The sequence below is a fragment of the Schistocerca serialis genome, chromosome 3, assembly GCF_023864345.2.
Source record: "Schistocerca serialis cubense isolate TAMUIC-IGC-003099 chromosome 3, iqSchSeri2.2, whole genome shotgun sequence".
NCBI lineage: Eukaryota > Metazoa > Arthropoda > Insecta > Orthoptera > Acrididae > Schistocerca > Schistocerca serialis.
This window is the reverse complement of record NC_064640.1, coordinates 344,315,053-344,387,141: the sequence shown is the minus strand read 5'-3', so window position 1 is coordinate 344,387,141 and position 72,089 is coordinate 344,315,053.

The window sequence follows — 72,089 nt, the reverse complement described above, 5'->3', positions numbered from 1 at the left end:
TTAACTCTGATCTCATTAATGCATGGCCGGCCGGAGTCGCCGTGCGGTTCTAGGCGCTACAGTCTGGAGCCGAGCTACCGCTCCGGTCGCAGCTTCGAATCCTGCCTCGGGCATGGATGTGTGTGATGTCCTTAGGTTAGTTAGATTTAATTAGTTCTAAGTTCTAGGCGACTGATGACCTCAGAAGTTAAGTCGCATAGTGTTCAGAGCCATTTGAACCATTTTTTTTTTTCATTAATGCATACGCCGAGTTCTGTGCTTCTATTTTTATACACTCGATCACGTCTTTAATTTTATGACTCGATTTTCCGAGCAAATTATTAATTTTGTTTTTCCAGGCTTCTACAGCATTGAGGGTACGACGACGCCGTCTGCGGCAGCTCCAAAGACTAATCGGGACTTCGTCATTTTCCAGCCATCCATCTACAAAATAGTCGGAAATATGAAAAAACTTGGCGACATTCGGTGCTTGAGAATGTATCTCGAACCAGCCATCGCAGACATCGAAGGAACGCCAGAGGATCACATATGCGAATTTCCAGCCTTACTTCTTCATATTCTGCATTCACAAGTAAGTCGAATACCTCGCACTTTACTCCAGAGATTTCTTCTTGTGGAAATGGCAGCCATGCACTTCGTCCGATGGGAGCACAACTTTTAGCGCAGAATTCACACCTGGTTCGAAATCAACGGTGACGTTTTTAGAATTCCATTCTGGTACCTTATCAATAACATTGGGGAAAAGACGGATACACATCTTCTTTGTTTTGTCTTCTAAGAACGCAAAGTCCGCCGGATAGATGTTTGTTTTGTACTTTGAACTTTCAAAGTTTGCATGAGTAATGAATATTTGAGAAAATTGCTGGCTACAATATTTGAGGGGAAACATCCATTAAAAAGACGCGTTTACTCTTTAGAGCTTCTCGTCCTGTTTTTCCACTAAAACTGTGATCCTACCTCGAAAGATGTCGTCACCTAAAAGAAAGCTGCTACCATCACCCCTGTCCGAAGATCGACTTCGTGCTGTGTTTCTGTTTCTTTCTGATTTCCGCGTAATTTGGCCCGGTGCTCGTATAATGTACTGTTTGTCGCCTGCTGCTCTCGCATATCAGTAACAGTAACATATCCTCGCTTGAGCAAGTCACCTTACTCTTCGGCACATATTTTAGAAATCTAAGTCTCTTCCCCTAGTGTTCTCTTCTAAGCGCGCGTCATACGGTGCTCCACATTGATGCACCTTTGAACTTAGCACCTTACAGTCTTTGGTCTTAAGAATTCATCGGCAATATGTTTTTTCTATGTTTTGAACAGAGCCAAATCAGAGTGCCCTCTGCGTTGGTTCTCTTTATGATGTACGAGTAATATTCATATTGGCCACATGGCTTACTGTGGATGGTTTTTGACTCTTCCATATCGAACCTATAGACACACAAACAGACAAGCTGCGCGAGCAGAACACTTCTAGACTCGTACTGACAATGACTGACCAAGCGGTCAGCTACTGCAATGGGCGAGGAGTTTTGGAGTGCAGGTGGACCGTGTGTTACAGAGATCGTTTCCAGTGGACGAGGACTCCCAGGGTGCAAATGGAGCGTGCCCTTGATCAAGTAGCTTTCACGAAAACGGGGTGCAAATTTCACAGATTTTCTGTCTGGGTGCACATTTTACTGGCCGGCCGAAGTGGCCGTGCGGTTAAAGGCGCTGCAGTCTGGAACCGCAAGACCGCTACGGTCGCAGGTTCGAATGCTGCCTCGGGCACGGATGTTTGTGATGTTCTTAGGTTAGTTAGGTTTAACTAGTTCTAAGTTCTAGGGGACTAATGACCTCAGCAGTTGAGTCCCATAGTGCTCAGAGCCATTTGAACATTTTGCTGGGTGCAGTTTTCACGCATCCAGTCGCTGCGCCACCTGTCTGTGAATCGTGTAAACATCGTTTAGTGTGTAATCCTATTTTAAATTTTAGCGTTCGCACTTTCTGAGTCGGAAATTGAGCACCAGCCTAACATTTGACGAAACGAGCGTGAGAAACAGCGTGAAAGCAACACTGAAACGGGTCGTTGCATCAGCCAGGTTGTTAATGCGCCGCGAGGATTCGATACGGATCCAGTTTATTTTCTTATTTGGTAGGCTAGTGCACTGCGCTATACGCTATACGAGCAGTTAGGACGTGATCGTTATAAAAGCATAAAAGTTCCTGAAAACGCACAGGCTGAATGGATTCTGGAGACATACCGCAATCGCACATGCTGTTTCTGGTTGCCATAAAGCAGAAAACCCTTACGGTCAGGAATACGTACTTCTCTAGTTTTTAACAGATTTCATAGCAGCACGTACTAAATGTACGACAGATACGCTGTTTCATCGAAGTATAGAAAAAATTCGTAGAGCATTACGCTTAGAAATAGCTATATAACCTCCTGTAGACCATCTGAAGATGAGCCAGAAAAGGTCGAAAACCGGTTAATGGACTAAATAAATAACTATTTCAAAAAAGTGACTGATTGCAGTTTTCTGTATTAACGTCGAATAAACAGTCACAGGTTCTTAAACATCCGTAGTGGATAAGTTTAATTCGTAGAATGTTTCAACGATAATTCTGACTTTTATTCTGGAACCAGTGAAATAAGAAAAGTAAATATTAATAAATGGTCGAGTAGCAAAAAACACCTCCAACTGTCGCCTCTGTACAACTAGAACACATACGTGGGCAGTCACGCTATTACCCCCATGCGTTCTGTCCGCAGCTCGTGGTCGTGCGGTAGCGTTCTCGCTTCCCACGCCCGGGTTCCTGGGTTCGATTCCCGGCGGGTCAGGGATTTTCTCTGCCTCGTGATGACTGGGTGTTGTGTGATGTCCTTAGGTTAGTTAGGTTTAAGTAGTTCTAAGTTGTAGGGGACTGATGACCATAGCTGTTAAGTCCCATAGGGCTCAGAGCCATTTGAACCCCATGCGTTCTCAGTGTTTGATAAATGCGTTATGAGATATATTTACGAATTCTATGAGCTAGGGAATTACGTGTAAGTTAATTGCTTCACAATATTCATCTTATCCTCCATACTGGTCCGTCGTTCCGACCAGAAAATTTAAGTTTATCGACAAAATATGGAGAATTGAAACCAATAGCTATAAAGAAATGATGTTTTGATAGGTGGCAGCAGTGTTGCCTGATAGGATCAAAATACATGGGATAAATGTTTCAGTCTCCTCATGTTAGTCAGGTTTCCCATCTCATCCAGAGGTGACACTGGACACCTCTGTTTGCACTTACGCATGTGCTAAGTAAATAATTTCTTTAACGAACCGCTAGCGCTGGATGGTCGGCCTTACCCAAGTTCAGAGTTTTCATTCTGATGCAGTTCATAAAATCATATATGTTTCCTGAGAATGGTGTAAACTGACAACCTCTTATGAGTGCCTGTCTCTTGACAACGTTTCCCGAATACCAGATAGAAGGAGCGAGCAACCGTATTGGTGTATCACCAGACAGATGGAGCGGAGCTACTCGTGACCTCTGCAGGGCTTCACTCCCTACGCCTTCGGAGTGGCACACTGGCGGAATCAGCTAATCGATACCCGAGCGAACTGTTACAGAATAATTTAAACTGGTCAGCGTCGCAAATAGCGCCCAACAAGTTTTGTGCGCACTAAGACGCACGGTCTCACTAATATACTCGGCATGCATACTACGAAGGAGGCAGCGGGATTCCTAACTTTTTAAACACGGTTACGTAAATCAGTCATCAATCGGAAGATTGTTTTGAACACCAAACTACTTTACTAGGCATGGTCCTGTCGGAAATGATATGCGTTGCCTTTCTCTGACCTTTGAACTGGCTTACCCAGCCAGTTATAGAGGGCATGAAGTTTAAGTGGATTCAGAACCACGGTCCAACTCGACATTTTTCATATCAGTAAACATCTACAGAGGGGAAAGAAGTGATAGGTGCCAGCCAAAAATCCTAAGACTGGCCAGGGATCGAACCTGAGGTCCTTGAGCTCGTAGTCTGGCACTTAAAAACTTTTTTTCTTTTGTCGTATTTTCATTGGATCTGTTTCTTCCGTCGCTTATTCGTCAGTAGATCTGTTAGGAAGTAGCGTGACATCTTTCAGACTTCATCGATGAGAACTTTAGAACTTCTTTTTAATTACAGAGAGTGGCCAATCCGCTGACCGAACACGCTGAGCCACCAAACCACAACTGCTTATTATTGATAAAACGCAGCTAGTTAAAGTGTAGTGCTGTCCAGCAGGCAAAGAAATAACAGGGATATGTATAGTGGATGCGCAGTTAAGTTTTCGGAATAACTGCGCTCACATTATTGAATTTGCGAAAATTAAAGTGTCGTACAGGAATTCCCAATATTTAATATACGTCTACATTGGTATGACTACAAGTTAGTCACCGTTTTACCTCACGTCCAAATATGTCCGTCGCTATTAATCGTCCCAGTGTTCACTACACCGAAAACAGGAATCACTTCCTCCAAGTGAGTTCTATTGACTTTCTTCGTGGCTTCACGAACAGTTTGTTAGTGTTTCTTTAATAAAAAATAAAACATTAACATCTAAGCGCTACAGAAACCACATTTCCTTCCGTATCCGAAAAAAAATTCTCCAAATAAATTCTTCTGACCAATCATAGCATTTAATATGCTATGGCTTGTTAAAACTGCAATAGCATGAAGAAACCAGCACAATAATTAAATTATAACTTGAATGTGACCAATAATGACACAAAGAAATGATTAATTGCAGAGACCAATAAAATAACATTTTCTGTTGAAATTGGTATATGTGAAGCCATCACATGCTATGATAAGAAGCACCGCACAGCGTGGTATCGAATTAAATAGATTTTAACTGTGTCTCTGAAAGATGACGTTCAACAGCTTCCAACTGAGTCAAAAAGCCCAGCTGGATTCCCTACCGACAGTCGAGTTGCAGACGTTTATTTACTCTCATGTTTAATGACAGACAAGTGAGATGAAAGGATAGGTTAGGGAAGAAGACTTGAATCATCCGTATCAACGAACAGTGTCTTGTTTGAATCTAGGGGTGAAAGAACGATATCAGTTTGGGCACATACCTTATCCCCAATTAAGTAATCATTATTGAGAACAGCAACAATTACGAGCAACCAGATTATATATGATACACACACCACCACACATGAAGCATTTTGGTATTAGGGCAACATGTCGAAATGAGTACGTGCAAACAGTCCACACAGCAGATGATGACTGCCAGTTATGGAAGCAGCCTCCTTGGCTGGTTTCCGATTTGTCGGTGTTCTTCAAACCGCGGCTTTCACACACACACACACACACACACACACACACATTGGTGTTGATAGCATATCGTACCATATGGTCCACAATTTAAACGATAAGACAAATTAGGCTCAGAAGTGCCGCTAATTCCCATTTCCTAGTGGTCTCCAAACGAATGAAGTGGCGCAGTGGTTGAGTCACTGGATGGGGAGTAGAGTTTAAATCTCCATCCAAAAAATCAGACCCAAGTTTCCTCTGCATTACATAAATCATGCAATGAGAATATTCTACATCTACATCTACATACATACTCCGCAATCCACCATACGGTGCGTGGCGGAGGGTACCTCGTACCACAACTAGCATCTTCTCTCCCTGTTCCATTCCCAAACAGAACGAGGGAAAAATGACTGCCTATATGCCTCTGTACGAGCCCTAATGTCTCTTATCTTATTTTTGTGGTCTTTCCGCGAAATGTAAGTTGGCGGCAGTAAAATTGTACTGCAGTCAGCCTCAAATGCTGGTTCTCTAAATTTCCTCAGTAGCGATTCACGAAAAGAACGCCTTCTTTCCTCTAGACTCCCACCCGAGTTCCTGAAGCATTTCCGTGACACTCGCGTAATGATCAAACCTACCAGTAACAAACTAGCAGCTCGCCTCTGAATTGCTTCTATGTCCTCCCTCAATCCGACCTGAGCAGTACTCAAGAATAGGTCGTATTAGTGTTTTATAAGCGGTCTCCTTTACATGATATGTACCACGACCAACGTTCTGTCTCATTCTTATTCAACCCAAGCTTGTGCCCCACCTCTAACGACCTCATTGAGCAAGGAGGTGTAGTGGCTTATGTCCCGGACTCACATTCAGAAGGAGTTCCGATCTGGCCATTTTGATTTAGATTTCCCGTCATGTCCCCAAACCACTAAGGGTAATCCCGATTTGATTCCTTTGGTTTCCTTCCCCAAATCAGTCCTGTCCCAGCTTGTGCTCCAGATCTAATGACCTCATCATGGCTCAAATGGCTCTGAGCACTATGGGACTTAACATCTATGGTCATCAGTCCCCTAGAACTTAGAACTACTTAAACCTAACTAACCTAAGGACAGCACACAACACCCAGCCATCACGAGGCAGAGAAAATCCCTGTCCCCGCCGGGAATCGAACCCAGGAACCCGGGCGTGGGAAGCGAGAACGCTACCGCACGACCACGAGATGCGGGCTGACCTCATCATGGATGGGAAGTTATGCTGCATCTTGCTTCTTTGCTTCTACTGAAGGTGTCGTCGTTGAGTGACTGTAGGAGGACACAAGATGACTTAGACAAAGCCCCTAGTTGGCTTGATGAGTGGCAGCTAGCTCTAAACGTAAAAAAAGAGGTTATGTGGATGAGTAGGAGCAACAAACCTGCAATATTGTAATATTTGAATACAGCATTAGTAGTGTTCTGCTCGACAGAGTCATATCAGTTAAATGTCTATGTGTAATGTTGCAGCGCGATATGAAATGGAACGAGCATGTAAGGAATGTAGTGGGGAAGGCGAATTATTGACTTCAGTTTATTGGGAAAATTTTAGGAAAGTGTGGTTCATCTGTAAAAGAGATGTAGGACACTAGTGCAACCCATTTTTGAGTACTGCTTGAGTGTTTGGGATCCACACCAGGTCGGACTGAAGGAAGACATCAAAGCAATTCAGAGATGGGCTGTTAGATTTGATACCTGTGGGTTTCAACAATAGGCAAGTATTATGGAGATTCTTCGGGAACTCTAATGGGAATCCATGGAGGGAAGGCGACATTCTTTCCGAATGTAGCGTATCAACCGTATTCAGCCAAAAAATACACCGGAGCAGAAGTGAGTTGCAGCAGGGTGAGCAGTAAGCAGGCAAGAGTGTTATGATTGGGAAGCAAAACACGGATAACACGAGTTGCGAAGCAGAGCCAGCTGGGCGCAGTACAGCAACAGCCAACGCCACAATACTTTGGTGAAAGAACGGAACCTTTTCGTCACTTGCCACCATGGAAGTATTAACATAGTCTGAAGTGTATAAGTACTGAGCCATTTGTGTACTAAAATATTCTGGTCTCAGTATTACAGCATACACCACGAGCCTGTGACATCCAGAGCAATATTTTAGAATGCACTACAGGCCCCGCTGTTAGGCATTGAGATAGGGCAGCATGCCCAGAGTCATGAGAGAGACGCGGCTGAAGCAGGGAGCCGCCCGCCCACTCTAGGGAGGTCATAGCACCGTCAGTTGCACCGCCGTGCTGTCATCACGGCTGCAGCCGCAGACGTCACTGACACCATCATTCGATTCGAGTGTTGCCATGTTCGGCCCCACTCTCTACGCTGTCAGCAGTGCCGGACGTCTGTTGTCTCGCACGAGAGGCAACTGGATGCCTCCATCAAGTTGTTCCTGATGTTCTGTGGCTGAGGGCCAGAATATAGAAGTTAACTGAATAAATCCACTGTCGTCCTTTCGTCTCATTTCACCCTCCACAGGTGACAATCCATGCTACATCTAACGCGAAAAACACTATTAAGAGAATTTAGAGAACCGGCGTTTGAAGCTGACTGCAGAATGATTCTACTGCTGCCAATGTGCATTCTGCATACGGACCCTGAAGATAAGATAAGAAAAATTATAGTTCATACAGAGGTATATAGACAATTGTTTTTTCCTCGCTATAGTTACGAATGGAAGAGGAAAGGAAATGACTAGTGGTGGTACAGAGTACTCTCCGCCACCCATCTTATTGTAGCTTGCGCATTGTGTATGTAGATGTAGGCGTAGAATGACGCCGCTATCGGCAGGACGTAAACTCTTACTTTACCTCCTTCTTTCAAGCGATATACAATGTTGGAGGACCGTTCTATGCAACATCTTTTGCCATGGCTATAATACACTACTGGCCATTAAAATTGCTACACCACGAAGATGGCGTGCTACAGACGCGAAATTTAAAAAAAATGGCTCTGAGCACTATGGGACTTAACATCTTAGGTCACCAGTCCCCTAGTACTTAGAACTACTTAAACCTAACTAACCTAAGGACAGCCCACACATCCATGGCCGTGGCAGGACTCGAACTCGCGACCGTAGCAGTCCCGCGGTTCCGGACTGCAGCGCCTAGAACCGCACGGCCACCGCGGCCGGCCGCGAAATTTAACCGACAAGAAAAAGATCCTGTGATATGCAAATGATTAGCTTTTCAGAGCATTCACACAAGGTTGGCGCCGGTTGCGACACCTACAACGTGCTGACATGAGGAAAGTTTCCAACCGATTGCTCATACACAAACAGCAGCTGACCGGCGTTGCTTGTTGAAACGTTGTTGTGATGCTTCGTCTAAGGAGGAGAAATGCGTACCATCACGTTTCTGACTTTGATAAAGGTCGGATTGTAGCGTATAGCGATTGCAGTTTATCGTATCGCGACATTGCTACTCGCGTTGGTCGAGATTCAGTGACTGTTAGCAGAATATGGAATCGGTGGGTTCAGGAGGGTAATACCGAACGCCGTGCTGGATCCCAACGGCCTCGTATCACTAGCAGTCGAGATGACAAGGCATCTTATCCGCATGACTGTAACGGATCATGCAGCCACGTCTCGATCACTAAGTCAACAGATGGGGACGTTTGCAAGACAACAACCATCTGCACGAACAGTTTTCAACGTTTGCAGCAGCATGGACTATCAGCTCGGAGACCATGGCTGCGGTTACTCTTGACGCTGCATCACAGACAGGAGCGCCTGCGATGGTGTACTCAACGACGAACCTGGGTACACGAATGGCAAAATGTCAGTTTTTCGGATGAATTCAGGTTCTGTTTACAGCACCATGAAGGTCGCATCCGTGTTTGGCGACATCGCGGTGAACGCACATAGGAATCGTGTATTCGTCATCGCCATACTGGCGTATCACCCGGCGTGATGGTATTGGTTACACGTCTCTGTCACCTCTTGTTCGCACTGACGGCAGTTTCAACAGTGGACGTTACATTTCAGAAGTGTTACGACCCCTGGCTCTACCCTTCATTCGATCCCTGCGAAACCCTATATTTCAGCAGGATAACGCACGAGCGCATGTTGCAGGTCCTGTACGGGCCTTTCTGGATAGAGAAAATGTTCGACTGCTGCCCTGGCCAGCACATTCTCCAGATCTCTCACCAACTGGAAACGTCTGGTCAATGGTGGTCGAGCAACTGGCTCGTCACAATACGCCAGTCTCTGCTCTTGATGAACTGTGGTATCGTGTTGAAGCTGCATGGGCAACTGTACCTGTACATGCCATCCAAGCTCTGTTTGACTCAATGACCAGGCGTATTAAGGCCGTTATTACGGTCAGAGGTGGTTGTTCTGGGTACTGATTTCTCAGGATCTATGAACCCAAATTGCGTGAAAATGTAATCACATGTCAGTTCTAGTATAATATATTTGTCCAATGAATACCCGTTTATCACCTTCATTTCTTCTTGGTGTAGCAATTTTAATGGCCAGTAGTGTATGTGTAGTAAACGATGTTCCGGCAACACTGTGATAGAATGCATAAATCTCTGAACCATGTATCGGGCCGTATAAAAGAACTTGCTGTAACGCCTCCCATTTGTGCACTGGAGCCTCGTGGAGGTCAACAATGATCAGTGGTGGCAAACTTGCGACCTAGCGCGCCACATCAATGTTCAGTCAGATCCAAATCAGAGGACCGCGCTAGCCACTCCAATATTGCGATGTATTCACGTCACAGGTACTCGTGGAATATGCACTAGCCCATCAGATGGAACTGAGGAACATGTTCAGGAGCGTGCAGTATTGCAGGATAGTACCACCTCAGCTATCCTACCATCCCTAGGAAACGCATGCAGTGTATAATTACTTTAACATAGTGCCGCCCCCAGACAAGGTCACTAACGCCGCCGTATGGCTCAGTTTCGACAATATTTCCAAGATGAACAACCGCCTAGAATCACTCTCCAAGCGAATTATTCGCGAAGACACTACTTTGCAGCACGAGTCGACTCATTCCATGCCTTTTGTGAGAGGAATGTTGTACCACGTGGGCAACATTGCCTGCCAGTGCTCCGGCTCCACGTGTTTTCTGTGACACATTGCTTCTCTCAGACTCGAATACTGTACGCCAAGTACACATAACGCACAGCACAAACCTTGTATCGAAGGACTCTGCCCACACATTGCAGCTGCGCTAAGCAGTCCAGTAATGCGTGCCACCACTGCCACATGTTTCCGCCTTGCCCTTCGACTACGCTTGAATACTTGACGTCGAACTGCTTCTAATGAGTACCACGGCGCGCAGAGGTTAAACACTTTCTTCCTTCCTATTTTTCCTTACGCAGTTATTGTCAGACTCACAAAATGCTTCGTCTCAGACAATCTCTTTGTATTAAACGGCAAACCTCGAAAAAAATACCTCTTATAACTTAGAAAAAAACTTTGGTAAGTTTTTACGTAGCCATCCTTCATTTTTCTAGGAGTTAAACGCAATCACAGTGTCACAGTCTGCTAAAGTCTCTCTGCTTTTCAGAAAATAAAAAACTGAGAACGTAGCAACTAGTCAAGTCACAAATCAAATATCAGGAACGTGATGGCAACGCAGTAGCGCTCCCGTTTGAGCGACGGCGGAATACCTGTTGACGGTGTTTCACACCCAGACCGTGAATTTCAGATCGTCGTGTGTCTAACCTAATAAGTGGAAACGCGGAGCGCGAGTTCCCTCGGTCCCACTGCAAATGAAATTCAATACCCGGCGTCTCGGCGGGCCTAATGCAGTCTCTGATCCGGCGCCAGGGAGATCTCAGAATAACATTTGCGTGCACTTTACGACGCCTGTACGGTCGGGAAATCTTCGCGGTTCCATATTCCCCTTAACAACCTCTATATGTAGTCGAACGCGGCGCACGAATCTACTTTACGAAGATTACATGAATCATACGAAATATATTTTGCTTTGCAAAATTCACTAAAAATACGTATCGAAACTATGTTAAATATTTTTATACACAAAGAAACGATTTCCGGCACAGGTAGGTAGTTTAACGATGGAGGAACTCGAGAAAGTTTCATATAAAATCAAAAATTGAAAAAAACCCTGGTAATGACGATAATAATGCAACACTAATTAAAGAGTGTGCCAGTGAAGGTAAAAAAGATATTTAGATTTATTAAATAAGTGTTTTCTGCAGCAAATTATCGCTTCCAGTTCGGAAACTGCCATAGTGATACTGATATTTAAAAAAGAAGACAGAGCAAACTGCACATTTACATATGATTCTGCCATCTTACTGAAGCATACAAAATCTATTCGAAAATTATAAAACGAAAACTCCAGAAAGTTACTGAAGGATCATACTTGAGGAGCAATCGTTTTTTCGGAAGATAAGATCGTGTAATAATACACTGATCAACCAGACAATAGGACCACCTACGTAATAGCCGGTATGCTCACCTTTGGCACGGATAACAGCAACGACGCACCGTGGCGCTAGAGGGAGTTGCCACCACATCTGCACACACAAGTGACCTAATTCCTGCAAATTCCGGGGAGGGGGCGATGGGCTCTGCCGCCATGTTCAATCACATCCCAGATGTGTTCGATTGGCTTCAGAGCTGGCGTGTCGGGGGGCCAGCACATCAATTGGAACTCGCCATTGTGCTCCTCGAACTACTCCATCGCACTCTTGGCCTTGTTACATGGCTCATTATCTCGTTGAAAAATGCCATTGCCGTCGGGAAACATGATGGTCATGAAGGGGTGTATGTGGTCTGCTACTAGCGTACGATACTCCTTGGCCGTCATGGTGCCTTGTAGGAGCTCCACAGGACCCGTGGATGCCAACGTGGATGTTTCGCAGAGCATAACTGAGCCACCGCCAGTTTGTCTCCGTTCCGCAGTACAGGTTTCAAGGAGCTGTTCCCCTGGAAGAGGTCGAATTCGCGTCCTCCCGTTGGCATGATGAAGCATGCAACGCAACATCCAGTGCCGATGGTCATGTGCCCATTTCAGTTGGAGTTGCCGATGTGGTGTGTCGTCGGCTGCAGAGGCCCATCGTTAGGAGTGTTCGGTGTACTGTGGGTTATACTACGCCCAGCATTGAAGTCCGATGTTAGTTCGCTACAGTTAGCCGCCTGTCCTGTTTTACCAGTCTGCTTAGCCTGCAATGTCCGACATCCGTAATGAGGGATGGCCGCCCAACCCAACGACGTCTGGACGTGGTTTCACCTTGGTTTCGCCACGTTTTGAAGACACTCACCGCAGCACTCCTCGAACATCCGACAAGTCGTGCACTTTCCAAAATGTCCGTGTCGAGCTTCTGGGCCATCACAATCTGCCATCAGTCAAACTCAGATAGATCACGCGCCTTTCCCATTCTACACACGGTGCTACATGCACCAAGCGTGTGTCTGACTATCAGTCATTCCTCGCCAGGTGACGCTGCTATCGTCTGGACGGGTTTATATCTACAGTAAGTCGGTGCTAATAATTTTCTGGCTGATAATTGTAGTGTCTTAACACTTGAGCAGACAACAGGGATATACTGAACATTCAATCAAGAACTGTACCTATGTAAAAGCTCATGATATCTTAAGAAGAGAAACTATGTGGTATTCCCCTCAGCTAAAAGAAGTCATCAGAAATAGATGTAAAAAGACAAAAGTGGATGTACGAAAAAGCAAGGATACTTGGATACTTGCTTCCTAATAAAACAGGTATAACGACGAGACTGAGCTACATCACTGAACTTACTTAACCTCTACCTAGACGAAGCCATCAAACAGTGGAAACGTCAGTTGGAAAAAGTAACTTTGAAGAGGATATGGAAAAACAAATCCATAAGGAACGTTACATATGCTGATGACCAATCTATCCTGGCAAATAATAAGGGATTTTACAAAGAAGACTATTTCGAGTCTATAAAATAACTAAAAATATTCATTCTATCATCTCTAAATAGAAGATGGATTGATTTTGTAGAAAAATGAAGTGTTAGATGCAAAATTACGAAAAAACATGAAACTAATGAAATTACTGGTGCATTATGTCATATCTACATGAAGTAGATATTAATCACAAATTAAAAGATTGGAACAAAAAGATGAACTCGAAAGGCAAAACCAAGAACAACATACTAATAAAGCTTTACAAAGCGGTAGCAACACCATTGGTCGTCTATGGAAGTGAAATACAATAAGTTCACATGGTGCTCCCAAAACCAAATTTCTTAAACCGATTTCCCAATACCATTTCCTTTTGGTATCGTAAATACTTCAATATAGATTTTTGAAATACAGTTCTAGCTGCCGGATTTCCTCTCCCACAATCGATTTTCACTCCCATGTAAACGCATAACCGTTTAGGAAATGCGCTTCAGTTGTCAGGTTACTTATTGTATTTAAAAATTTTCGGTTAATCTGAAGGGAGTGACTTTTTGTGCACCGAAAGAAAAGTAGAAATATTAGATTGAGCACGACGCTGTCTGCTTCCGATGTTTAATTGTGTTGACTAAATCGTAAGCAGGAACAGCTCATTTCCAGAGGCCATTTGTGTAAAACAACTGACTATCGGAAAACCGATATTTGATCTGTTCAGCAAAACCGCTTCAGGCCTTGACATTCCATTTTCTTCTTACGGAAGTTGTGTCTCATGTAGCAATAAAGACCATGACTGTCAAAGATAGAATCCGAGTTTGAGCAGCCGAAATGCGAGGAATAGAAGGTGTCTCGCGTGTAGACCACAAAAGGAATAAAAGAGTCAGAGGAATACCAGAATAACAGATAATCTACGTGGATGGCAGCAGGTTTAAAAAGTAGTTTTAACCGACTGACAGACAGGTGCAACCGTAGGAAGAGCAAAAGTGCCTATTATTTGAGGAGGGAAGAAAAAGTAATGAAATGCGCAACTGAAGAGTTTATTTTAATGATAGACATGTGCAGATTAATAGCTACAGTGACGTTTTGTCGCCCGTCCGATATACTAAACGGTCAAAAGTCTTTTTACAACCAATCGGTCTGTTCGAAAGTCACGAACCAAGTAGCTATTAGTTTTTATTAATTCTATTTGCTATAATTATACAGTTACATATTCGTAGAAGCCCTTACTCGACGTTCTCATATACGGAAGACAGAATATGTTTGTATTATCAATTAAGCATGACAAAGAATTGTGGCCAGCTTTGGAGAGAATTAATGTGCCTCGTAACCGAGGCCCTAGTTTATCCCTAATATTTTCGGTGAGGATCAATTTGAGGTCTTCAGCATGCCAGACGATCAAATTAACCTAGCCACCTGCTTTGTGGACACGAGCATTGTAGTGATGATACGGAGAATGCCCGGTCCCAGACTTTTCTGGTGTGGGGAAGCATGCTATTGTGTAAAATGTTTCCACAGCCTTCAGCGTTAAATTTGGTTGTAACCAAAACTAATGGAACAAGCCTAAACCCACTGAAACAAGTCGCAGACTATCACGCATCGACTACGAATTTCACCGTGGCCACAAAACACTCACCGTAAGTATCGATCGTAACGCGTCCGCCAGCGTTACGTACGCCCATCTAAGTGTTGTCCCAAGATTAGATGCACTTTGAAAACTTTTTTCTTTAGTGACTGCAGTGCGAGCATGGAAACTGCATCTTATAGCCCTAGAGCGAAACATTCTGTTAACGACCTCTGTTCTTGACCTGTAAGAGATCTCTGTAGTAGTTCTTGCAGAACACTTCAGAGTTCGGCTGTCTCCATGAATTATTTTCTGAGCTCTGTTGAGAAGATGAGTGATTTCCGCTCTCCGCCCCCGATAGCTGAGTGGTCAGCGCGACAGAATGTCAATCCTAAGGGCCCGGGTTCGATTCCCGGCTAGGTCGGAGAATTTCTCCAATCAGGGACTGGGTGTTCTATTGTCCTAATCATCATCATTTCATCCCCATCGACGCGCAAGTCGCCAAAGTGGCGTCAAATCGAAAGACTTGCACCCGGCGAACGGTCTACCCGACGGGAAGCCCTAGTCACACGACATTTACTTACTGATTCCGCTTCCATGAGGTTTCCATTTATAATAATAGTGAACAGTGAACGCGTACACTTGTAACCTTGTGAAATCTATGTGATGGGTTGTCATATCTTTGGTCCTCTACAGTAATCTGACAGATGGTCTTATCTAGGGGTTCCGTACAACAATGTTCCATTCGAATTCACTCAGTACTCTCCATTTCAATCTTCCTGACAGAAAACATGCCAATGTTTTTGAACATTGTTCTTGCACTTATACAGGCCGAGCGCGTTGAGATGGAAGTTTTGGTCACACAGTACACTTTAGTGTCTTTAAAGAGCACACTCCGTATGGTTCTTGCGATTAGCCCTATCGTCAGTAATACGCATGAACGCCGCTGGAGGACGGGTTGATTTAGTTTTATTTTTACCAACATTCCTTCACTGAAACAGAAAACTGTCTCAGCTAACGGAACTTTGGTCGTGACATGTGATGTCAAGTCGACAGACGTAAAGTGAGAGCCGCGCATCGTCTTAAAAACAAATATACAGGGTGGTCCACTGACCGGGCCAAATATCTCACGAAATAAGCATCAAACGAAAACACTACAAAGAACGAAACTTGTCTAGCTTGAAGGGGGAAACCAGTTGGCGCTATGGCTGGTCCGCTAAATGGCGCTGCCATAGGTCAAACAGATATCAACTGCGTTTTTTTAAATAGGAACCCCCATTTTTCATTACATATTCGTGTAGTACGTAAAGAAATATGAATGTTTTAGTTGGACCACTTTTTTCGCTTTGTGATAGATGGCGCTGTAATAGTCACAAACGTGTAAGTACGTGGTATCACGTAACATTCGGCCAGTGCGGACGGTATTTGCTTCGTGATACATTACCCGTGTTAAAATGGACCGTTTACCAATTGCGGAAAACGTCGATATCGTATTGATGTGTGGCTATTGTGATCAAAATGCCCAACAGGCGTGTGCTAGGTATGCTGCTCGGTATCCTGGACGACATCATCCAAGTATCCGGACCGTTCGCCAGATAGTTTCGTTATTTAAGGATACAGGAAGTGTTCAGCCACATGTGAAACGTCAACCACGACCTGCAATAAATGCTTATGTCCAAATAGGTGTTTTAGCTGTTGTCGCGGCTAATCCGCACATCAGTAGCAGACAAATTGCGCGAGAATCGGGAATCTCAAAAACGTCGGTGTTGAGAATGCTACATCAACATCGATTGCACCCGTGCCATATTTCTGTGCACCAGGAATTGCATGGCGACGACTTTGAACGCCGTGTACAGTTCTGCCACTGGGCACAAGAGAAATTACGGAACGAGGACAGATTTTTTGCACGCGTTCTATTTAGCGACGAAGCGTCATTCACCAACAGCGGTAACGTAAACCGGCATAATATGCACTATTGGGCAACGGAAAATTCACGATGGCTGCGACAAGTGGAACATCAGCGACCTTAGAGGGTTAATGTATGGTGCGGCATTATGGAAGGAAGGATAATTGGCCCCTATTTTATCGATGCCAATCTAAATGGTGCAATGTATGCTGGTTTCCTACGTAATGTTCTACCGATGTTACTACAAGATGTTTCACTGAATGACAGAATGGCGATGTACTTCCAACATGATGGATATCCGGCACATAGCTCGCGTGCGCTTGAAACGGTATTGAATAGCATATTTCATGACAGGTGGATTGGTCGTCGAAGCACCATAGCATGGCCCGCACGTTCACCGGGTCTGACGTCCCCGGATTTCTTTCTGTGGGGAAAGTTGAAGGATATTTGAGATCGTGATCCACCGACAACGCCTGACAACATGCGTCAACGCATTGTCAATGCATGTGCGAACATTACGGAAGGCGAACTACTCGCTGTTGAGAGGAATTTCGTTACACGTATTGCCAAATGCATTGAGGTTGACGGACATCATTTTGAGCATTTATTGCATTAATGTGGTATTTAGAGGTAATCACGCTGTAACAGCAATCGTTCTCAGAAATGGTAAGTTCACAAAGGTACATGTATCACATTGGAACAACCGAAATAAAACGTTCATTCGTACCTACGTTCTGTATTTTAATTTAAAAAACCTACCTGTTACCAACTGTTCGTCAAAAATTGTGAGCCATATGTTTGTGACTATTACAGCGCCATCTATCATAAAGCGAAAAAAGTGGTCCAACTGAAACATTCATATTTATTTACGTACTACACGAATATGTAATAAAAAATGGGGGTTCCTATTTAAAAAAACGCAGTTGATATCCGTTTGACCTATGGCAGCGCCATCTGGCGGGCCAACCACAGCGCCATCTGGTTTCCCCCTTCAAGTTAGACAAGTTTCGTTCTTTGTAGTTTTTTCATTTGACGCGTATTTCGAGAGATACTTGGCCCGGTCACGATCAATGGACCACCCTGTATACATACTCCACAGGCCACTGTATGGTGTGTGGCGGAGGGTAACCTGTGCTACCACTAGTCATTCCCTTTTGTTAGAACCTACTAGTAACGAGTGTAGCAGGCCGCCTCTGAATTTCTGTGATGTCTTCCTTTAATCCGACATGATGCGGCTCCCAAACTCTCGAGCAGTACTCTACAATGGGTAGCACTAGTGTCCCGTATGCGATGTCCTTTACAGATGAACCATACTTCCCTAAAATTCTCTCAATAAACCAAAGTCGACACTCACCTCCCCTACTACAGTCCTTACATGCTCGTTCCATTTCATACTGCTCTGCAGAGCTACACCTAGATTTGTAATCGACGTGACTGTGTCAAGCAACACACTACTAGTACTGTATTAAAACATTGTGAGCTTGTTTTCCCTACTGATCTGCATTAACTTACATTTTTCTACATTTAGAGCTAGCAGCCATTCATCACACCGACTAGAAATTTTGTCTGAGTCATCTTGTATCCTCCTACAGCCGCTCAACAACACCCTCCCATATTCCTCAGCATCATCAGCAACCAGTCGCAAACTGCTGCTTACTCTGTACCCCAGATCATTTATAAGTATAGAAAATAACAGCGATCCTGTCACACTTCCCTGGGCCTTCCTGACGATACCCTTCTCTGTGATGAGCACTCGCCGTCGAGGGCAACATATTGAGTCTGTTGCTTAAAAAGTCTTCGAGCCACTCACATACTTGGGATGCTTATACATACGTTAACAGTTGGCAATGTGGAACCGTGTCAACTGCTTTACGGAAGTCTAGGAATACGGAATCCGCCTCTTGCCCTTCATCCATGGTTCGCAGGACCTCATATGAGAAAAGGGCAAGCTTAGTCTTTCAACGCACTTTGTCTCGGCCACATAACTGAGGCCATATATATGAGTCTCTACTTCTCCGAAGTCGTGTAGGTACTGTACTTCTCTCAAGGCGTCGTGTCTAGGATGTACCGCGAGAAAAGATCCACGGACAGATCGCGGTACATGTACATCTACATCACTGACGTCAGGGCTCGAGAGCAAAGAGCTTGGGGCGATGTATTGCTCGTAGGATTAGAGTGCAGATGACGTCGGCGATGGTTCCTCGTATGTGTGAACTATACCATCATCGCACCTCAAAGGAAACGTGTACGTTCAGCAGGGCGGTGCACCACTCTATGCACCATTGTTTTTGGAATGATTTGATACACATTCTACGAAAATAAAAGATTTTTGCCTGTCTTCCGTGCACATCTGACCTTAAACTGGTTGAACCTAAGATAGAAGGTGTATCTATGTTCGTAAGCCATGCTGGCTATTTTACATAATACTACGACGACTGTTCCAGACCTAGTCGCATGATGAGCCAAACATTATGTTCACTGCCCAACTTGAAACTGAATGCTACTGGTGACGCTGCAGGCACGGGACGCGAAAGGGAAAGTGTATAACGAGAGCAGAGACGAACGGGGAATCATTGCAGCGACGGTACGGACAACAAATGGGGAAACCTACTGACAAGCGACTTTGACAAAGGGCAAATTGTTATGGTCCGGTACTTCGGAACGAGCGTCTCGCAAATGACCAAGCTGGTGGGTTGTTCGCGTGCTACTGTCATGATCATCTGTGGAAAGTGGTTGAAAGGTGATGAAACCACGAGGAGACGATGGCAATACGTTCCATCACAGGTCGTTGAGGTCGGAGACTTGCTCGCTCTATAAAATAGGATAGGCAGCGATCTGCGCAGATCTGACGACAGAGTACAATGCTGGTGCATGTACCGGAGAACAGTATTGAACATAAGGCACGGCAGCAGACGATCCGTATGTGTTCCCATGTTAAAGCAACTACGTCGTCAATTAGGATTGCACTGGGCACAGGATCGTCGTGACTGGACCGTGGATCAATGGAAGCCTGTCGCTTGGTCGAACGAATCACTCTTCTTGTTACGCCAGGTCGGCGGTAGTGTCCGGATACGCAGTCATCCAGGTGAACGACTGTTCGAAACACGCAGAGCGCCACGGACAAAGGGCGGTAGGAGCAGTATTACGCTATAGGGGATAATCACTTGGACTTGCATGGGTGATAGTAATCGAAGCCGTTGACTACGTGAACATTATTACAGACTACCTGAATCCCTTCATGCTTGCTGTCTTCTCCGATGGTGATAGCATCTTCCAACAGGATAAGTGTCGGTGCCATACGGCCAGAATCGTGCTACAGTGACTTGGGAGCGTGATAGTGAACTTACTTTGATGTCTCGGTCACCATATTCGCTTGATCTGAACGCAATGGAACACATATCGGGTGCCAATTCCGCGCACACAAACCATTGCCCCGTAAGTTACGGGAACTGCGTGACGTGCGTGGACATCTGGTGTTAGATATCTCCAGAAATGTAAAAAAGGTTTGTCTAATCCTTGGGCCAATACGCTACTGAGCAGCTTGTCACGGTTTGACGTATCAGTGTACTGTCGGGGATCGTATTAGCTGCACTCACTGTTTATATTCCAGCCAGACTGTGAGGTGCTTCAGGTGTAACAAAACTTGCCATCCCAATACAAGATAAGCGTGCTCAGTACCTTGGCCGTGCTCATCCAGCTTGCGTATGCTACTGAGGCAATAAATGTAGTTTCTGAAGTTTTACGAACAATGGAATAATCAACCTGAACGGATACCTGGAAATCTCAGAAAACTGTCAAACTCGCCGTAAATCCAGACAACGTGTACATCTAAGACTGTCGCTCACAAACTGTAGTTCGTTTAACATGCGAATAAAGTCTTTTTGTTTTATTTTACGTTAAAATACTTTTTTGCCAATAATATTCACTGGACTGTTGCTGAAAATGTTGTCCTCCATCAGCGTCCTGGCTACTGCTGACGGGTCTACTGAAGCGCGTGAACACGCTGATTTAACTTACAAAGAGAATGCAAATACGTATTTCATTTAAAAATTGTGTATCAATAGTCTACCAGAATGAAAAATACCCCTATCGTAGCACAAAAAAAGGCGAATGTGTCCTGGGCAGAGTTACGGATATAAAAGAAGAGAACTAGCTTTCCGACTTATCTGGCAGCTTGCAAGACATTTATAACAAAACGTCTTGACATATTTGCACTTTTTTACTTGTTAGTATTAGTACCCATTTCATGTAATATAATGCATCCTGTCACGTAAAATAACTTGATACATGATGTCATGTATAATGTGACACATTATTCAGCATGGCATTTGTCACGTCGTGTAATATGACACAACGTATCATTAAAGTGTAGGATGCATGCATCCACATTCTGGAATACTTCCTGTTGTACATGCACTTCACTCTCGGGTACTTCCTATTGCAGATGCATTCCACTCTCGAGAAGCACATAAGTTTGTGTCTATTTGCTGTTACAGCCCTTACCACGCATGTAACAGGAGTAGGACTAAGAGAGCTCACTCCGCTGGGGAAGCAGGGCTAACTCGTCAAAAAGCGCCAATATCTCTACATGTTTTGGTTTAAATTCCTTTGAAACTGCCAGGTAAGTCGAAAAGCTAGTTCCCTTCTTTACGTCCGAAACCCAGCCAGGACATATTTACCTTTTTCATTCTGGTTCCCAACTTTCACTCAACCATTATTTTGATATGAAACTGCGATAGATTGGCACCGATGTAGATTTTTGTTGACTCGGGTGACGACTGATCCGGTATGGTTTTTTCTTATTGTCTTTCGAACCATGTTGCTTATATCGTGGCAACGGATAGAGCTTTCACAAAACAACAGGACGATCATTAACAGCATGTATTTGTCTACCTTCTTACAAAATTAATAAACGGTTGTGAAAACACACTTTACCTCTTAGCACCAAATAATCCTGAGTTAATAACGAGCATCAAAACCGATATAGGGATTAGGGTTGTCGTAGCGAGATTGAATATTGTAATCCCCAAATCCTCGAAAAAAAAGCGAAAATATACCTATTCAAAAAATCAGATAAAAAGTCACTTGACGCCTTCCTCAGAGACAATCTCCACTCATTCCAAATTAATAATGTAAGTGTAGACCAGATGTGGATTCGATTCAAAGAAATAGTATCGACAACAATTGAGAGATGTGTATCAAATAAACGACGGAGCCGATCCTCCTTGGTACACAAAAAGGGTTAGAACACTGTTGCAGAAACAACGAAACAAACATACCAAATTAAAACAGACGCAAAATCCCCAAGATTGGCGATCCTTTACAGAAGCTCGAAATTTAGCGCTGAATTCAATGCGAGACGCCTATAACAGTTTCCACAACGAAACGTAGTCTAGAAACCTGGCAGAAAATTCAAAGAGATTCTGGTCGTATGTGAGCCGGGATGGTTCCTTTGAAAGGGCACGGCCGACTTCCTTCCCCGTCCTTCCCTCAGCCCATGAGACCGATGACCTCACAGTTTGGTCTCTTCCCCCAAACAACCCAACCCAACCCTCTGGTCGTATGTGAAGTATGTTAGCGGCAAGAAACAATCAATGCCTTCTCTGCGCGATAACAATGGAGATACTATCGAAGACAGTGCTTCCAAAGCAGAGTTACTAAACACAGCCATCCGAAATGCCTTCACAAAAGAAGACGAAGTAAATACTCCAGAATTCGAATAAAGAACAGCTGCCAACATGAGTAACGTAGAAGTAAATATCCTCTGTCTAATGAAGCAACTCAAATCACTTAATAAAAGCAAGTATTATGGTCCAGACTGTATACCAATTAGGTTCCTTTCGGATTATGCTGATGCATTAGCTCCATACTTAACAATCATCTACATCCGTTCGCTCGACGAAAGATCCGTACCCAAAGACTGGAAAGTTGCACAGGTCACACCAATATTCAAGAAAGGTAGTAGGAGTAATCCACTAAATTACAGGCCCATATCGTTAACGTCGATATGCAGCAGGATTTCAGAACATATTTTGTGTTCGAACATTATGAATTACCTCGAAGGAAACGGTCTATTGACACACAGTCAACATGGGCTTAGAAAACATCGTTCCTGTGAAACACATCTAGCTCTTTATTCACATGAAGTATGAAGTACTGAGTACTACTGACAAGGGATTTCAGATCGATTCGGTATTCCTGGATTTCCGGAAGGCTTTTGACACTATACCACACAAGCGGCTCGTAGTGAAATTGCGTGCTTATGGAATATCGTCTCAGTTATGTGATTTGCGATTTCCTGTCAGAGAGGTCTCAGTTCGTAGTAACTGACGGAAAGTCATCGAGTAAAACAGAAGTGATTTCAGGTTCCCCAAGGTAGTGTTATAGGCCATTTGCTGTTCCTTATCTATATAAACGATTTGGGAGACAATCTGAGCAGCCGTCTTCGGTTGTTTGCAGATGACGCTGTCGTTTATCGACTAATAAAGTCATCAGAAGATCAAAACAAACTGCAAAACGATTTAGTAAAGATATCTGAATGGTGCGAAAAGTGGCAGTTGACCCTAAATAACGAAAAGTGTGAGGTCATCCACATGAGTGCTAAAAGGAACTCGTTAAACTTCGGTTACACGATAAATCAGTCTAATCTAAAAGTCGTAAATTCAACTAAATACCTAGGTATTACAATTACGAACAACTTAATTGGAAAGAACACATAGAAAATGTTGTGGGGAAGGCTAACCGAAGGCTGTGTTTTATTGGCTGGACACTTAGAAAATGTAACAGACCTACTAAGGAGACTGCTTACACTAGGCTTGTCCGTCCGCTTTTAGAATACTGCTGCACGGTGTCGGATACTTACCAGATAGGACTGACGGAGTACATCGAAAAAGTTCAAAGAAAGGCAGCACGTTTTGTATTATCGCAAAATGTGGGAGAGAGTGTACAGAAATGATACAGGATTTGGGCTGGAAATCATTAAAAGAAAGGCGTTTCTCGTTGCGACGGAATCTTCTCACGAAATTCCAATCACCAACTGTCTGCTCCGAATGCGAAAATATTTTATTGACACCGACCTACATAGGGAGGATCGGTCACGACGATAAAATAAGGGAAATCAGAGCTCGTACGGAAAGATATGGGTGTACATTCTTTCCGCGCGCTATACGAGACTGGAATAATAGAGAATTGTGAAGGTGGTTCGATTAACCCTCTGCCAGGCACTTAAATGTGATTTGCAGAGTATCTATGTAGATGTAGATGTAGATGAAATTCTAACCGATTCGCGCAAGTCTGAGACACAGAAGTGGCACGCGTAAAAAATCTCACAAAAATGTATTGTTTGCAAGTAAAATCTGAACGAAGCAATATTTTTGAAAGAGACTTTTCAGTTTTGTCTCAGGAATGCATTTTGTATCTATTTGATTTACTCTGAACCGTTTCTACACATTCAGTTCACGTAATAACAAATTTTACTTGCTAAATTTAGCTCGACTTTAAACCATCGTGTCTCGACAACGGAAAAAGATTATTCGTTTTGACTTTATCCACTTATCTACCTTCGTGCAAAGTCTGAGTCGATTCGTAACCGTTTAAAATATAGAAGTTGCGCTCTTCAAAAACCTCCCAGAAGAACGTGCTGCTTACACGTAAAATTCAAACTAAACACGATTTTTTTCACGCAATTAAAACTTATCTTAGACCAAGGTCTGATGCGCCTTGGATACGCAATTTCGCTCCAGTAAGGAGTTATTTTTAAGGGTAATTGTTTCTGCACGTAAACTCTGAATGGTACACATACATTAGTTGAGCATTAATTTCAGCCCACTTAAAATTTTTCGAGAAAGAAATTAATCGATTCCCACAATTTGTCTGTGCGCCAGTTTCGGTTCGTCGTTTAAACCTTGCTTAATATACTGTAATATAGCTGCAGTAAGACAGATGTTCGAATGACGGGCTACACCAAAAGCTTTTCACCCTATGTTCCTAGCTCAAAGAGGAACTGGGCAAAAAGACGACCCCCGGTGCCCCGCGATTCTGTGCAAGGCCTTTTCAAGACATATTTGTGACGATAGAGAGATAGTTGCCTCACAATGTAGATGGCTAGGCACTGATTCCTCATTGTGGGTAGAGGTATGTCTTTGTTTGAGGGCGTTTTCAGTGGATTACCTGGCATTACCGATTTTCTATGATTACAGTAGGCAGTCTTCGTGTTATTTCAATTGCTCAGTAAAACTACGATAGTTTATAGTCGAAACGCAACATGAGGTCGTTTTGACTTTTTAGCGACCGACTGGTTGATTTTTTTGTGTGAAGAAGGGGGAGGACTTAAGCGGAGCGCTCTGATTTACTATTAACCGTTCGTATGTTCAAGGAAGAGATAAAGATGCGTCTGGTACTCTGGCGAACCGTCTCGAACCGCTAAAGGCTGTCAGAAGAATTCAATATGAAACAAGCTGAGTGGAGAATTCTTGTACTCATTTCAAGACGGAAATAAGGCGTGCGACGTCTGACGAGAAGAGGACTGTGGTAGGGTTCAACAAGAGACACTTTTTTTCTGAGAGAACTTGAGGATCTATGTTTCTGTATATGTGAAATGTCTGCACTTAGTCCAAGTGACGTCTTCATCTAACACACTGTTACTGCTTTTTGGCGGTGAATTTAAATGAAATGAGGTGAATATTGATTTGGCTCTTAGTATGTGGCTTAGAGTAAAAACTCAATAAGTTACGAAAGGAAACTGTACATTTCATTACCTCAGTTACGTGATAGACTTGCAGTAGAAAAATGAAGATTCGAACTTTAAAGGACATATGAACTTATCGAAAATCATACTATATCGCCATCAACTGCTATGGAAAACTTGATGATGATGATGATGTTGGGGTTGTGGGGCGCTCAACGGCGTGGTTATCAGCGCCCGTACAATTATCCAATCTTTGCTCAGTCCAATTTCGCCACTTTCCTGGATGATGATGAAATGATGAGGACAACACAAACACCCAGTCATCTCGAGGCAGGTGAAAATCCCTGACCCCGCCGGGAATCGAACCCGGGACCCCGTGCTCGGGAAGCGAGAACGCTACCGCGAGACCACGAGCGGTGGACATGGAAAACTTTGCTGTTGCTACCAGTTTCCATTATCACAAGAAATCGGCGGGAATAGTAAAACTTTTTCATAACAGCTCATGAAGGTGCAACACGATCTCCTATAAGTACTTACAAACTGTGCGGTACCACCTACTGGAAAGATTTCAAGACATATCAGCTATTTATTGGAAGTGAAAAGGTAGAATTCAACGTCACATCGTCATCGAGGTCACCAGTGACAGAGTACTAGATAGAATTCGACAAAGTTTTATGGTTGTCAGAACAGGTTTTATGATTGACAGAAAACGCCCCTGAACACGGTGGTTCACATGCCAATTTAAACTCCATATGTCTTCCAAAGCCTTGTTGCAAGAACGTACACCTTACCAAGTAGGATCGTGCTGAAAGAAGCACTGTGGTGTTCTATCTAATCTTCTGGTTTGATGAGTGCTTTTACTTAGTCACAAAGTGGAGAAACTGTTACTAACCATCCAGGTATGTATGCGCTGTTAATCACTTCGAATCTCCATCCAGAGATGAATGAGATTGCCGAAGAATACCAGAACTAGAGAAGGGGAGCTGTATTCACCGCACGACCAGCATTCGCCAACTTATAATGGCTTGTTTAGGTTAACAGTATCTGAACAATATACCATAAAAGTGAGAATGTGGCATTTTTACTACATGCCATAAATATCACAAGCAAAACTGTGCTGGCTATATTATCACATTTTGATACACGATAAGCGAAACCAAACTGGAAGTAATATGTACCAATACGAAATTGGATGACTCTACCAAATAACATTTTACTCTATAACAACTTCTAGCCAACTGTTTAATATTTCTCTCCTGGTCTTTCGGTTGATCGTGATGGCCCGCAGCAAACACCGCAAATTCGGAATACTGCCGCGGAGAACACAGCCATCGGCCGCGCGTACACGAGGTGCGGTCGTTAGCGGATGGCGTAATGTAATAAAACTGGCATTTTACCAACGTTTCGTGCAACTATCAGGAATACACTCACGCCATATCGATTTCAGTTATGGAATTATTTGCTGGTACATAGGCTGTATGCCCTGCACTTCAAAAACATTTTAATAAATCGTTCTCACGTGATACCGTATAGTATGATTGACAGGTAGTTACTTCGTAAATTATCTCGGTATTTACGATCTTTGTATTTTGCAAGCCTTTTTTGCATTTATACTCCCCAAGCCAGTATACAGTGTCCGACGGGGAATACACGCTGTACCAGTGCCTATAATTTGCTATAGTTTCCACTCCACTCATAGGTTATGCTGGAGACTAGGCTATATATATTTGTCAGAACTACTTCAGTTTTTCTCGAAATTAATACATGAAACCGTAAGCTTATATGTTCTTTGACTTCTCTCTGAAAGCAGCTTCCTGGGTCACTAATTGAAGCCTTTTCCCGATGCACAGTTCTAATTTTTTAAACTTGTCTTCTACTGAAATTGATTCAACATTTTTGTGAATGTCTGATGAAGAACCAATACAGATGAACAGCGAGTGCAGGACGAGCGTTCTGCTAACGATCTGCTTTCTTGGCCAGTCGCACATTCTCAGAATTAATCTACCAAAATCCTAAGTGTTTCCCTGGTAGATCCATTTAACATCGCTTCTGCAGATCAACACTCAATATTTCTTCAGTGCGACTCATTGCTAATATACAGGGTTATCTAGCCGTCTCTACCGTTGAGGTTTTATGCTACTCACAATGTTGTATCTGGCCTTCATAAACCACGGGCGAAATTTTTCTATTCCCTCGCTCGCTACGCGCAAACTGTTAGTCCTACTGAAAAAAATGAGCAGGATCTTTCTATAGGAAGTTTAATGTAGTTAAATTTTATACCAGGATATGTTTTTTTTCTGGAGGCCACGGTTTTCGAGGTATTCTACAGAACCGTATAAAAATGATCTTTAAACGTTCCTCCACCCTACACTGATCCCTCACCAGTCAAGGTTTCTAGTATGTTGTTCGTGACACTCCCTCCTACCAATGTACAAAAATTTCCGTCTACACAAATTATTCCCCATATTCGACCTTTTCGGTTGATATTGATTGGGCTGTTATGCCACCAGCATAGTCGCCTACTTCGTTAACATTACTAATATCAACGTGTCCTTGAGGGTAATTAAGGAAAAACGACTTTTGTAAATGTTTGTAAAACTAATTACGATGACAATTCGATCCAAACTTCCAAGCACAGTAGTTCCTTACTTAGAAGGCGTGACCAATACAACGATATAATTGTTAATTTTGTGCTGTTAATATTCACAGAATTGTTAGGTACAATTTACACAAATGTAAGTTTTACAGTTTGTAAGTGCTCGAACAAGCCTGTGGAGTAATAAGGCCAATCAATGAAGACCAAAAGAATGTCGAATGTGGAAAATAATTCGTGCAGTCGCAAATATTTGTACAGTGATAGTAGGGAGTGCCATTAATAACATACTAGAAGTCCTGCCCGGTGTAGGCTGACTGTTAGAGTGAGGTGCGTCTGAAGGTTACTTCTCAACGTTTTTCTTGAATAACTCGAAAATTACGGCCTATAGCGGAAACGTATTCCAGTACAAAATATAACTGCAGTCGATTTCCTACAAAAAGGTCCTGTTCATTTTTTCTGTAGGACTAATAGTTTCTGCGTAGCGACCGATAGAATATGAAAATCTCGCACATGGCTTATGAAGGCCAGCACTAACATTGTGGGTTGCATAAAACTACAGGGGTATGGATAGCTGAATGGACCTGCATTGTCATCGATTCTCTCAGGGAATGACTGAGTTCGTCACCTATCTTTGCGCATTACCTTACTTTCCTCATACTGAAGGTCTCCTTCGAAGTCACTGTATCCAGTATCCGCCGACATTTAATCAGAATTTTTCTTAAAAGAATTCATAATCGTCTCTGACTGTACATTTATTTACAAGATCCATTCATGCAATTTCGATCTTTTGGTCACCTTGAAGTGGGCAATGCTGCCATCAGTATATACGAGGGTTGGAACTTTAATAGTGGCAACTACTTATTTACAGCTCGTACAAAATAGATACGTGTTTCAAAGTTTTACTGACCTTCAAAGTAGTCACCAACATTGTGTATAACCCGTTGCCAGTGATGTGGAAGTCGTAGGATACTCTTAGCAGTGCCAGTTGCGTTGACAGTTCGAGCGGCGCGGTCTGTTGCCCGACGAATCTGTAGCAGTTCTGAAGCGAATGCCGTGAAGTGTTTCCTTCAGTTCATAAATCGACTTGAACCCATGAGGGCTTAAGTCAGGGGAGTGCAGTAGGTGGTATAGTACTTAGCAGGCCCATCAGTCAAACAAATCAGTAACAGCTTGCACTGTACGTACTTGACTATTGTCCTGCAAAATGATGGTCAGGTCCTGCACAAAGTGTCATCACTTCTGTCTCTAAGCTAGTCGTAGGTTGCGTTCCAAAAATGAACAGCACAGAGACAGAAGTGATGACACTTTCTGCAGGACCTGACTATCATTTTGCACGTACAGTGCAAGCTGTTACTGATTTGTTTGTCTGATGGGGCTGCTAAGTGCTATACCACCTACTGCACTCCCCTGACTTAAGCCCTCGTGAGTTCAACTCGATTTCTAAACTGAAGGAAACAATAGTGAACTTTGTAAATAAATTGGCAGTCGATGGTGATCCTGAAGTCGAGATTGTGAACCCATTGCAAATAAAATTGTGTAAAACAATATTTCTGATGTACTACCACTAAGGATGTACCAGTGCCGCTAGTGACGATTCTCGGAGAGCTGCCGACATTATGTATTAAAGCATTTATAAATGTCTCGTGTATTATATGATCTAATAAGCTAGTGGTGTGTGGTACGGCCACCATTATCGGGATGCATGAGAACTATTTATTTTTTGTTCAGCTTCCAATCGGTCGCGAAATTAAAAGCATAGTGAAAATCCAGTGAAGCTTTGCGTAGGTGTGTAGTGCAATGTCTCCAGGATGCCTGTCTATCGCGTCACATCGTGCTTTTCACATCTGAGGGCACAATAAGCTCGTGAACATGCATGGCAAATAATGTCTCTCGCCTAGCATGAAGTCCTGCTGAAAAATTTTGCCTGATTTCTTGTAGCCCTCATAATATAATTGTCACACGTTTCGTTCTTCATGACGTTTCTCCATTGCATACTGCAGGGGCAACGAAGACGCTCCTGTAGAGTTTTGGATGGGAAGTCTTTCATCGTAGAGTTGCGCTCTACCAAAGCAAAGGCTTTGGTACACTACATAAATGGCGTAGTAAATGGTAGGATTATTGGTAATTCGGTAGTGTTGGTAGCACTGGCAGGGAAAGAACATAAATGAATATGTGAGAGAGGAAGTGGGAGCCGAAGATTGCTCTTTGTTTTTTGACTGTTTGTTTGTTCTGCACATAGGTACAACTGCGCGTCGTTCAACATTAGTCCATTGTGTATTTGATACCCTTAAAATATAAACTGCGTTTTATTTGTAATGAAAAGTAGTTGGTCGCGTAACTACTGCTATTTTATGTAATCAATTACTTTTGATGCAAGTGCAGTTTACGTGTGTGAACATAAAAAACTTTATATAATTATTGTTGTTATTTTGTATGCAACAGAACATTCTTCATCATTGTTATTGATAGTGTGATAGTTGTTTATCGATAACAAAAATATGTTGAACATAAACTCGACGAGGTATTAGAGCGATATTTGATATGTTTTTGTTTTGCAGCTTTTCTTGAATTTCACTTTCTTTGAGTAAATTGTGTTTTATAGTGCTAAACGACAAATCTGCATTGCTTTTTATTTTTACTGCAAAATCCATCTGTTTCACGTTAAATATCATCAATTTTCGAATAAAACCGGAATTAAATATTGACAATTTCAATTCTGCTGTAAATACTGTTAACTTTTAAGCAACAAACAGGAGCATAACTACACTCCTGGAAATTGAAATAAGAACACCGTGAATTCATTGTCCCAGGAAGGGGAAACTTTATTGACACATTCCTGGGGTCAGATACATCACATGATCACACTGACAGAACCACAGGCACATAGACACAGGCAACAGAGCATGCACAATGTCGGCACTAGTACAGTGTATATCCACCTTTCGCAGCAATGCAGGCTGCTATTCTCCCATGGAGACGATCGTAGAGATGCTGGATGTAGTCCTGTGGAACGGCTTGCCATGCCATTTCCACCTGGCGCCTCAGTTGGATCAGCGTTCGTGCTGGACGTGCAGACCGCGTGAGACGACGCTTCATCCAGTCCCAAACATGCTCAATGGGGGACAGATCCGGAGATCTTGCTGGCCAGGGTAGTTGACTTACACCTTCTAGAGCACGTTGGGTGGCACGGGATACATGCGGACATGCATTGTCCTGTTGAAACAGCAAGTTCCCTTGCCGGTCTAGGAATGGTAGAACGATGGGTTCGATGACGGTTTGGATGTACCGTGCACTATTCAGTGTCCCCTCGACGATCACTAGTGGTGTACGGCCAGTGTAGGAGATCGCTCCCCACACCATGATGCCGGGTGTTGGCCCTGTGTGCCTCGGACGTATGCAGTCCTGATTGTGGCGCTCACCTGCACGGCGCCAAACACGCATACGACCATCATTGGCACCAAGGCAGAAGCGACTCTCATCGCTGAAGACGACACGTCTCCATTCGTCCCTCCACTCACGCCTGTCGCAACACCACTGGAGGCGGGCTGCACGATGTTGGGGCGTGAGCGGAAGACGGCCTAACGGTGTGCGGGACCGTAGCCCAGCTTCATGGAGACGGTTGCGAATGGTCCTCGCCGATACCCCAGGAGCAACAGTGTCCCTAATTTGCTGGGAAGTGGCGGTGCGGTCCCCTACGGCACTGCGTAGGATCCTACGGTCTTGGCGTGCATCCGTGAGTCGCTGCGGTCCGGTCCCAGGTCGACGGGCACGTGCACCTTCCGCCGACCACTGGCGACAACATCGATGTACTGTGGAGACCTCACGCCCCACGTGTTGAGCAATTCGGCGGTACGTCCACCCGGCCTCCCGCATGCCCACTATACGCCCTCGCTCAAAGTCCGTCAACTGCACATACGGTTCACGTCCACGCTGTCGCGGCATGCTACCAGTGTTAAAGACTGCGATGGAGCTCCGTATGCCACGGCAAACTGGCTGACACTGACGGCGGCGGCGCACAAATGCTGCGCAGCTAGCGCCATTCGACGGCCAACACCGCGGTTCCTGGTGTGTCCGCTGTGCCGTGCGTGTGATCATTGCTTGTACAGCCCTCTCGCAGTGTCCGGAGCTAGTATGGTGGGTCTGACACACCGGTGTCAATGTGTTCTTTTTTCCATTTCCAGGAGTGTATGTAGGACAAAAACGATCCGTAGCTTATGCGTCCCTCGACATATCCTCACTCAGTTTCTAGACAATTCCCGTTTCTAGTGGAATATAGTAAGACACTGATCACATACACAGACAAAGTAATCGAAATGAGGTAACACCCGACAGGTATGCAACACACCTAACTTACAGGTAATGCGGTTACGAACTTAACTAACCAACGCTACTAGAGAAACGACCGTAGTCTCCGCTCACTTTTGATAGTCTACGGTAGCCTACGTTAGCTTTACAACTTTGATTACCCACCATGCAGCCTGAACTGCGTTCCCTCTGATTTTCACCTCTTCGCTCACATGAACCGCTGGCTATGACGACAGCATTTCGGTACAGACAACGAGCTGCAGACCAGCGTAGGGAATTGGCGGAAATCGCAGGCGGCTGCTCTCTGTGACGAGGGTATTGGAAAGTTGGTAAAAAAATGAAATGGTCGGGAGGCCCCATCCGGGGAAGTTCGGCCGCCAAGTGCAAGTCTTATTGCAGTCGATTCCACATTGGGCGACTTGCGTGCCGGTGATGAAGATGAAATGATCATGAGAACAACACAACACCCAGCCCACGAGCGGAGAAAATCTCTAACCCAGCCGGGAATCGAACCCGGGCCCGCTTGCATGGGAGGCATGCACGTTACCACCCAGCTAAGCAGGCGGGCGGAAAGTTTGTATTACGCTACGACAAATTTCTAAGTCGGAGCGGCGACTATGTCAGGGCGTAGCTGGAAGGTATAGCTAAATCTTGTAAATAAAACTTTTTTTTATTTTCGCTGTGGTTTTTATTTTGTGACCGATCGGAGGTTGAAAAAAAAGTCATCTATCATAATTAGTAGCGAAGGCTGACACGGGTGAAAGCATGCTATAATAGAAGCAGAAATACTCCAGTAAGTGTGACTCCGCAAACGAGTAGCGTACGAGGTAACTGTGAATGTGTGCTTACGTACCGACACTGACAGCATGGAGACTGACCTAGTTAGTACAACTGTACTTGAAAAGTAAGCTTTTCGATTAAGTGCCCATCTAACAGGCCTGAAATATCACCCTTTGTTCATGGTTGGGCAACGTGGTAGATGCATGATGGACACCGGTATATTTTGCTGCTGATAGAAGACGTCGTCTACTGCGCTAATAATGTCCAAAATGGATAAATTTAGCAGGGCCTGTAACTTGCGTTCCAAGATCACGTGACACCAATTACACTGATACGGCTAAAGAACTGGAGTAGCGAATCGCATAGTTTTGTTTCAAAGAATAGATACTCTATGTGATCAGAAGTATCCAGACACCTTGGCTGAAAATGACTTACAAGTTCGTGGAGCCCTCCATCGGTAATGCTGGAATTTAATATGGTGTTGGCCCACCCTTAGCCTTGATGACACCTTCCACTCTCGCAGGCATAGGTTCAATCAGGTGCTGGAAGGTTTTTTGAGGGAATGGCAGCCCATTCTTCACGGAGTGCTGCACTGAGGAAAGGTATCGATGTCGGTCGGTGAGATCTGGCACGAAGTCGGCGTTCCAAAACATTCAAAAGGTGTTCTATAGGATTCAAGTCAGGACTCTGTGCAGGCCAGTCCGTTACAGGGATGTTATTGTCGTGTAACCACTCCGCCACACGCCGTGCATTATGAACAGGTGCTCGGTGGTGTTGAAAGATGCAATCGCCATCCCCGAATTTCTCTTCAATAATGGGAAGCAAGAACGTGCTCAAAACATCAGTGTCGGCCTGTGCTGTGATAGTGCCACGCAAAACAACAAGGGGTGCAAGCCCTCTCTATGAAAAACACGACCACACTATAACACCACCGCCTCCGAATTTTACTTTTGGCACTACACACGCTGGCAGATGACGTTCCCCGGGCATTCGCCATACCCATGCCCTGCCGTCGGATCGGCACATTGTGTATCGTCACTCCACAAAACGTTTTTCCAGTGCTGAATCGTCCAATGTTTACGCTCCTTACACCAAATGAGGCTTCGTCTGACATTATCGGTGTGATGTGTGGCTTATGAACAGCCGCTCGACCATGAAATTCAAGTTTTATCACCTCCAGCCTAACTGTCATAATACTTGCAGTGGATCCTTATGTAGTTTGGAATTCCTGTGTGATGGTCTGGATAGATATCTGCCTATTGCCCATTAGACCCTCTTCAACCGTCGGCGGTGTCTGTCAGTCAACAGACGTGGTCGGCCTGTACGCTTTTGTGCTGTACGTGTCCCCTCACGCTTCCTCTTCACTATCACATCGGAAACAGTGGACCTAGGGATGTTTAGGAGTGTGGAAATCTCGCGTACAGACGTATGACACCAGTGACACCCAATCACCTGACTGCGTTCGAATTCCGTGAGTTCCGCGGAGCATCCCATTCTGCTCTCTCACAATGTCTAATAACTACTGAGGTCGCTGGTACGGAGTACCTACCAATAGGTGGCAGCACAATGCACCTAATATGAAAAAGTATGTTTTGGGGTGTGTCCGGATACATTTGATCACATAGTGTAACAAACTGCAACGACGAGTGCAGTATTGCAATGAAATCGCGAAGACGACATGTGGAACACCTCTTTTAATAGGCACCAGTGTACGGTAGATTGAACATATAATGTGCAGAAGCACATTTTTCTTGTTATGGTAGGTCATGGATAAAATTTTGACCCAATTATACGAAGACTGATTCGAAATATTTACATTTCAGATACATTTGTAGTAAATAGGACAATATTTCATACTGAAGGCAAACTCTTCATTTCCGGATCTATGTTTACCGGAAAATTTTTGCTTCTACTGTCATATATTTTATAATTAACGATATACCCTGCAAACGCCTCTGACAACGTCACCCGGTCGAGACCAAAACGGTTGCCTTCTTAATGGTAGGAAACCCCTTCACGTTGTAGCACACGCGCTCAGATATTCTTTAAGGACAAACATTGTCCTCGACGATGGTGGTAAATAATATGAAAGCTTTCACAAAACTGAGGAAACGTGGTATCAAACTTATTATCGCTGTATACTTGCTTCTACAAGCACTGGACAAAAATACGGAAACACCGCAAGGAATACAAGCTTGAAGATAAAATGCTGAGGCTAGCCAAGGGTGCAGGTTGCACTGTTGTATTTGACCACACGGCACCTGTGAAATGTCCTCAGTACGTTTCAAGTGTCAGTCGTGATCAGAATAGTGTTCTGTGTAGTTGTGAGTGCATTATGTTGGATCTGAGTGAATTCGAACTTTGGCAAATTGTTGATGCCCGTATGATGGGTGCTTCCGCAGCCAAGGGAGCCGAAGAGTTTGGTGTTTCGAGAGGCATAATATCGAAAATTCATAGCGCTTACAGGAAAAGCGGGAAAACACCATCCGCTAAGTCAGAACGCGGAGGAAGTTGTGTGATCGTGACAGACTGAATGTCGCTCTCGCGGATCCTGTCAGCACCAAAACAATACAGAGGGAGCTCCATGAACAGAGAATTGCAGGGCGAGCTGAAATTCCAAAACCACCCGCCAGTGATACAAATAATCGTACAGGAAAACGGGGTGCCGAAGCCGTAAAACGTGGAAGAAAGTCAGTTGGTCGGATGAGTCTTGTTCTACACTGTTTCCAACATCTGACGAGTTTACGTCGGTTCAAAAAATGGTTCAAATGGCTCTGAGCACTATGCGACTTAACTTCTGAGGTCACCAGTCGCCTAGAACTTAGAACTAATTAAACCTAACTAACCTAAGGACAGCACACACATCCATGCCCGAGGCAGGATTCGAACCTGCGACCGTAGCGGTCGCTCGGCTCCAGGTTTACGTCGAAAGAGTGGAACATGACGGAGGTTCGGTGATGATTTGGGCGGTCATATCGTGGTATTCCATGGACTCCATGGTTAATTTGTAGGATCGCATTATTGCCGACGATTATGTTATCATTTTGGCTGATCATATCCATCCCATGGTACAATGTTCGTTCCCCAACGATGATGCTGTGTTCCAAGACGACAATGCCTGTGTTCACACAGCTTACATCGTCCAGGGCTGGTTTTTTGAACACGAGGATGAATTGTCGCATCTTCCACGACTTCCAAAGTCACCAGATCTCAATATTATTAAGCCTTTGTGGTCTACGTTGGAGAAAAGAGCGTGTGATCGTTATCCGCCTCCGTTATCGTTACCTGAGCGTTTTCACTATTTTGCCTAAATAACGGTATGAAATTCCCTCGAAAACCATACAGGACCTGCATTTCTCCATTTCGAGACGAGTGGAATCTGCTCTGAATACCAACGGATTTCCTACACCAATTAGGCATACTAATGTGCTGTGTTTTTGTTTGTTCCATATTTTTATCCACCCCCGTATATCTCGTTAACGAATAAATCGTGTCGGAAAACACACGGTCGCTACGTCTGGAATCCTTAGCGATGCCTTCGGAACTGTTGTTTTATGTCCAGAAAAAGTAATCGTGAACGTGGGCGATAACTATAGAAGACTTTATGTCTTCAACAGATAAATTATAGAAAAAATTAAAGTTCACGATAGAAGTCTGCAGTTCTACGCATAAAATAGGTCGTCTCTGGTATTAGTCGATAGTTTCCAGGAAGCAGCGAGGCACCACATTAGCGCTGTGGTAGTGGGCAAACTGTTGAGGACAGTTAGCCGCGCAGTAATGTTCTCGTAATTGTATTTCCAGAGCGACGGCGGAAGGGCAGGCGGCCGCGGAGAAGAGGCGTAGTCGCCCCGCAATTAGGAAACCCACCAACAAGCTCTAACTTCTGCCACTATAAAACCAGGTCACCAAAATACCGATACGTTCTCCGACTGTTTCCTTCTAACATTTCTCATAGAGTCCTCTAGCGACGATTAACCACATCCTTTCTCGGGCCAGGCCTACCGTGCGGTTCTGGCGCTGCAGTCCGGAACCGCGGGACTGCTACGGTCACAGGTTCGAATCCTGCCTCGGGCATGGGTGTGTGTGATGTCTTTAGGTTAGTTAGGTTTAAGTAGTTCTAAGTTCTAGGGGACTTATGACCTAAGATGTTGAGTCCTATAGTGCTCAGAGCCATTTGAACCATTTGAGCCAGGCCCAATTTCTCTCTCTCTCTCCCCCCTCCCCCCCCCCCCCCCCCCCCTCGCTCTAAGCTGCCTTAACCATCATCCGCTTGTAAATCGCAGTAGCCCCTAATAAAGGGCCACCATTTGCCGTGTTTATGAATGTATTAGGTATACCAGTGCGACAAAAAAGCAAAACAAACAAGTGAAAAATAAATCATTCCGAAGTACTGGCAGTATCGCCGCATCTTCTCACATAAATGCAAAGAAAGACATATCTTTCAATTTTTAATGACAAGTACATTTTTCACTAGAGTAGTTCAGTTTTATAGAGCCAGTAGCAGCAGTGAGATACCTGTGTTTTGTCACTAAGTGAAACAACGTCTCGCCTGTCGAAAAGACATAGTCGTATTATTTATTTTCCATTCGTTCTACCCAAAAGATCTTTTCCAGTGATGACTGGCAGCTGTTACAGGATCATAACGAGTACAGCGCAATCTATCAGTCAAAAACGTAAATATTCAGTGAATAACTTTTTCCATTATTAAAGAAAATGTTATATATCTCTGCACACTGCTAAGGAAGCCGCGTAGTGCAAATGATAGCATATATTTTTTTAGAACTACTTTTTTTTTTTACTTTCCCTTACTTTTGCATCATGCGTTTATCCTGATTCCGGAGACTGGACTGAGGAATGAATCGTCCACGGTCTTGCGTTAGGAGCCATCCCAGTAATGACTCTGGAAGAATCTTAATCGGAGAGACCGCAATCTGCGAGTCACGTACAATAGCATGGAAATAAATTATTGTAATGTCGCAATAAAGGAAATGTTTATTGGGAAAATTTTTTACATATGACGTGAAGATTTGTTGCCCTACTGAGCCACTCCGTTGGATGTGCAATATGATCTGGACATGTAAGGGGTCATACAAGTTGAAGATGGTAGCCTGTGTATTTCCATTTTGTTTAGTAATTTTTCTTCTCTCATTAATAATCAAACATCTAACGAGGATTCCGAGACAAAAGCCGATATGCAATACGTCATTTCCACTTATATTTGCTACAATAAAATCTGTAGAGTATACATCCGGAACACTAGAATGTCACCGTAGATGATGTCTCAGTTGGATTCACACATGCTCGTTTCCCGAGAGACCAATAAATCTGTGACAATATTGTGAAGGCATTCCAGTGACTTCATTGCTGTACGCAGGGCTGCATTGTCCAACCGGAGAAAGCTTCCACGAAACTTTTCTGAGACAGCATCACACGTGAATGTGGCCGCTTATTGCTAACCACGGTGTGTGCTGCCATCGTCCCCTTTATCGTTAGCAGGGCTGACAGAAGATGGCGTGCAGTAACTACCGACACCAACATACCATAAGTACAGTGACATGATGGATCACTACAAACAGCAGAATTAAGACACTCACAAATGGCCTTCTTCAGTTTACAAACGGGACTTCTAAGGACAACCTGGTCCCAGTCTGTCCCAGAACAATATGCTTTAGCAATACCACAACAAATGAGAACAATGGTGGGTGGATATCAAAGACAGGATGTGTAGCGCAGTGTTCCTCATCAAGAGTCTGTCAGTGCTGCTGCTAGACACTTGGACGTACCACAGTATATCCATTATGTTGTTAACTGCCACGTTAGAGTCGACAGTGTGCATCTGAATAAAACCCATTTTATCATGTCATACGCATTTCGCCTTTATTTTTTAGAAGCATCATTAGTTGCAAGGTTCGTAGATGCTGCTCTATATGAGCGCTCGTTTTGCTGGCTTTAAAGCTGTTGTTTTGCTTCCAGTCTTTCGAATTATCACCGACACAGTACTGTGAATATAAACATGCGTTCACTCATTCGAAACAAAACATTAAGAAATTTTAAGTGATGATTCGAAAGACTGGAAGGAAAAGAACAGCTTTAAAACCAGCTAAGCGAGCACTCACGTACAGAAACAGCTGCAAAGCTTGCTGCTAATGATGCTTTCCAAAAAATAAAGGCGAAACGCTTATAATTAAAATTGGTTTCGTCCTGTTGCAAATAGATGGACTCAACGGACAATTATGATATTTATGTTACACGCAACTGAGGACGAGAGGTTAACAAAAGTTATTGGCATTTCCATTTGTATCCAAGTTGCAGGTATTGAAACAGCCCATACCACTTGAGGGACACCTAAGTATCTGTTTGGATAGTCTCGTTATAGTTCGGTCAAAGCCTAGTCAGAGCGCGAGCTTGCGCTCTCACTTAACAGTGCCAGTAGTCTTGTCTCACTCCTCTGTTCAACTCAGTTATAGTTGACGCACGATCACCGAGTGTTAGGTAAAGATACAGCACGTGGTCCAGAGACTCTTCATCCAGGGCAAACGTGGCTCCACTACACACCACTGCACTGTATCTTTTTACAATTGTCGTAATACTGTCACAGCTTCGGAAGACTATACTGTGCAACGCCGCACCGCACTACACTAATCAATTACACTGACGTGACAAAAGTCATGGAATAGCGGTATGCACATATGCAGATGGCGGAAGTATAGCGTACAAAAGGTATAAAACAGCAGTACATTGCCGGAGCTGTCATCTGTACTCAGGTGATTCATGTGAAAAGGTTTTCGACGCGATTATGGCTGCCCGACGGGAATTAAAACTTTGAACACGGAATGGTCGTTGGAACTAGCTGCATGTGACATTCCATTTCGGAAATCGTTAGAGATTACCACATTTCAGGCATTACACCTCACCACGGACAACGCAGTGGCCGGCGCCATTCACTGAACGACAGAGAGGAGCGGCGTTTTCGTAGATTTCTTAGTACTAACAGACAAGCAACACTGTGTGTAATAACTGCAGAAATCAATATGAGACGTATGACGTAGTTGTTATTACTAGCAGACAAAGAACACTGTGTGAAATAACAGCAGAAATAAACATCGGACGTATGACGAAGGTAGATACCTTCGTCATACGTCCGATATTTATGTTAGGACAGTGCTGTAAAATTTGGCCTAATGGGCTATGACAGCAGACGACCGATGCGGGTGTTTTTGTTAATAGTACGACATCGCCAGCAGCGCCTCTCGTAGGCTCGTGACCATATCTGTTGGACCCCAGACGACTGGATAGGTGTGATTTGGTCAGATGAGTTCCGATTTCAGTTGGTAAGAGCTGATGGTAGGGTTCGAGTGTGGCGCAGACCCCACGAAGCCGTGGACCCAAGCTGTCAACAAGTTACTGTGCAAGCTGGCGGTGGCTCCATAATGATGTGGGCTGTCTTTAAATGGAATGGACTGTGTTGTCTGGATGTTCGGTTACTTGGAGACCATTTGCAGCCACTCATGGACGTCATACTCCGAAACAACGATGGAATTTTTGTGGATGACAATGCTTCATCTCACCGGGCCATAACTGTTTGTGATTGGTTTGAAGTACATTTTGGACAGTTCGAGCGCCCTACATGAATCCCGTACTACATTTATGGGACATAATCGAGAGGTCAGTTCGTGCACAAAATCCTGCACCGGCAACACTTTCGCAATTATGGACCGCTATGGAGGCACCATTGCTCAAAATTTCCAAAGGGTATTTCCAACTACTTGTTGAGTCCATCCCACGTGAACCTGCTGCACTACTCCACGTAAAATATAAAATGTCAGACACAGTATTAGACGGTATCCCATAACTCAGTGTAAGTTTGTTCCCACGAGGTAACCATCAGACGAATTTACTTTGAAGTAAAGGTAAGTACAAAGGTATTATTTATTTGTATGTGACAAGGTGCAGCTTTTAAATGATTAAATATGATGCGTATCTCTGTCTTTTCTGCAGTATATTTTGTGTGTCATCATAACCACTTCATCTCCTGTTTCGATTCCTGCCACTTCTCTTGTTCATCTCTATTTACACTCGCGTCGATTTTGCTACTTCTCAGTTCCTACAATGCACAATTGCTAGACAAAATCCTGGATCGTTTCTTTCAAAGTAATAATAATTATTTATTTTGTTCTTTTACTGCTTCCTTATTTTACGATCAATTGCGACACTGACGAGCAAATGATATTTAAACTTACCCTAGTGATATAAAGGAGTACCCCAATCTTTCTGATAGTGGCAGGGAGTCGGTGTATCATGGACGCGACGAGATTCTAGGAATCATTCTCCTCTCATAGGGGTTGAAGTCTGGTTCTTTAGCGAAGCATCCAAATACTTACGAGGTCGTGGAATGTTCAAATGGCTGTGAGCACCATGGGACTCAACATCTTAGGTCATAAGTCCCCTAGAACTTAGAACTACTTAAACCTAACTAACCTAAGGACATCACACACACACCCATGCCCGAGGCAGGATTCGATTCTGCGACCGTAGCAGTCCCGCGGTTCCGGACTGCAGCGCCAGAACCGCACGGCCACCGCGGCCGGCCTTGGAATGTTCATCAAACCACCATCTCACAACTGGAAAGTCGTGTGGTAGTGGACTGCGATTCTGAGATAGCCGGTAGCACTGTTGTTCTGTAACTGAACAGCAGGTACACGTGACAGAACTGATATTTTTATCGCTTGCCGGCGACGGACAGTCACGGATGCGCCATTATTAACATGTCCCAAGAGAACATTCGCCACTGGCTTGAACAGTACTCTGCTTTTTTTAACATCTTCGTTTCCTGACATTGACTTCTACCAAAATTTATTGCCAGTTGTAATACTAGGCGACCTTTGTCCATGCTTGGACTGTCCATTGGCGCTATCTCTGCCCCACTGCTAATCTTTGCGCCCACTGAGAATGTTTAGCAGAGGCAACCGTGTAGGGCGGTTGCTTATGTACTCCTATTTTGGCAAGATTTCCTAACATCGTCTTGTTGTCCAGCACTGTGTTGGCGAATAATCTGCTGTGCTGTGACTAGTCTGCTCGTTACCATCACAGTTAGCGGAAAGTAACCCCTCTCATCCACATCATGTTCACCGCAACGGTATCGATTTCATTACTGACGAAACTGGACACGGACTGGGGAGCATGTCGCCTGTGGTTTCGTTGAAGGTTCCACCGTAGCATTCGCTTGAAGTGATTTAAGAAAATCATGGAAAATAAAAATCAGGATGTGTGTTTAAATTACGCTACTCTGCGCAGTATTTGACACCTAAACGGGGTATTCGAATATGCTCATTTACTCCAAGACATGGAAAATTGATTTAATCTTGCATCTTTCGCGATAACATTCTCTCGAATCTTGTGTCGGCTTTATATTCAAATGGTTCAAATGGCTCTGAGCACTATGGGACTCAACAGCTGAGGTCATCAGACCCCTAGAAATTAGAACTACTTAAACCTAACTAACCAAAGGACATCACACATGTTCATGCCCGAGGCAGGATTCGAACCTGCGACCGTAGCGTTCGCGTGGTTCCAGACTGAAGCGCCTAGAACCGCTCAGCCACACCGGCCGGCTGTCGTCTGTACACTCCGCGCGATTTTCTCTTACACAAGCAGTAAATCGTCTCGTAATCTTGCTGCCCCTGTGGCGGTCCATTATTCCGTTCGCTGGCGTGACAGGAACGCAGTTTCTGTCTTTATTATTTAATTTCATTAAGTACTTCATATTTCGGGTTTATTCGTAACGTACTTGATAGACATTTGATTGTGATTACATTTTGCTCTTGTTCTCTTTATGTCACTTAAAAGCCCGCTATTGTGCTTATGCGTCCCGCTGGAAGCAGTACGTCTACTGACATGCGAAACAACGTAAATTAAATCTTGCTGGTAATTCGATTTTAGTTGTGCAGTAGCACGAGTTCGTCAGTGTATTGGATTTTTATTTTATTCACTACTATCTGTATATGTTCTGTAGTCTGGTGGCTAACGTGTAAGATAAATCGTGTTTCTACAACATAAACCTGGAGCTGTATTTTAAATGAAGGTAATATGATTACTTAGTGTTATATCGAAGATGCTACGTATTATACATGATATACGGAGGGTGTTCAAACAGTAAGTCGCACATTATTATGGCGAGCCTAGTAACGTTTATTGAATTCTGCGCAACACTTCAAAGTGTCACAGTTACTAAACACTATTTTTAAACATAGTTCCCCAGTACCCTTAAAGAACGGTTGGAACTCTGTACCAGTCGTTCAGTTCCTTGACGACTGAAATCCACTCCTTGGCCACAGAGGCATTCGAGAACAGCTGTGTGAACTTCCTCATCTCTGGAGTGTGTATTTCCCTCCAGACGTTATTTCAGCTTGCCGAAAAGATAAAGAAAATCGCATGGCGCAAGATCTCGACTGTATGGCGGATCACCATCACCCACGTGCGTGTGGCATTGGTCAAATTGTTTGCACCATTTCACGATGGATGGACGCGGCATTGCATTTAGTTCATATATCGCCAGGATTTCATGCTGAATCTGTGCGCAATATATGTGTCTTGCCGACAAGAATCGTTCGATCCCGCGTTCTTCAATTTTGGAGTAAGCTTCCAGTTGTCACGCCATTTCACTCCTTTACTGTAATGCACTTGCTGTCCGTACTGCAGCACAACGGTGTGTGCAGGAAACATGGAACATGTACTCTCTTTTGACAACGCGCCACTCTTATTGCTTAATGGTATTAGCGTGAGACGACATTTATAACTTCCTTTCTGAAGTCCCTATGCAACTGCTGTCAACATGAAATGAGATCTTAGAAAAATCATATTTGGAAGCTAGAGCGGCGCTACAGTCCGGAACCGCGCGACCGCTACGGTCGCAGGTTCGAATCCTGCCTCGGGTATGGATGTGTGTGATGTCCTTAGGTTAGTTAGGTTTTAGTAGTTCTAAGTTCTAGGGGACTGATGACCTCAGAAGTTAAGTCCCATAGTGCTCAGAGCCATTTGAACCATTTTTTTGAAGCTAGAGCTAAAAAATAGATATCATTTATTTCAGAATGTAGTACGAAACAAAAACCCATGATAGTAGGGGAAAATAGGAAGGATGCGAGAGAGATGCAATTGCTGTCCGCCATAGCTCACTGTCTTGCAATGTAGCACACAACGACAAGTTAACTATTACCTAATCTATGATCATCTACTGACAAATCGTCCTGCAGATTTAGTCCATTTTCTGGAATTTTAGCGTCCACGCTGTCCTTTTCGGAGATGTTCCCTGCTATTCTATCAAGTGGTGCAAGTTGCTGCTAGTTTACCTAAAAATGTTGAAATGTGTGTGAAATCTTATGGGACTTAACTGCTAAGGTCATCAGTCCCCAAGCTTACACACTACTTAACCTAAATTATCCTAAGGACAAACACACACACCCATACCCAAGGGAGGACTCGAACCTCCGCCGGAACCAGCCGCACAATCCATGACTGCAGCGCCTCAGACCGCTCTGCTAATCCCGCGCGGCTAGTTTATCTAGCCTTAGTGGAAAAGTACCTGTTATTTAGGCTTAGGTCTAATATTGGTACTTCTTTACAAAAAAATCACCTAATTATAGTATGATATTATGGGAACTGTTATTGATGAGCTGTTGCGTGCTTTGATTCATGCTCGTCGTTTGTGGTGACAGTATTTCGTTGTAGACAGCGTAGGCTGCGTGTTGTCGGAGGCATGTTAATCACTCATAATCTCGATCTTGATCATGTTGAGCGCCACGGCTGACACTGACATTAATGATTACTGAAAACCACCACAGCTGTATTATTACACATTTATTGTGTTACGACCGGTTTCGTTCGCACAACATCTTCAGGTGGCTCAGTTGTGCTAAAGTCATGATAAACAGAGCATTTGTGTCATGACGTTAAAACAGCTCGGCAAAGTAAAGATGTTCAACGAAATAAATCGGTCGTAGCCCAATAAATGTGTGCCCGCATCTCGTGGTCGTGCGGTAGCGTTCTCGCTTCCCACGCCCGGGTTCCCGGGTTCGATTCCCGGCGGGGTCAGGGATTTTCTCTGCCTCGTGATGGCTGGGTGTTGTGTGCTGTCCTTAGGTTAGTTAGGTTTAAGTAATTCTAAGTTCTAGGGGACTGATGACCATAGATGTTAAGTCCCATAGTGCTCAGAGCCATTTGAACCAATAAATGTGTAATAACACGGCTGTGGTGGGTTTCATTAATTATTAATACTCGTACTCTTCCTATACTATACTCATCGCTTCTTTCCCACTCTACTTCTTTCTTACTCCCTTCCTCGTAACACACTCTGTACTTCGTTTCAGTCATAACATCGTCATGCTGTATACTTGATGTTCTGCTTCGGCGCCTTCCGCTATGTTCCAATAACAACTTCCACAGCAAAGGAATGGAGGGGCGGTGGGATAAATTTCCTGATCACCAGATTTTGCGCCAGTGTCCTCAATTAAATTCCAAGTCTTTCCGCAGTGTCTCATGGAGTGAGGACATGTGACATGTTGATGGTGATTCGTCCGTCGGATTTGGGCGTTAATCTTGGAGGCCCCCTTAAAGCTGTTGGAGAGGAGTAGGCTATGTGCTGGCACCGGCCCTCATCCTCTTCCTTCTCTCATCACCATAAACACAAACACGACATCACACTACGCATGCCCATTACAGGCACGTACACTTACCAAATATACTTAAACACACAACTCTCACACTTCGTGAAGGCAAGGTGCCACTGTGCGCGAAGGTCAGAAAACCCTTTTCAATTAGGCGACTGTACTTGCCCTTCGTAGTTTCCCAGCCAACAGTGCGATACGACATTACTTTTTAACTTACTAGAATTTCTGTTAGTTACTCTAATGATTATGTTTGTTATGTTGGGCTCTCTTAAGGTCGCAGAAGGTCAGCTGTGTAAGGCAGAACATATCTAGTGCAGTTTACATTAACTTGCTCTATAGATCCACATACTCCACAGTGGCAGCTTCCTTAGTGACAGGATTTTATCCGTTACATATGTCGGATGTATGGCCTAACAGTCACAAAAAGTGTATCATGCCCCGATTGTGAGAGACATGTCGCATTTTTAAACTTTTAGTGGGTGTTCAAGAAGGAAGAAAAATACACTCACTGTCCTTATCCATACTGCCCCATTGACTGTACCGTTTATCCTCCCTCAAACGATATATTTGAAATCCAGTTGTAGTTCTTTTGACGGTTAGTCTCCGAATCATCCCAAACTCGCCTTTCTTCAACGAGTAGGCAGCCATGCGGAACCTTATTGTGATAACTATCGTGTACAAACTGAGGAATACCAATAGCCAATCCAGTGTCATGTATCTGAGGCGGGACGTGGGAATCAGTCCGGTATTTACCTAGTTGGATGTGAAAAACCGACCTAAAACCACATTCAGGCTGGCCGGCACACCGACGATATCGTTACACCGCCAGATGGATTCGATCAGATCTGTCTGTTCAAAATGGCTCTGAGCACTATGGGACTTAACATCTGTGGTCGTCAGTCCTCTAGAACTTAGAACTACTTAAACCTAACTAACCTAAGGACATCACACACATCCATTCCCGAGACAGGGTTCGAACCTGCGACCGTAGCGGTCACGCGGTTCCAGACTGAAGCGCCTAGAACCGCACGGCCACACCGCCGGCGATCTGTCTGTCGAGAGTCATGCTACGTAATTTGAGGATTGGACTTTTACCGTAGGATAACTTATCCTTCAGCAATATGTTGTACGCTCTTTTGAAAGTTTAGTATTTTCAATACCTAGCTTATCAGACTAGGCATTTTTCATGTTTACCGAGCCAGCTAGTGTAGTGGTTAAGTGGTGGACCAGGATTCGGAAGGAATGGACTAGCCATACAGATTTAGGTTCTCTTCGTCTGTTAAGGCCAGTTCTGGGACGGTTCCTCTTATAAAGACATGGACGATTTCCTTTGCCTTCTTTGATTAATCCGCGTTCGTGCTCCGTGTCTAATGACGTCATTGACGGACAACAACACCAACATTCCTTCCTTTTTTTTCTCTTTTCGTTTTCATGTCTACACACAGTGACGAGGACTTTATATTCGTTACTGCCACTTAACCGCTTTCAGATAGGAAACCGCAAAACTGCTATAGTCGCTGTGCCAGGAGCTAGCTCGTTTTTCTGCATAGGATTTTGGTCAGTGTGGAAAGAAGATATGATGACGTTCCACCTCCTCTATGGATTCATTTCTCGACTCGTTAATACCGATAACAGCGCTGTGCTGAATATGGACGCATTATAATCGTTCAGAAGGGAGGGAAGTAATGACGAGCCGCCTTCATTAAAATGTTGTGAAGGGAGGCAATGAGGCATTCCTGCAGTGACCGCAACACTCGGTGACCGGGTCTGGTGCCTCTAGAGGGTTGCAACGCTCCGCCGACAGCGAGGTCGTTATGTGCACATTAATCTGTCATAATGTAGCGTGTCGGGAGGGAGGCAAGTAGCTGTAGCGAGCTGCTGTTGGAACGCGGTTTCCTTGTTGAAATGTAAATCGCAGAATGTGTGGTCGTGAATAGGGGAGCTGAGGCCGAACTTGCCGACGAGCATGCGTGCGCCCAAGTGGATGGTCGAGCCACTGCCAACTTCACATATCTATACTCCATGAATCAACTTCTGTGTGTACAGTCATGTCCCGCTATCGTTTTCAGCCTTCCTTGTCTAGATGGTGCGCGGGACGACTGGCTGTCAGCACGCATCCGTGTTAGCCCAAATTTCTCTTATCTCACCTCCGTGCCTATTGTACAATATGCCTGTGGGATGAGGTACATGTTTCTTTACTCGCAGTCGAAACTGCAAAAGCACTTTTAACGTGACTCAGCTCCTTTCTCGTAGATTGTTGACCATCTCTACATACTCACGTCTACTAAACGAACCCGTTAACAGCCGCGCAGCACTTTGTTAAAACTCCTTCATCCCTTCAGTTAATTCAATTCCACTAGAGTTCCGAGCTGATCAATAATCCTCAAGAGAAATTGGGATGCTGATTTTGCAACTGACCTCTTTCGTTGATGACTTACACTTCCTGAGGGTCCTGCCAATGCACCACAGCCTGATATCTTGCATCTCGACAGTTATATTCAGCAGGCCGTTGCATATAAAGTCGCTATACTTGTACACCATAAGATATTTGACAGCCTGCAACTTATTCCTTTGACTGGTCGGCAGTGTTGTAACCCAGTTTCTTCTGTCATTCATGTAAGACGTCATATTAAAGATGGAAATAAATTACTGTTACGGACTTGAAAGATATGCACGATGCAGATAAATGAATCAATTTGAATTACGTATAAGTGCTAATAAATAAATAAACACGGTCTGAATCACAACTTTTTATTACCGACGAGTCGTTTCAATCTGCACTGCAAATAATCTTCAGGTCTAGGTTGGAACAAGAAAAAAGTGACAACAATAAAAAATTACAGACGTGTGATATTATATACACTACGCTCAAAGGTTGTACAAATAGCAAAAAGTATCATGAACCCACACATTCCGGGTACAGCAGACTGCAGTTTGTCAATAGCTGTGTAAAACTGACGTAAAATACAAGAATACGATGGGAAAAATGGTATAGTCACCTTAGATGTGCGAAAATCGTGTAACAGAAGATGCAAACAGTGTGGAAGAGATTCTTACATCATAAAACATGATAATTAATAAAAATTAAGAACTGAAAGGCACGTTAATTCAATACGTTTCAGCATGTACACACAAAAGAAAAAAATGCAATAGATTACCTCATAGCTCATTGTGCATCGTATATTTTTGTTCTTAAAGATGTTGCAAATTAACAAACATATATCATTTGCACAGTTTGAGTCTTCCATCTGTTGAAATTAAATTTTAAGAAAAATGTTAAAAACGGCTGTAAATTCAGGAACTATGCGACGGTAAACTCAGAGAGGTTGAAAAGAATCAGCCGAGCAATTGCAAATAAATGTTTGTTGGAACCTTTGACCCAGGGTTCGACGGTTTTAAAGTTGTCGTCTTCTTCAGAATGTATAATGGACCCTAAAAATTACAATAGTGGTTACAAAAATATTTTAAACAAAACAAAGAAGTAACAACTAAAACAAAAATTGCAAAACTAAGTGCAATTATTTGTTATATCGCATACTTATAAAGTACACTGAATGAAACCAAACGGCTATTGTCATACGAGACATTCATCTTACGAATCAAATAATCACAGACCGTAACTTAAGGCAGTGGCAACATAGTATTATATTTCAGGTGAGTAGAGTAAATTCCAAGCGTAGTGGCCCATTAACATGAGGTTCTCGACGACATAAGAGTAGACTCATATACATTAAAACACCATGATGGCATCTGTTCAAATGGTTCAAATGGCTCTGAGCACTGTGGGACTTAACTACTGAGGTCATCAGTCCCCTAGAACGTAGAACTACTTAAACCTAACTAACCTAAGGACATCACACACATCCATGCCCGAGGCAGGATTCGAACCTGCGATCGTAGCGGTCGCGCGGTTCCAAACTGACGCGCTTAGAACCGCACGGCCACACCGGCCGGGATGGCATCTGTATCTGGATAATAATAAAAAATAGCGAAAGTCAACTACCCAAATGTACAGGCTCTAGCGCTAAGGAAATCTACACGCAGGGGGCGCGAAACGTGCCCGTAAGAAATGCTCTTGAGTAGCTTATGTAAATTAAAACAGAAAAGAAAATCGTGTATTGTGTAAGGCCACTGTTAATCTTTAACGATATAAAATAAACAGATATACAAGTGCGAGTAAAAATTGAATCTGAAAACATTCACAAAACAGAGTAAGACTGCAACTACATTTCACCGCACATGTTTTTAAAAGTGTTATTAAAAGTAGTGAATACTATAAAAAAGGGGAGAACATGAACTAAAATTTATTAAACTCTAATTGCTGAAGATGGAGAAACTTCGGATTAGCATTAAAGAAATTTACGAACAGCAACTGATAACAGAGTAACCGTGCAACGACATTTCGCCGTGTGTGTAGTAAATAGCTCTATTAAAAGTAATAATGTGCGGAAGAAGGGAGGGGTAGCATGAGCTAAAATTTGTTAAAAGCTAATTGTTAAAATGGAGAAACGTCCGCTTAGCATTATGGAAGTTTACGAAGAGCAGATGAAGCAGAACAGCCAAGAAATTCATAAATTCAGATCTAGATCAAAACGTTACAGGAATGTGTCGAAAAAGTTGATAATATCGATGCTTACAAGTAAAAATTGTCATTAAAATGAAAAACGGTATTAAATTACGGTATAGAGAAAATGTTCTGAGGAAAACGACATGCTTACCAAAGCTACAGGAGCCCGGTGAGCAGCGGCTTAAAGCTCAAGTAAATTCTTGCTTGCCAGCTGATCATTTAAGATATTACCAGCTCCTTAAACTAAATGCTTAAATATTTACAGCTCTTCTAACAAATTTAATTACGCCGCGCGGGATTAGCCTAGCGGTCAGGGGCGCGGCAGTCATGGGCTGTGCGGCTGGTCCCGGCGGAGGTTCGAGTCCTCCCTCGGGCATGGGTGTGTGTGTTTGTCCTTGGGATGATTTAGGTTAAGTAGTGTGTAAGCTTAGGGACTGATGACCTTAGCAGTTAAGTCCCATAAGATTTCACGCACATTTGAACATTTTTTGAAATTTAATTTCCAGGCTTTTACTCTTTTATGTAGAATTACTGTTTCCTTCAATTTCCGCGGAGAATGGTAAGAAATAAGCAAATGCTCTGCAAAAGAGGAGTTATGTACGTCGTCACCTTTTGTTTCAGAGGAAATGGTCCTTATACCTCACTTCAATAACGCTTCCAGTCTGTCCTACATAATAACTAGGAGACCTATTACATAACATTTTGTAGATGCCTGAGTTTGTAAAAGGATTATCTTCAGTTTTAAGCGTATGTGTATCGAAATGCTATCATTGTGTTTTAATGTACGTAAGTCAACGTTTACGCCTACAAGAGACTTATGTTAATGGGCCGCTTAACTTGGCGTTTAATCTTCCCGCCTGAAATACTATGTTGTTGAAGTATTAAGTCATGGCTTGTGATTATTTGTGTTCGTAACGTGATTTTCTTATATGACAAGGGCATGTGATGTACCGAGTGAGTGCGCTTATCTTACAATTATTGTCTACAGTTATTACGTCTTTATTTTGTTTAAAATATTTTTGTAACGACTAATGTAATTTTTAGGGTACAACATACCTTCTGAAAAAGACAATTTTAAAACTGTCGAAACTGCTGATTTAAAAAAAATTAAATAAATAAAATAAAATAAGAAAAACTACTTTAAGAATTTGCTTTCATTTTAAAAAGTAAAAAGCAAAATTACACTTTTATTGTAAGTTAAAAATTGGGAGAAAAAGGAATATGGTTACAAAAACACGTATAGCTTTTAGCTAACAATTACTACGAATTAACGAAGGTGGTATGTGGCAGTAGTTTGAAAAGTAGTGTGTCCGCTAGCGCTCGTCACCTGTCAGCCGGTTGAGTGAAGAGCGATCCGGTAGTGTGTACATGCATGGCACAGAGGGCAGTCTGCACCGACCACCTTACATCACGGCCATCTAACATGATATACACGTTTATATTCGCGGAACTAGGAAAAGCATCAGAAACTGTACATTTATTAATAATTCTGTTTTGTTTTATGATGGAAGACCCTCTTTTACATTGTTTTAATGTGCTAGTCTATGGCTTAATCACATGCCACGTGATTATACGAATTTCCTTTCCCACCAGATCCTTGTATTTTACATTAGTTTCACACAACTATTGGCAAACTTCACTTTCCAGCTCCATATATGCGCGAGTTCATAATACTTTTTGTTATTTGTACAACCTTTGAGCGTAATGTACGTAATATTGTACTTTTATAATTTGTTTATTGTTATTGCTTTTCACCTGTTACAGGCGTAATAAAAAGTTGTGAGCAAAATGGCGTTTGTTTATTTATTATAACAAAAGAGATTACGGTTTCTAAGACAGGGTGTCAGTTATGAGATATCAGTGCTTTAGAATGTCCTTTTGCAAGTATTTGCTTTGGCTGCCATGTTTAACTTATAAGGAGGTTGGTTTAATTTGGGATAAACGTACCCAACAGTCTCTTTATCACCATTTTAGGAAGGAGTGCTTTGTACCAATTATCGTGTTCGTCACATAGTCTGTGCCGACGTACTGATTTGTTTTCGTAGAAAATTTCTGAAGTTAATTAAATTTCAGGAGCGGCTATTAGAATATTTTCACTGTAGATTAATAGTGTGTGATGAAGGATGTGTGCTACGTGCCTCAGCGGAGTTCATCAAGTGAGCTTCTGTCTGACAACCATGATCGATAGGTAACTGAGCCGCTGAATCGTGTCCAAGGTGTCTCACACAGTACGAATTCAACATTTTGTTGTACATCCGCTGTGAGTTTTTCAAGAAGGCCACCAGAAAGTATGTGACAGAGACCCAACTGAAAATAAGGAATAGGGTCAGCAGCTGTGCATGAATAAGATCTGCCCAAACGTATCGCACTGAACATTTGGTACCTGCTAACCACTACGCCACCTCGCTCGGTCGAAAAGCCGTAAGATGATGTCTGATCCAATTTAGCTCAGCTATGCAGCAGTTGACGCTCTTTTAGTCTTGATTGTGATCCTAGACATTGTTGTTCACACGATACTATATATCAGCCAAATTTTCTGAAATAATGGCACTGGAACAGCTAACTTTTTTTTATCTTGTTTAGCTTTGGAATACGTAACCATTTCGTTTTGTGTTAAATCATTATTCGGCCTCAAAATACATTTAACTGAAATTATTTTATTTCAAAAGATTTTATATAGTAGTAAATCACACAAACACTTCACAAATGAATGCAGAAACAAGAGATTCTACGTTTTTTTATGAACATGTTTTAAAATAATGGTTGCCTGAAAATCAGCAACTTCATTGCATTTCCTGAAGCGTTAAGGAGGCCGTACAGAGCTGAGGATCCTAACTCCACGAGCCCGATAGCGGTATTACGAACATTTAACATTGTTCTTAGCCGAAGCAAAAGCTTGCAGCTATACTCGCATTACCTTCGGTCGTGTTTGATCCTCTTTTCATGTTGCTGAGAAATTTCCAGATTCTCCGAAAAAACCCATCAGACAAGCGATCATTTCCCTCACACGTTACAGACCAGTCTGACGAATATGAGCGAGACATCATCTTCGCCGTTTCCATTACGGGGTAGCATTGCTATACGTTTTGTGACAATTTTAGTGCTAACTGGCTTCCGGGCGCCCTTCTGGACGTCAGCACACCCGTCCCCCTCTGCTACCCGGGACGGATCTCGTGCAACCCATCTCTCAGCGTCTAGAGTAAGTCTCATGTTCGAGTGTGAGAACGTTTTGCGTGGCGAGTCTCTGAAAACGGACGGGAGTACCAGCCCGGTATTTACCTATTCGGAAGTGGGAAACCGCCTAAAAATCACATCCCGCCTGGCCCGTAGTTGCTCCGCCAGGCGGATTCGATCCGGTGCCGGCGCGCCTTCCCGTGTCCCGGAAATTGGCACTTTAACGCGGTCGGTTATCCGGGCCGCTGGGAGCGAAGCATCTGCAGCAGCTGAAATGCTGACATATTCTAGCACATGACTGCAGTCTGGAGTTGAAATGAAGAACGGACCTCAATGTTTTCCAGTTCCTACCTTACTATACAGGGTGTGAATTTTTAGTTGACAAACCGGAATAACTCGAAACATAAGCTTCACACGAAAAAATGTGTAGAATCCAAAGTTGATTATTATCGAGGGGACATCTGCTGGTGCTAAAATTAGCCCACCACCACTGCCCCCGGGGGGTGCGGCGGGAGGCAACTTTAAAATTTCAAATGGGAACCCCCATTTTTTATTGCAGAATCAGATTCTACGTTAAAAAAACTACGTATATATTGTCTTAAACATTTGTTTTGATTCTTGGTAGCTGGCACTGTAATTCAAGAAAATTCATGTTCTCATTTTTGCGTGGAAAATGGTTACGGATAAATAAAAAATACTTATTTACTTCGTAAATTTTGCTTCGCTAAAACTAAAACTCTACCTCTCTCCCCATAGTGTGGTGTTTGAGAGAGAGGAATTAGAGTTTTACAAATGTTGACCCAAATATTAATTTTTTCCGCAGATTCAGATTGAGCCACGTTTGGCTAAGTTTAGCACCAGCAGATGTCCCCATCGAAAATAATCAGCTTTGGATCCTACACATTTTTTCGTGTGAAGCTTATTTTTCGAGTCATTCCGGTTTGTAAACTTAAAATTTACACCCTGTATATGGCCAAAAAATTCTACAGATATCTTTGAAACCCACGTTCATCCGTCTGGCACCCTCTTTCCAAGCAAAATTCGTTCAGCAGTAGCATAATACAAAGTGCATCTCTGTTGCAGCGTCAGATTTTCATGGTGTAGAGTACTACTAAATGTCGGAGGGCGTTTCCAGCGCAGGCAGCAGGGTTTAACCGTCTTTCTTCCTAGCTATGTGACACGCCAATTTAACTGTGTCAGATGGAGCCGACAATGAGCTACGGAGCATCTTGGTCTCAGCAGAACTTTTCTAGATCTGTGGATCGTCCGCTGCGGGCATATATATGGTTTCCCACGATCAGTTGTCCCGTCCCTACCGAACTTTTTCTTCGAAATCGTCTTACAGTTTTAGAAAATTAATAATAAGTACAAAACAGAGAGCCAGGAACAGGGGGAGATACCAGCATCGTATTGTTATAGCTTGGGAACTTGTACAGAAACAGAATACCGTGCGTTTATTGATTGGTTCCAAGACAGGAGGTAGTAAAACACAGGCTTTGACTTAAAATACACTCCTGGAAATTGAAATAAGAACACCGTGAATTCATTGTCCCAGGAAGGGGAAACTTTATTGACACATTCCTGGGGTCAGATACATCACATGATCACACTGACAGAACCACAGGCACACAGACACAGGCAACAGAGCATGCACAATGTCGGCACTAGTACAGTGTATATCCACCTTTCGCAGCAATGCAGGCTGCTATTCTCCCATGGAGACGATCGTAGAGATGCTGGATGTAGTCCTGTGGAACGGCTTGCCATGCCATTTCCACCTGGCGTCTCAGTCGGACCAGCGTTCGTGCTGGACGTGCAGACCGCGTGAGACGACGCTTCATCCAGTCCCAAACGTGCTCAATGGGGGACAGATCCGGAGATCTTGCTGGCCAGGGTAGTTGACTTACACCTTCTAGAGCACGTTGGGTGGCACTGGATACATGCGGACGTGCATTGTCCTGTTGGAACAGCAAGTTCCCTTGCCGGTCTAGGAATGGTAGAACGATGGGTTCGATGACGGTTTGGATGTACCGTGCACTATTCAGTGTCCCCTCGACGATCACCAGTGGTGTACGGCCAGTGTAGGAGATCGCTCCCCACACCATGATGCCGGGTGTTGGCCCTGTGTGCCTCGGTCGTATGCAGTCCTGATTGTGGCGCTCACCTGCACGGCGCCAAACACGCATACGACCATCATTGGCACCAAGGCAGAAGCGACTCTCGTCGCTGAAGACGACACGTCTCCATTCGTCCCTCCATTCACGCCTGTCGCGACACCACTGGAGGCGGGCTGCACGATGTTGGGGCGTGAGCGGAAGACGGCCTAACGGTGTGCGGGACCGTAGCCCAGCTTCATGGAGACGGTTGCGAATGGTCCTCGCCGATACCCCAGGAGCAACAGTGTCCCTAATTTGCTGGGAAGTGGCGGTGCGGTCCCCTACGGCACTGCGTAGGATCCTACGGTCTTGGCGTGCATCCGTGCGTCGCTGCGGTCCGGTCCCAGGTCGACGGGCACGTGCACCTTCCGCCGACCACTGGCGACAACATCGATGTACTGTGGAGACCTCACGCCCCACGTGTTGAGCAATTCGGCGGTACGTCCACCCGGCCTCCCGCATGCCCACTATACGCCCTCGCTCAAAGTCCGTCAACTGCACATACGGTTCACGTCCACGCTGTCGCGGCATGCTACCAGTGTTAAAGACTGCGATGGAGCTCGGTATGCCATGGCAAACTGGCTGACACTGACGGCGGCGGTGCACAAATGCTGCGCAGCTAGCGCCATTCGACGGCCAACACCGCGGTTCCTGGTGTGTCCGCTGTGCCGTGCGTGTGATCATTGCTTGTACAGCCCTCTCGCAGTGTCCGGAGCAAGTATGGTGGGTCTGACACACCGGTGTCAATGTGTTCTTTTTTCCATTTCCAGGAGTGTATTTGGACTGAAGACCTTTTTTATTATTTAACTTTCGATGACTAGATGACTAGGGTATCTCTGGAATGATAGGTTCTCGTTATCTGATGACGAGCGATTAGTACCCTAGGGACAGGCTGCCCGTTCAAGAGGTGTTTTTCCATGTTAAAAAAAATGGACATATTTCGGGTCTGATAGCAAATGAAAATTTGTATAAGTGATTTATTTTATTATAGAAGAAGATTAAAAATTCAAGCGTATTGTCACTGGTGCTGTTAAACAACAACGTTGTGAAATCGTAGGTTTTAGTTTCGCCTTTAAGACAGAAATTGTATTTCTCACGTGAAGTAGAGTTCTGTATTAGTATCTGTTTTGTCATGTCGTGTCACAGTTTTATATCTGCCTATCGTGTAAATTGAAGAAGACTATGGTTTTTTTGTGGTGCAGCAATATGAAATTCTGAATGAAACCAGAGAGGATCGGGGTATCCTAAGAAGTTATTCTGTTATAAACAACAGCAAAAGTACACTTACAGTTTGAAATTAGCCCCCAGATTCCTTAACAAACCAAATTTCAAACTGAAATTCACCGGCGTCATAAATTTATTGATATCCGTTAAGCAATGTTGATGTACTACCCTCGGCAAGGCCGCAGCTGATTCATTACTCCAGTCTCTCTGGAGCCAGTGTGCCTTTTCTAATAGCTGCGTTCACGATGTGTGTTAAGTAAAATCTAATTTTCATTCCTTCTCGAAAATCTTACTGAATATTTTTTTACACGAGTTCGAAAGCCTTGTCTGCTAAAAAAAGAATTAGCGGATCACGTCGGTTGGAAAGGAGGGGAGAGGGGTAGGATACTCTAATTGCAAGTAGCTTTGTTCAAATGTCATAATTACAAGTCACCTAGTTAATTTCAAACCCATGAATGCTTGCGTGCGTTACATCTGCAACATCTGTCTACTAGACCAGGTCAGGGCTTCACACGCCAGTTAGGATGGTTGATGCAGCCAAGTTACGTGAACACCACAAACTCAGTGAAAATGAACGCCTCTCCTCATTTCAGAAATTAAGTACCTGTCATTTCAGTGCCCAGGTGAGTTTAAGGAAAAGCTCAACTACTTCCTTCTGTCAGCATCATAACTTTTCGACGAAACAGTAAACATATACGGCCAGTTTCCCACTGTTAAACAGTAAAGCAAATGCTCAGCCATTCTCCCAGTTACGTTTGCGTCTCTTTTCATTTCTCAAGCAGACACTTCTTTCCCATGCCTTCATTACTTCTGTTTCATCATGTTTCTCTTTCTCCCCCTCTCCTTCTCTGATGTCTACTGTTTCCAGAATTCACTGATAAAATCTTCCCGCTTGTAATTTATCTTTGTTGCTTTACTTTTCATGAACGAGTATAAACTGTGATTTTTAAGTTATAGCTACTAGTGTTTCAGCTTTTATGTCATAGTTATTTCCCAATGTTCGATTCTGTGTTAATGTAAGGCCTCTCATAACATACAATTCGTAGCAGAATGCCTGGCTAATTATAACTGAAAGCCTGATGGTCCTAATCTTGTCAGTATAAAAAACACTGCCTGACTAAAAAAAAGTGAAGCACGCAGAAGACGTGGTCGGATGTCAATGTGACTTCGTACAAGTACTCACATAGGCGGGAACTGCAATTCTCTACAGTATAACAGGTAGAACAGCTACGACAGTGCACTACTGTTGTTCGTATTTAGTTGTTACCATGCTTGGCATGGCCGTATGAACGGCGTCAGATGTTGAGTGATCACTGTGAACGACACGGACATGCTGCGTACACGTATGAGACAGCGTTATCAGCACCTGATAGAATTTGAAAGGGGCCTCATTGTCGGTCTCCAGTTGGTCGTCTGGTCGACTCGTGCAATATACATATTTGTGGGGCATTCGGATGTGACAGTGGCCCGATGTTGCACTGCATCGAAACGTGAGGGCAGACATATTCGTCATCAAGACTCCTGTCGATCACGTCTGACCACCTCGGGCGAGGATCGCCGCATTGTGTACCAAGCACACCGTAACCCCTTCACATCTGCACCTGCCATCCGAGAACAAGTAATGGACTCCATGCAATATTCTGTCTCATCCTGCACCACTGGTCGGAGAATAGTAGCGACCGGACTAGGGAATTACCGTCACATGCGTAGGTTGCCGTTAACATCACAACGCAGACGGCTGCGTCTGGAATGGCGCCGAGCTCACGAACCATGGAATGCAGATGAGTGGCGTCACGTTGTGTTCAATTATGAATCGCGGTGATGAACTACCCCGGATGACCGCCGTCGGCGATTATGGTGGCGATTTGCGGAGAGGTGTCAGTCTTATAATCAGGGTGTATCAAAAAGAATCATCCTATGTTTCTGAAAATAATAAAAATATACAATGAATTTTGTTTTTTGATGAACCGGAGACTCAAAAAGTCTTTTCTACCTTTTCATAGGTGCTCAACATGTCCCCCCTTGGGATATAAGTTACATATCAATGCAGTGTTCAAACTGTTCTCAGACTGCAGCGAGTATGTGGTGGTGGTGGTTAATGTTTAACGTCCCGTCGACAACGAGGTCATTAGAGACGGAGCGCAAGCTCGGGTTAGGGAAGGATTGGGAAGGAAATCGGCCGTGCCCTTTCAAAGGAACCATCCCGGCATTTGCCTGAAACGATTTAGGGAAATCACGGAAAACCTAAATCAGGATGGCCGGAGACGGGATTGAGCCGTCGTCCTCCCGAATGCGAGTCCAGTGTGCTAACCACTGCGCCACCTCGCTCGGTACAACAGCGAGTATGTCTTGAGTTACAGCTTCCACAGCAGCTGTTATGCGATGTCTCAGTTCATTCATTGTTGTTGGTAACGGAGGCGCATAAAAAGAGTCTTTTATAAACCCCCACAAGAAATAATCACATACAGCCAGGTCCTGTGACCCTGAAGGCCGGTAATGTAAGGCTGAATCATTTGGTCCAGTGCGACAGATCCAACGTTCAGTTATCCTTTGATTTAAAAATTCCCGACTTCCAGATGCCACTGTGGCTGTGCCCCAACCTGTTGGTAAATGACGTCGTTTGAATCAGTCTCTAACTGTGGGAAAAGAAAGTTCTCAAGCATGTCGAGATGTGTGCTTCCTGTAACAGTGTTCTCGGCAAAGAAAACTGGACCATACACCTTTTCCCGTGAAACTGCACAAAACACATTAAATTTTGGAGAGTCCCTTTTTCTCGGAATTGTTCATGCCATCGTCTAATGCTCTGTGCTGTAGGAGGCTCCACATCATACCTAGTACGAAAGTCACTCTGAACAGTTATTACTGACCTGCATGGCGCAAAACGTAGAACACAAAACGCTTTCTGTTGTCCCGACACCATTTTCACCAGAACTGAAGTGGGCGCACACTGCTGCTACCTAGCGGGATCCACGTAAAACTCGAGAGTTTGCTCTTCCCAACAGTACGTTGTTCACGCACATATCTCAAATAACGTAATAGCTACGATTTTTTAAAGGAACGGATGATTCTTTTTGGTACACCCTGTATTTTGGAGAGACACAACGGTGTTACTCCTAGCATAATGGTGTGGGGAGGCAGATCACAGCTGATAGGGATTGAGGGAACTCCTGATGGCACAGCAGTGCGTCACGGACATTCTTTGTACTCGTGTGTTACCTCTCAAGCGACAATATTGTAGTACCATTTGTCGACAGGATAATGCTCGTCCATGCATGACACGTGTCTCTGTAAACTGTCTGCATGATTTTGTGGTACTCGTGTGGCGAGCAAGATTCCCAGATCTGTGGAACCAGCACGGTCACCAACGCCGTCTTAGGGGCAGTATCCAGGATATCAAGTACCAGTTGATACTTGTCGGCCAGCTTGCCTCAGCCTGCCACTAGTGCTTGCATCTAGGCCAGAGGGGATGCACCATCGTACCGATAAATAGATTCTTTGTAGATTTAAATTGATTTAGTAGTCACTTAAATAACATCATACACCCTCTCAATCTGTGAAGTTTCGTTTCATTCACTCCTTCCCTGTGTCTTTAATTTTTTTTTCAGGCAGTGTAAATAAACAAAGTTATCAATCTGAAAGATTACCTGAAATCCAAACGACGGTTAGAATAATCTTTATTCGAAAAGTTTTCTGCGTATTGTGAAACTTTTCCCTATTTCTTTGGTGATTCGTGCAGTCTCAATTCTACATCTACATCTACATACATACTCCTCAATCCACCATACGGTGTGTGGCGGAGGGTACCTTGTACCACAAGTAGCATCTTCTCTCTCTGTTCCATTCCCAAACAGAACGGGGGAAAAATGACCACCTATATGCCTCTGTACGAGCCCTAATCTCTCTTGTCTTATCTTGGTGGTCTTTCCGCGAAATGTAAGTTGGCAGCAGTAAAATTGTACTGCAGTCAGCCTCAAATGCTGGTTCTCTAAATTTCCTCCGTAGCAATTCGCGAAAAGAGCGCCTCCTTTCCTGTAGAGACTCCCACCCGAGTTCCTGAAGCATTTCCGTAACACTCGCGTGATGATCAAACCTACCAGTAACAAATCTAGCAGCCCGCCTCTGAATTGCTTCTATGTCCTCCCTCAATCCGACCTGATAGGGATCCCAAACGCTCGAGCAGTACTCAAGAATAGGTCGTATTAGTGTTTTATAAGCGGTCTCCTTTACAGATGAACCACATCTTCCCAAAATTCCACCAATGAACCGAAGACGACTATCCGCCTTCCCCACAACTGCCATTACATGCTTATCCCACTTCATATCGCTCTGCAATGTTACGCCCAAATATTTAATCGACGTGACTGTGTCAAGCGCTACACTACTAATGGAGTATTCAAACATTACAGGATTCTTTTTCCTATTCATCTGCATTAATTTACATTTATCTATATTTAGAGTTAGCTGCCATTCTTTACACCAATCACAAATCCTGTCCAAGTCATCTTGTATCCACCTACAGTCACTCAACGACGACACCTTCCCGTACATCACACCTTCATCAGCAAACAGCCGCACATTGCTATCCACCCTATCCAAAAGATCATTTATGTAGATAGAAAACAACAGCGGACCTACCACACTTCCCTGGGACACTCCAGATGATACCCTCGCCTCCGATGAACACTCACCATCGAGGGCAACGTACTGGGTTCTATTACTTAAGAAGTCTTCGAGCCACTCACATACTTGTGAACCATTCCCTTATGCTCGTACCTTAGTTAGGAATCTGCAGTGGGGCACCGAGTCAAACGCTTTCCGGAAGTCAAGGAATATGGCATCCGTCTGGTACCCTTCATCCATGCTTCTCTCTGTTCTGTCGCTTGATACTACATTACTGCCGAAATATATGACACAGAAATTACAGCTCAACTTCTGAATTCTGTGTCCCGACATCTTTTTAACCATGGAGATATTGCTACTGTTGATCAGTGCGGTCGAATTACGGACGTGTGCGGTCGAATTACGGACGTGTTGATGGAAAATGTTAAAATAGTTAAACTGGAAACTAGTAACACTTTTATATTAAGTGGTACTGCGCTGTCGTATTACATGTTGCATATTTCAAGTCGTTGATACAGCGGCTCTTCCCATATTATCAGACTGATGTAAGTCATCGTTTTTTTACGCTGCGTTGCAGAACTAGTGCGCAAACTTAAGAAGTATACCCTTAACGTTAGTTTGCTATAAAATTTTACAACGAATTTTGTTATTGAATACAATGGCTTCTTTGTCAGTTCGAGATTAGCAAATATTTAGGAATCACACACCTCATGCAACTCACCTCACTGACTTCATTCTCGACGTCCAGATGGATGTAGATACGAAGGTCTAGTAGAATGCATGTTTCTAGATTTGAGTAGGATTTAGGACACCTTTAAGAAACTCTGCACTTATCGAATGTGACGCCATACGTGCAACCAATTGAGGATTTCTGAATCATATTTCTAGGTATTTAGTTTAAAATTTACTGTAGCTTTTTTTCTGGAAACGAACGTTAGACCAGGAAGCTCTAGGTCAGGCAATGTCCTCTCTCAAGCTGATCGCGGATGGTGGGGTTGTTTACAAGAAGTAGACTTCTCGTGGAGATTGTAGTCTTCCTTCCAACACTGAGGCAAATCGACTCCCGATGCTGTAACAGGCCACTGACCCTAAGTATAAATGATCCAATTTAAGACGCATAAATAACTAAACCAAAGTCCGCCCCTGGTAGCTGAGTGGTCAGCGCGACGGAACGTCATGCCTAACGGCCCGGGTCCGATTCCCGGCTGGATCGGAGATTTTCTCCGCTCAGTGACTGGGTGTTGTGTTGCCTTTATCATCATCATATCATCCCCATCGACACGCAAGTCGCCGAAGTGGCGTCATTTCGAAAGATTTGCACCAGGCGAACGGTCTACCCGACGGGAGGCCCTAGCCACACGCAATTTCCATTTACTAAACCAAATCATTAGCGCTCCCTGTAATTTGATTACAGTGTTAGCGGTAATTTATTAGTCAGGCAAATTGGTCATACCGTTGGCAGATCGTTAGTCAGTCATATTGCTCAGATGCCTTAATACAGCTCTTCAAAGTTGTGTAAATGATACGAGCGTGAGCATTATGTGGAAGGGGTTTCTTTGTGTCATCAAGAGTATTACGTGAAGCTGCAATTATCCACAAAGGCACACTGTCACAAAATCAGACAAGTGATCTATCCTTCTTCACTGTTCATCTGGATGGAAACCGTGTTTATTCGGCATAGCGAGGTTCAAAGAAGAGGTTATGTCGATACAGAGTCAAGTATACGCTTATACTACCCGACTGTTATCGTGTCTTTCAACCGAGCGCGTCTCAGGTAACTTTTTGAACTTCAACTTTGGAGTAGTTAAGGGAACTGTTGCTGCTGTATGAGATGTGTTTCTTATGCAGTGTATCCCTCATAAGAGTCGTCAGGCGCATTTTCCCTGGTGTTTCAGGAGATATTTGTAATATAGTTTCTGCACTGTGTAACTGGAGTCAGCCCAAGCAAATACCCGCTTATCACGACTTTCATGCGACACTCACTGTCGACAGAGAGCATCAGTTTGTTACGCGTTACAAACCAAACGATTTTGAAAGCGAAATTTTATGTTCGCAATCGACTGAGAGGTCCCAGATTAGTCTAGTGGGATATTAATGTTATCTATAGGGACGGTAAAACTAGAAGAACAAACAACAATCCAGCAGCGACTCAGGAACGCTGCGTGCTTGGCGGTTGGCCGAGTACAGTGTTGTCGCGTCTAGAATACTGGTTCTTCTTAGAGTTTTATTGTCCCTGTTACTACATATCGATAAAACATATATCGCACTAGACTAATATGGGACCGTTCTATCGAATGGGCACGTAAAATTCTGCTTTAAAAATCCTTCTGTTTGAAACGGGAAACAAATCGACTCTTTCCGTCGACACTGAGAGTCGCATTAAAGACTTGATGAGCGGCATTTGTTTGGGCTGACTCCAGATACTCAATAAAAAAACTAAATTGCAGCTATCTGCTGAAATACCAGAGAAAGTGCGCCTGAAGATTCGTAGGAGAATGACCCTGCATATGTACTTACGAGGGCGCCATGAAAAGTAATGGTTCCACATTTATATGTGAAAATTCTTAAAGCTTTTTAAATAAGCAAACGTTATTACCATTCTAGAGCTTTATGTTTCATGTCTACATAGGCCGGCCGAAGTGGCCGATCGGTTCTAGGCGCTACAGTCTGTAACCGCGCGACCACTACGGTCGCAGGTTCGAATCCTGCCTCGGGCATGGATGTGTGTGATGTCCTTAGGTTAGTTAGGTTTAACTAGTTCTAAGTTCTAGGGGACTAATGACCTCAGCAGTTGAGTCCCATAGTGCTCAGAGCCATTTGAACCATTTGAACCATGTCTACATAATACAGGACTCTGCCGCTCGATCACTTCAAATTGTAGCGTGTAACATGGCGGCGTGTAACGTAACTATGTCGGTGCGTGAGAAAAAGCGTGCTGTAATAGAGTTTCACATTCGAAGTGTTAGTCCTCACATGGAGCACCCTCTCCTTCAATACGACAATGCCAGACCACACACGAGCTCTGCGACATCTGCAACAATCCGACCCCTTGGTTTCACTGTCACCATCCATTCTCCATACAGTTCCGACTTGGCCCCATCCGATTTTCATATGTTTGCAAAACTTACTGAACACCTTCGAGGTCTTCACTTTTATCGTGATGAAGCGGCCGAAGCAGAGGTCAGGTTGCGGCTTTGTCAACAAAGACAAATATTCTACAGTGACGGTATTAACAAACTGGTGTCTCGTTGGGAGAAGTGTGTTCGTCGCCAGGCTATGTCGAGAAATAAATGTGTAGGCATGAAAAATGAAGGTGCAAAATTTTAATGACCTTCGTTATATTTAAAAATCTTTAACGAGTTTTCACATAAAACACTCGGAGGCATTACTTTGCAGGACGCCCTCGTATGTACGTAGTGTTTCAAAGTCTTTGCAACCTAGGGGTGACAGATCACGTCATGGGGAACAATTTTTATTAGATACAAAATGTTCGTAGATGCTTTGTGGCGACGCTAGAGTCCTTTAGTATTCGTCGGCCTTGGGACGACGAGATGTCACTGAACTAGCGGGGTGTGCTGCTTACTAGCTACCACAGTAAATTAATAAAGATATTTTCAACAACAATATGTAAATAATTAGTGTCTCTAAGCGGAGAAAGGTATTTTGGAAGCGAATCAGGAACCATAATTTTGCTGCGCCAAGCCCTTTTCATACGTAGTAGATGACTGTGTTACAAGCAACACACAAGGCCCCCGGCCCTCTCCTAGGTGCATAACCTAAACAAAAGGACGCCTACCGTCTCCGGGAAGCTTCAGCGTATGTCTTGTCTGAAACAGAAGTTTTTCCCATTACGTGATCTGTCACTTCTAGACATTTGATGCAAAGCCTTGAAAAACCGTGTATACATTGTGTTCTACCTACCTCTGGAATCTGAAAGTTCTATTTTAATTTTGGCCTGATGGGAAACAGATTCAGACAAAGGTTATTTCGTTCTAAAACCCTGTCTGCTTATGGTATTAAAAATGATTTGAATGACGTATTCTAAAATAAATGCAATGCGCGCAGATATTTTTTCAAATTTGACTATGGCACTTTTTCCGTGCCAGAATAGCAGATCTCTACAAGGCTAATTCACTGACATAACTGATAAAAAGTTTCGGAGTAAAAATATTTTGGATACGTAAGCTAGTGCCGCCGAGACAAGCGATACGTAATGTTTATGCCGCTGTCGGTGGAGAGTAAGGTGGCGCGACATTTAAACGGCAGCAGCACACCCCAAAAGTGCCAGTACGTATTCAGTGTACCTTTACTCCAAATTTGTTGTCAGTTCTAGAAAAGTGTTTAAAAATTATAGTATAACGTAAGCATAGACTCTGTTCACAGGTACTGGCGGGCCCATGGGGACCGATCGACCACCGTGTCATCCTCCGCCAATGACATCATTGGGTGCGGTAGCAGCGTCAGGGCCCCGCTCTTCACGCCGTTCTCAGTTTTCGTGACCTGGAGCTGCCATACTCGGTCAAGTAGCTCCTCAATTGACACGAAGCGGCTGAGTGCACCCAGTCCCAATCCTCACACCAAGGAAGAAAAATCCCTGGCAGTACCAGGAATCGAACCCGAACCCTCTGTATGGCAATGAGCCGTGCTGACCACTCAGCTACAGAGGCGGCCAAAAAAAATTATAAGTGACCGCATTATATTGGATAATATGCCATTCGAGTGAATTTCGATCGTGTAAGCAGATAGTGCTTTTTTGAACCAGTCAGTTCTTATCTCAACCATTTTCTTGTCACAGCCAAACTAACACAACTCTGGGAGACACCAGTGTTAGATGACATAGGACGTCGTATTTACACTGATGAAACGGAACGTCATAACCATCTGATTAACAGCATGTTGGTTCAACTTTGGAAGGCATTATAGCAGCTATTCCGCTTGACATGGATTCGTCAAGTCATTGGTAGGTTTTCGGGACACGCAATTGCCGTCAATTAACGTCCAGTGATTATGGGCGCGGAGCTAGCACTCGATAGAGTTCCATATGTTTTATCTGGTTCATATCAGGCAAACTGGGTGGCCAAGATATCAACTTGAGTTCACTATCATGCTCCTCAAACCACTGTAGGAAGACTCTGACCTTGTGACACCGACACTTATCTTACTGGGAGATACCTTCGCTGTCGGGGAAGTCATCAATCGTGAAGGCATGTATGTGGTCCGTAATAATCTTCATGTAGTCCAGATTTGTCAGGATGCGTTCGTTATTACCATATGTCCCATGGAAGCCCATCTGAATGTCCTCCATAGCATAATAATGCCCCCACCGGCCTGCGTCCGTATCACGACGTACATTTCGAGTAGCCGTTCGCCTGATTGATTGCGTGTTCGGATACAACCCTCGATCTATATAACAAGAAACGTGATATATCTGAGCGGGTGACGCGTCTCCATTTTTCCACGATCCAATCTCTATGGTCCTCCGCCCACTGCAATAGTAAATGACGACGTCGTTGGGTAAACATGGGAACACGTACCGTTCGCCTGCTGTGCGCTGGACAGTTTGCTCCGAAATACTTGCTCTAGCAGTGCCGTCTGTCGTCAGTGCCCTGAGATCGCCGCCTATCCTACTTTACAGAGCGGGCAAGCTTCTGGCGGCCACATTCGGTGATACACTGACGTGGTTTCGCCGCCTACTCGTGGTTTCGCCGTCGTCCAATTATTTTACATAGATGTAGCGACAGTAGCACGCGAACATCAGACAAGCTTTTCCATTTCTGATTAGCCCCGTCCCAGCCACCAGGCCATAACAATCTGTCAGTTTTCAAAGTGGCTTGTCTGTGGATTTCATCGTTTGCGGCCCCTACCGTCGCTGAATTGATTCCTCAGTCATCTCTTCTCCTTTTATATACTTTCTGTTCTGAGCCACGTGGACGCAACACCATCAGGCGGCATTCATCTCACGATGGGCAATAGTCATAACGCTTTGCCCAAGGGCGTGGGGGTGGCTAGACCGGGAGGTATGGTGCATTTTTAATATTTTGGAAAACGAATGGAGACTTGTAAGTAGCCATAAATAAATTCCAGTTACGAAACAGTTTAAAACCTACGTAATGTCAATTTTCAAATCATTTTCTTGCAAGAAAATCACCTCACTACACTAAATCTTTGCCCTTGCCTGAGAGCCAGGCGTTACCAGTGGTGGAGGTGGGGGGGGGGGGGGGGGGGGGGACGTGGCCACACCCCCGTTTACTTATCAATGATGAAAGTAGAGTAATTTAGGGGACAATAAAACGTATGTAATGTGTAAACCTATGACAATTTACAATGACAATTTCGCAAGTTTTAGCTCGTTAAAATGTATTGAAGAGATTGGTCATTAAAGCTGCTGACTGTTGTCTGTTGACTTGGCTTGAAAAGTGGACGTGCTGGAAGAGCAATCCAGTGGCTTATGGATGGCCACACAGTTTGTTTTCAAAAGTATGTTGAATCTGGTGGAGGATATGGACCGCTGAGTATTGACTGTGTGTTTCAAAATATGGAATATGTTATTATGACAAGTTTGAGGTATTATGTGCTAACAATTATTTGTACTCCTTTGTCAACACTGTACTTAGCACAGAGCAACAGATAAATAATCGAGCGCCGGCCGGAGTGGCCGAGCGGTTCTAGGCGCCTCAGTTCGGAACCGCGCTGCTGCTACGGTCGCAGGTTCGAATCCTGCCTCGGGCATGGATGTGTGTGGTGTCCATAGGTTAGTTAGGTTTAATTAGTTCTAAGTTCTAGGGGACTGATGACCTCAGATGTTAAGTCCCATAGTGCTCAGAGCCATTTGAACCATTTTTTGAAATAATCGAGCGTTTTGAAATCTGCAAGAGAATTTTTTCTGAAACTACGTGTCCAGTAAGAATCTCGATTGATAATTACTATTTGAAATCGGAAAGTAATTGAAATTATGTAATGTGGAAAACGATTAAATAATGTACACCGCTGAAAAGTAACGCCTCAGCATTTTCTATGTTAAAACTCTTAGGGCTTTTTAAATAAAACGAACGTTATTAACATTCTACATCTCTATTCTTCATGTCTACATATTTATTTCTCAATATAGTTACCATGGTGACGAACTCATTTCTCCCAACGAGAGACCAGTTTGTTGATACCGTCACTGCAGAAGGTCTGACAAACAGATGAAAATCGGATGGGGCCAAGTCGGGATTGTAGGGAGTATGATTAATGCCAGCAAACCCAAGCGGTCAGATTGTTGCAGATGTCGCAGTGCTCGTGTGTGGTCTGACGTTGTCATGCTGAAGAAGACGGTGCTCCATGCATGGAAGAACTCTTCGAATTCGAAACTCGATTACAGCGCGCTGTTTCTCACACACCGACAAAATTACGTTACACACCGCCATGTCAGAAGCCACAATTTGGATCCCTCTATTGGCAGGGGTCTGAAAATATATAGACATGAAGAATAATGATGTAGAATCTTAATAAAGTTTATGTGACAACCCTTAAGAGTTTTCACGTAAAAAATTCGGAGGCATTACTTTTCAGCACGCCCTCGTATTTTGGTATTTCCGCGTGCAATATTTGTGGGATTTATGCATCATACTGTGTGCGACACGATAATCTTCATCTTACATCCTAAGATTAACAATTAATGTTTAGTCTGTAATGAATCAGTTATTATCCAAGTGCCTGGTTAAATGTAATGATTTTTAACCAAAATGTTACCTAGTTTTTTTATTTAAATAGGTAATAAATTTGCCTCCAAGCTGAGATTAGTGTTCGGTAATTTTGGTAAAGAGTTCATATATAAATTACTAAATATTTAAGTAGTCAGCGTGAATTATCAGAAGATATTCCGACTAGGCGCTAAAACTTTGCAGTAGATCTTTTGTTAATGCCTGCCAACAGTCAGCCACGTAACCTACCGCGCTTTCAGAACATGCTCTTAACATATACACAGGGTCTTCGAAAAGTAAGTTACACATGTTTTTCCAGGCTAAAACGATTACGCAGCAAGAGTAGCACATTGTCAGAAGAGAGTACATGTTCCGGATTTCCTGTAGACACAATTCTGCTGCTGTACGGATAACAGATGCCTCACAGTGTGGGAGTGAAATGGTGCAGCAATTGAAAACGGACGCCAAAGTTGAATTACGCGCGATCGAACGATTCTCATGGGCAATACTGCACAAAGATTCATCCTGAAATTCTGACGGTACATGGACCAAATGAAACGTCGCATCCAGCCAACAATTTCGCCAAGGCGGCACAGTCGCATCCGCCATACAGTTCAGATCTTCCACTATGCGATTTCCATCTTTTTGGCAAGCTGAAAGAATATTTTGTGAGTAAAACCGTCTAAATCGCTTAATGTATTATGCGATATGTTGCGTGATCTAGACGTTTTGATTCACAAAATTCTCACGATGATTGCGGACCCAGGCAAGAAATTTATTTTCTTTATTAATAAACTGAAAGAACATCTGGGGGAAAAGATTTTCTGACGATGAGGACGTCTACACAGTGGTTCTGGAATGGTGCCGTGACCAATGACCGCACTGCTATCATCGAGGAACTCAACGATTGGTAGAAAAAAAAATGGCTGTGAGCGCTATGGGACTTAACATCTACGGTCATCAGTCCCCTAGAACTTAGAACTACTTAAACCTAACTAACCTAAGGACAGCACACAACACCCAGTCATCACGAGGCAGAGAAAATCCCTGACCCCGCCGGGAATCGAACCCGGGAACCCGGGCGTAGGAAGCGAGAACGCTACCGCACGACCACGAGCTGCGGACGATTTGGTAGAACGTTCCGGCTGTTGTTTGCAAAGATTCGGTGGCTGTGCTGAAAATTACTGTCATGTATCTGTTCTGTCGCTGAAGTCTAGTGCAGCATTCAATGAAAGTTGAAACTTCCTGGCAGATTAAAACTGTGTGCCGGACCGAGACTCGAACTCGGGGCCTTTGCCTTTCGCTTCTGTTAGGTTTGAAAGGTAGGAGACGAGGTACTGGCGGAATTCAAGTTGTGAGGAGGGGTGGTGAGTCGTGCTTGGGAAGCTCAGATTGTAGAGCACTTGCTCACGAAAGGCAAAGGCCCCGATTTCGAGTCTCGGTCCGGCACACAGCTTTAATCTTCCAGGAAGTTTCATATCAGTGCACACTCCGCTCAAGAGTGGAAATTTCATTCTAGAAACATCCCCCAGGCTGTGGCTAAGCCATGTCTCCGCAAGGAGTGCTAGTTCTGCAAGGTCGGTAGAAGAGCTTCTGTGAAGTTTGGAAGGTAGGAGACGAGGTACTGGCAGAATTGAAGCTGTGAGGACGGGTCGTGAGTCGTGCTTGGGTAGCTCAGATGGTGGAGCACTTTCCCGCGAATGGCAAAGGCCCCGCGTTCGAGTCTCGGTCCGGCACACAACTTTAATCTGCCAGAAAGTTTCATATCAGCGCACACTCCGCTGCAGAGGGAAAATTTCATTTTGTATTCAATGAAAGTTATTTGGCCTGCCGTAATAAGGTGTAATATACTTTTTGAACTAAGCTCGTATTAAAGTTATTACATACTGCTATTAATTACAGTATTTTACTACTTCGCTTTAAAATCTTTGAGACCGCTGGTGCATTAATGCTTAAGAGAGTGTTACTGTGCTACTATCAGTCCGTAGGAACTGTCAGTTGCTTATATGATATGTTTTCCTTTGTGTCATTAAGATACTTGGCATTCCCGTTAACACGCCAGCATCTCGCATCATTAATGACATAGTGACTATTCGGTTCCTGAAAAGCTGTACGGAGAGGAGTGTCTGTATTAAACCGCCAGATAGCTAACATTCACTAATCGTCGCGAAGTACGATTGTTACATTGCTATATAGCTTCCTACTAGCAGATTTTTACATCAGTTTACCGAGATAATGTTACAAGCTGCACGATTTCATTGTAAGTTTATTCATTCATTACAAGAGCATTAGAGATATGTTTAAGAAATCTTGAGTGGAAGACGCTACGAAAGTATTTTCGTAATGTCAGGAGACGGGTTACTCTGATAATGCTGAGAATCCCTCCTCACAGAATGACCAAATGATTCACTACCCACCTCTCTATAGCCGCGTCTACTCACAGTTAAATTAGAATCGGACAACGTCTACGAGGATAGAAGCTGATTTTTTTTTTCACGCAGTTAACATGAATGGAAGGGAAAAGATAGTTGTGTCGCTTAATCTCCGCCAAACAACGTATGGTCTGTTTGCAAAGTTAGATAGATCTCTACGAAGATGTCTAAAAACCAGCCTAATTAATACATATCCACGTCTATATATTACTCAGTTGGGCATACAGTTCGTTATTTCTGGAAATACATTCAGTGTAATGAGAATATCATACTTTCATCAGAGGAAAGGCATATCGTGAGCAGATCTTCGTGAAAAACTGGGAACGCTTCTATGCCGACTGCATTAGAACCTGAAAAGGACCTACTGACGGTATTATTAAATAAGTATCTTCTCAGTTTTTGAGAGGACAGTGGGATAAGGAGGAAGGGTGATATTTCGAACTGTTTCTCTCTGTACATATGTTAGGAATCTCAAAGGCACTACGTATCAAGTATATGCATACGAAAGACTAGTCTCACAATTTTTAGAATGAAGTTGTCACAGAATTTACGTCATGCTCATCGGATATCTAGCAC